The sequence below is a fragment of the Girardinichthys multiradiatus genome, chromosome 20 (assembly GCF_021462225.1).
Source record: "Girardinichthys multiradiatus isolate DD_20200921_A chromosome 20, DD_fGirMul_XY1, whole genome shotgun sequence".
Lineage (NCBI taxonomy): Eukaryota > Metazoa > Chordata > Actinopteri > Cyprinodontiformes > Goodeidae > Girardinichthys > Girardinichthys multiradiatus.
In genome coordinates, this window is record NC_061812.1 from 44,155,746 (window position 1) to 44,227,834 (window position 72,089).

Here is a 72,089-nt window from a genome sequence, read left to right on the forward strand (position 1 = left end):
GACATGCATCCTTTTATATTTTAAAGGTATAATCAACTTAATGTTGACCTATCACATGAAATCCTAATAAATGAACTGTGTAACCTGACAGAATTGTAAGTTCATTTTGCTTTACAGCAGGACCTATTTGTTGAATATATGAGCCAGTCTAAATCAGTTCAAAATAGAAAAGACCTAAAAAGTAAATTAAAAGATTGTGCTTCACTACATCGATGGAACGAGAAAAACCTTCAGCTTCTGCGTCAACATACTGGAAAAGCAGCTGAAAGAGGTAAGACGAATATGAGATTAACAGAAAAAGAAAATAACTTCAGTATACTGTTTCCAAGTTACAAATTGACTAGGAATGATGTGTTTGTTTTTGAATCATGAGAGACTCCATTTTAGAAAAAAGGAATGATAATTTTAGTTGCCTGTAGCTTTTCTAAAACATTTACTTTTTCATCTTAGAGTAAAAAGTTATTCAGGGAGTTACAGTTATACTATATCCATCTGTTAGGGGCGATGTCAGGAAGGGGCAGTTAGGTCTGAAATGCTGAATGTCTTTGAACCATAACACTTGTTACATTGAAAAATACCAGTACTGACAAGAAAAAATGTCGGTAAATATTTCAGGAAACCCGGAAATTGTGGCTTCTACTTCTGATAATTCACAAAAGCACAATGACATCTTTAAACGTAAGTAAGTAAGTAAGTATTCATTTTTAAGAAATCATTAAATGCATGTGAATGTTCTCTAATTTTGTTTATATATATTGTTTATATATATATATATATATATATTTGTTTCTTTGCCATAGAACCCCCCGCTGATGACCTTGATGATTTCATCTTGACACAATCAGATTATGGTAAGTAAATGTTAAATGCAATAAAATATATATATATATATATTATAGTTAACCCTTGACAATGTTTCAATTTATAGATTTGATGAGAGAGGTAAACCCGAATGATCAAGTTGGAGGGTTCAGTGGCTGGAATCGACAGTCAAAATTGAGAAGGCGAATTATTTCCAAACAAGAAAAACCCCCAACAACAACATCTGAACTTCCTTCTAACACAGAAATTAAAACTGATTCTTTGAATACTCCTCCGCCAATTATCATCATTTCCCCTGAAGACACACCGGATAAGTTACCGGCACCTGTCAAAAAGTTTGATGAAAGTATGTAAGTCCTAAGAACCAGCTATTTTTTCTTTGAGAGTGAATGTATTTTAAACCTCAGATAAAAACTGTTTACAGATTCGACTGAGAGCTCTGTGGAAGACACAGCTGTCGAGCAGCAGCAGCAGCAGGGTAGAAAAAGTAAATAAAAATTAAATAAAAACAATATATATGTATTTTAAGCATAGTTCAATAAAATGTCATATAAACCTGTTTACAGATACATCCAAAGATGCCACATTGAATCTGCCCACCAGAAGGTCGCTTTTCAAAGATCAAGACAGCTTTCAGCAGAGAGGCACCGTTTCAGTCCAACAGGAAGTGAAATCTGGAGATTTTACCGCAAAGAATCGGAGTAAGATTAAAAAACAACTTGTGTATTTTAAAAACTATTTTTTGTTTTATTTATGAACGCTGTGCTGCGCAGCGTAAGATAACTTTTATTGTCTTCTGTTTTTACAGAATATTTAACCCCGGCCAAAAGACAGCGACTCTGCGCTACAAAGCAGAGCAACGCTAGTGAGTGGATTAATGAACGGTACATTTTAATTCATACATATTGAATTAATTTGAATTCCTTTGTTTTTTTTTTCAGCTTTAATGTAATTATTTCAATATATATATATATATATATATATATATTTTTTTTTATTTTATTATTTTTTTTATTTTATTTATTTATTTATTTATTTTTTGTTCATTCTCCTTACAGAGGTAACGTTGATGGTAGGACAGATTGGCTACAGAAACGGACAGCGCAGGAAGACAGTCTCTACAGCCTCACGGAATCTTCGTAATAAGGCCTCATCGTTAACGCTTCTGGCAGCATGTCAGATTCTGTTAAAGAAGCATTTTGGTGACATCAAGGTGATTTTAAACTGAACTGATCACTGTGTTTTGTTTTATTTTTATTTTTTTCTGTAGGTTAGTTTTATTTAATTTTTTTTTCTTATGTTCATAGAAATGGATAACCGAATCAGACTTGCCCTGGATGAAATAAGAAATTTAGTTAATGAACTTAACGAAATTCACGTTAATGCAGAAGTAGCAGATAACATCGTTTTAAATGCATCTCCTGCTAACAGTGAAAATGTAATAAATGAACATCAGCACGGTGACGTTTTAAACGTAATCAATCAGGCTCTTGATGATTTAAATAGAGCATTTTGTCCACTCAGTATTGAGCAAAATGATCCACCTGACACTCATCAGAATCCTTCTACGTCACACGCCGCAGATCGGCACGGGGGTCATTTCAATACGGACGTAGCAGTTAGTTCTGATCAAATAATCAGACTTGCCCTGGATGAAATAAGAAATTTAGTTAATGAACTTAACGAAATTCCTGTTAATGCAGAAGTAGCAGATAACATCGTTTTAAATGCATCTCCTGCTAACAGTGAAAATGTAATAAATGAACATCAGCACGGTGACGTTTTAAACGTAATCAATCAGGCTCTTGATGATTTAAATAGAGCATCGTCTCCACACAGCATTGAGCAAAATGATTCACCTGACAGTCATCAGAATCCTTCTACGTCACACGCCGCAGATCAGCACGGGGGTCATTTCAATACGGACGTAGCAGTTAGTTCTGATCAAATAGGACAAAACCCTCCAGCCGTGGTTGAACGTGAACATTTTAATAACCATGAAATAAGGAGACCTTTTACCATACCGCCGCCCTGTCCAAGTAACGTTCCAGATTTAGCAGCATTCTATACAGACATCATGCGTATTATCATTGAATTAGCCGACGCTGCGAGATCGTTAACCAGACGTAACGACGTTGTGCAGCTGGAATTAGTGGGTGAAAATCTCAATCGTCACATCACATTTACTGTTACAGATGATGGAAATATGATCCTGCCTGCTTTCGAAAACTTCCTCTACGATTTAGTACAATCGAATGCAAATATACCTGTAGATAATAACATGGAATTTGTTCTTCAGGTTGTTAATGACCCAGCAGGAGGTTCTAAGCGTAAAGCTGCAGGAACGTTAGACTGTGAACTGTTTAATAAGAAAATGCATCATTTGTATATTATAAACAATACCGGTAATCAGTTATGTTTTGCAATCAGCCTCGCACACGTCTCTGATCCTGAGCTCACGGATCACCGTGCTGTAGAACTGGGGAGGAGATGGCAGCATCAGGCAGGCCTCGACGAGCAAACAGCAGTTACTTTTAGTGATATTGGTAAATTTGAAACCATTCTGAAGAGAAAAATTGTAGTGTTTCACAGAACCACGGGCTCTACTGCTCTGTGTAAATTTGAGACCAGTTTCCCTGATCGTTCAAACCCTCTGTTTTTGCTGTTATTTCAATGTCATTACTATGGGATAAAAAATCTCAAAGGTTTTTTGGGGTGCAGATATATTTGTAATTACTGTTACGCCAGCTATGATAATGCAAATACACACCATTGTGAAGGTTATTGTCCAGTGTGTCGAACATATAAATGTATGCAAGAGATTAGCAATCCTGTAAGCTGTGCAGGCTGTCAAAGAATCTGTCGTAATTCCTCATGTTTCAGCAGACACAGGGAACCGCGCATCAGAAATAGTGCTGACAGACCTATGAGTGACTGTGAGTTGGTAAAACTGTGTAAAGTATGCAAACGGATATACATTATTCCAATCAGTAAACCGAATAAACTACACATGTGTAATGTAAAATGCAGTATTTGCGGTGAAAATGTACCCCCCAGCCTAGACATTACATGCGATGATCATAAGTGTTACATTCTGCCTTGCAGTGCAATTAATCAGCTTGATGATAAACTGATTTTTTATGATTTCGAATGCTTCGTCAATGACAGCGGCGTGCATACCCCCTTTCTGGTCTGTGCTAAAACGTTGAAAGGTGATGAATGGTACGCTTATGGACTGAATTGCACCCAAAAATTTCTCTTGCATTTCAGGAGGCCGAAGTACAGAGGCTTCACCTTAATAGCGCACAATGCGCGGGGGTATGATGGTTACCTGATTCTCACAGCAATGCTGCAGTTAGGCATTAAACCTCATCTCGTCATGGTAGGAAGTAAACTTCTCTGTTTAACCGACCCTGATTACAGGTTAAAATACATTGATAGCCTGTCCTTCATGTGCATGAAGCTTAGTGCCATGCCGAAAGCGTTAGGCTTTACCGATCAAAGCAAGGGTTTTTTTCCCCATCTATTTTCCTCTGAACAACATCTCCAGTATGTGGGGCCTTTTCCTCCTCCATCCTGCTACGCTGTAGAACGCATGAATCTTCAAGAACAACAGGTGTTTAGCAGCTGGTACAGAGAAGCGAGCAAAGAGGTCTTTGACTTTAAGAAAGAAGCTATTTGTTATTGTAAAAATGACGTTGAAATTCTTTTTCAAGGATGCTTAAAATTCAGAGACGAGTTCTTTAAGGAGACAAGTGTGGATCCGTTTAAAAGTATCACAATAGCATCAGCCTGCATGAAGGTTTTTGTAACCAATTTCCTTCCTCCTCAAACCTTAGCCATTCCATCACCTCTGGACTACAGACATAGCAGTAAAACGTTCTCCAGTGCGTCCATTCAATGGCTCGGCTGGATTGCAGACATCAGAGCCATATTTATCGAGCATGCATTAAATAGGGGTGAAAAGAAAATCGGGCCATATTCAGTGGATGGGTATGCAGAGATTAACGGTGTCAAAGTTGCGTTTGAATTTTACGGCTGTTTTTTCCACGGCTGTAAAAAGTGTTACATGCCTCATGACAAGTGTCCGTTGAGAGGGGTCGCATTTGAACAGTTTTACGCAGCCACTGTTGAGAGAAGCAAGGTGTTACAAACTGTGTACGGCCTTCGTCTCGAAGTCATATGGGAGCAAGAGTGGATTGAAATGAAAAAATCAGACCCAGGGGTGATCGGCTTTCTTAAGAAAGTTAATGCACTCGAACCGCTATCCCCCCGGGATGCTCTGTATGGTGGACGCACCTGTCCTATGAAGTTGAGGTACACAGCGGAACCGGATGAAACTGTACACTATGTGGATTACACATCTCTGTACCCTTATGTAAACGCCAACTGCGTTTTTCCCCTCGGACACCCCACCATCATTTACAAAGATTTTGATGACCCCAGCAGCTACTTCGGTATAATCAAAGCTGTGGTCTACCCACCACGTAACCTGTTGTTCCCTGTTTTACCTTACAGAACATCCCAAGGTAAACTTGTGTTCACTCTCTGCCACTCATGCGCTGAATTAAATAACCAGTCAGGTCCCTGCATGCATAATGATGAGGACAGAGCTCTGACGGGAGTTTGGGCGAGTGTAGAACTCTGTAAAGCGTTGGAGTGTAGTTATCGTCTTGCTAAAATCACAGAGGTGTGGCATTTTGAAAAGAGAAGTGATACACTTTTTAAAGGTTACATTCATTGATTTTTAAAGGGTAAGCAGGAGGCTTCAGGCTATCCGTCTGAAGCAGTGGATCAGGAGAGTAAGTCAAAGTATATAAGCGACTACAAACAGCATCAGGCATCCAATTAGACCCTGAGAAAATCGAGATAAATCCTGCCAAAAGGCAGGTTGCAAAATTGTGTTTAAACAGTTTTTGGGGGAAAATTGCGCAAAGAAGTGATCTGTCTCAGACCACAGTCATCACTAACCCTGAAGACTTTTTCAGCTTCATGTTCTCGAGTAAATACAGGGTTAACTATTTTCATTTTTTCAACCCTGAAATGTGTGTAGTGCAATGGAATTTCAGTAAACGTGTCATATATCCACCAAGTAAGACAAATAATGTGTTTATAGCAGCATTCACCACCGCTTATGCACGTTTAAAACTTCTCAGCAGCATGGAGAAGTTACAGGACAGATTGATTTATATTGACACGGACAGTTTGATTTATGTGACAAAAAGTGGTGAAACTCCTCTGGAATTGGGGAATTATCTGGGTGATCTTACTGACGAGTTAGATGGTGACAGCATTTCGGAGTTTGCATCGACAGGACCCAAGAGTTATGCATACCAAACTAAAAACCGTAAAAAAGTAGTGATACGTGCTAAAGGCATCACTCAGACGCATGAATGCAGCGAGAGGGTCAATTTTGACAGCATCAAAGGGCTGGTCGAGGGCTACTTACAGGGGTCAAGTGAGGGTGTCATTGAAATCCCTCAACACACGATCAGGAGGGATAAAAAGAGATGCTGTTTGACAAACGCGACATTTCTTAAAAAGTTTCGACTGGTGTATGATAAGAGACGTCTTTTTTCTGACGGGACAACTCTGCCTTTCGGTTATTAGAGTTGAAGAAGAAATAAAATAAAAAGTCACATGGATTTACAGGAGATTGATTTTGATCCTAGATTTAGAGCACCTTTCTCATGTATGATAGTTGGACCCAGCGGCTGCGGGAAAACTTTCTTTGTAAAAAGTATTTTACAAAACTGTAATCATGTCATGGATATTGTTCCAGAAAATATTGTATGGATTTACACATCTTTTCAACCCATGTATGCTGAATTGCAGAAGATGAATAAAAATATTACCTTTGTGGAAGGATTGCCTCATTCTTTTGAAGAAGAAAACCTGTTTCCTCCTGATCAGAATCATCTGATTATTCTAGACGATGTTATCGCTCAAGCCTCAGATGATGAAAACGTGATGAAGGTCTTTACCCAGTTTCGTCACCATCATAATATGAGTGTTATGATGTTGACTCAGAATGTTTTTCATCAGGGGAAGTTCAGTCGCACTATTAGTTTGAACTGTAATTATATGGTGTTGTTTAAGAACCCGAGAGATAAACTCCAGCTGAATATACTGGCCCGCCAAATGTTTCCATCTCAAAAGGGTCTCTTCTTGGAGAGTTTTAAAGACGCAACGAGAGAAGCTCATGGATATTTAATCATCGATTTTACGCCTACCTGCCCAGAACATTTCAGACTGAGAACGGGGATACTTCCTCAGCAGTGGCCTGCTGTGTACGTGCCCAGAACAAAGTAAGTCATCATGTCTGCGCGTATAAAAAGGAATTTACCATTATTCAGAGCTTTGTACCAGGCCTGTCCACAGAAACGTAAAGATATTCTCGCACACTGCTCTCCCGACTTTATTCAGGCTCTGTGCGAGATTGCACTGAATATCCTAAAAGGTAACATTAAACTATCACCCTCTCAACACCGACAATTGAAGAAACAAAGAAATATCATCAGATTGTTGGGTGATAAAAGAACCGGGATAAAAACTAAACAGTTGGCTCTCAAAAAGCAACGAGGTGGTTTTATTCTCCCCATCTTAACGGCTCTTGCACCCTTGATCGGTGATCTAGTGGGTGGAATCATCAGGAGATAATGTCTCTCAGAACATCGCAGAAGATGTTTCTCATTTCACCTCATCAATTCAAGCGTCTGACCCAGTCAGACACGTCCATCAGACAGACGGCGGAGGAGAATTTGGATGCTGAAATGAGAGCGATATTAAACGAGCCGGGTTTGACTTCTTATGAAAAAATCAAGAGATACGATGCTCTTCTCCAGAGGTATCTGACTTTACTTAAGCAAGGTGTCAAAGAAGAAAAACAGCGGGTCAGTTTAATGCTGCAGCGTGACACAGAGGTTCCTGAACATGAGCGGTCCCAAGAAAAACAAGGCCCAGGGCAGGACGAGGCCCCTAAGGATCAGGTTCTTACGGAAGTACTGAAAAGCCTTCCTAAACACAACCGTAAAAATGCAGAGTACATTTTGAAGAAATTATCAGAAAGAAGTGAGAGTTGGACTTCGCGAGGTGAATTTGTATTTAAAGGAAATGTTATAAAAGGGTCCCACATGATTGATTTGTTGAAAAATCTCATGCTTCCGTTTAAAAAATCTGGAGCATCACAAACCCGAGGATGGTCTGACTTTCTACACACCTTGTCAGAGGTAAACATCCCTATATCTTCAGTCATTAACCCTTATGCTCGTGAAGAATATAGACATTTCAAAACAGAGAGTACATCGATTGAAAATGGGGGTACACCCCCCAGCGTTAAGCAGAGAAGAAAAAGAAGAAGAAGGCAGATAACTCATTCTCCCTACTGGTCGAGATCTGAGCTGGAAGATCCAAAAAATGCTGATGGGAGATCAAAAAGGTCTCTTGGTAAGACGACACTACCACCCCGATGGATTACATTTTCACCATAAACCGTTATAAGAAAATGAAACATGTAGCCTATTTCTTTTATTCAATAAAATATTTATTGATTATATTTTTCAAGTCTAACTTCGTTCTCTACTTCACACACTAACATATGATATCATTACACAAATATTAAATCATAAGAAGAAAAAAAAAAACAAACAATGAAAAAAAAAATAAGACAATTTAAATTCCATAACAATCCATAAATATCTCCAAAGAGCATATTCTGTGAGTATAAAATGTACAACTTTGATTAACGACACATTTCTGATATTTTTTCACAAAGTTAGATACCATTAAATCATTCTTAATCACATCTCCGGTGTATTTTGACAACACTTGCTGCATTGATAATCCGCACGCTCTATGACATAGATAAAAAATGCAATGGTGACCGCACACAGTGGACAGAGTGTTTTGAAGCTGATTATTTTGATTCAATATTTTTGAGGATCTGTCTTCTAAAAATGTTACGATGCTTGACGGGTAGAACTCGAAATCCGGAGAGAATCCATAAGAGTCAAAAAAGCTGGATTGACCATTCTCATCCAATGTCAGAGCTAGCCAGTGTTCTCCCGGCATGTGTGAAGGATGTGTGTTCACAATAAAGTAGGCCGGCCCTGGGAATTTGTCAGCTAGCAGCGGCAGCTGGTCGCACGGCTATACACCACAAAACAAATCTCCCAGCAGATGACGCATCAGGCTCTCAATTTCATGATTATTCATGTCTGATTAGATTAATAATAATCCACCAGCACACGCCTCTTTGAATCAATCTCTAAAATAGAGTCATAACAAGCGAAGATGATCAGCGTGGTGGTATGAGGCAACGGGTTTCTGAAGCGCATTTCCAATCTTAAATTTCCACTGGAAACTGGAGATAGAGCATCTGTGTCCTCGCCCGGGTTAAGATTAAATGTGAATAGAGAGTATCCTTGATTAAATTCCTGACGTGTTATACTCAGTGGAAGATCTTTTAGATGTCGTCCTGTAGCCGTAAACAAGTTGTAATACTCTCTCACTGAATGACCTTGGTTAAAATTGGGCTGGAAGGCTTTAGCAGGAATTTGTCTGCCATCCTTACACAAAGCTAAATATTCCATATCAAAATGATTAAAGTCAAACGGATTGAGATTGCGTGTTCCTGTAAAAGCATCATGATCCAGTAACGCAATCACCACATACTTGGGAAAGACGCCTAAGAAAAGATTCTCTTGGTTGCATACCCTTGAATTTTCAGGGATGGAATATGTTTTTACATTCACACGTGAAAGTGGATACAGAGCATTTGCCTTCATTAAAGCTGAAGCGTGCCCCAGTCGTACAGCTGGAGAGACAGTAACTTTTTTGATAAAAAGAGATGCTCCTAATATCCTGAGTTTGTAAGTGGAGTCTCTTGCTGCCATGAGACAAAAGGCATCGTTGGCTCTTGTAAGTTTAATTTTGAGGTCAACAGAGTTGAAAAGAAGTCTCTCACAGAAAAATATGTCTGCATGCAGGGGGCCTAGGAGATGTACCTCCCTGGAATTTGCCGTAAAGCCTGCTCTGCTGTTAAGACCTTGGTTAGGGCCGTTAGTTGTAACAATAGAGTTCAGAGCTCCTACAGTGTCTTTATAAAAAAGACCAGAGCTAAACTGGGTTTTTAAAGAATCCTCAGAAAAGTTTAACAATGTCTCAATCATGGCTCTATATGGATGTGTAGCGCTGGATTGTGAAATCATTCGATCTCCGAGAGTGACGTCACACTGACTGAAGATGGTGTTTAACGGGTAGTTGATGAGCCCTACAGGTGCATCATCTGGCAGGTTTGTTCCATCCTCGTTAGTAATTTTCACTCTGAGATGCAACAGCGTATCGTTGAGATCCAGATACTTTTCTCCGTCTCCCGGAATGAAAAACTCGATCGGGCCTCCATCAGTGATTGCTGATAAAGGCTGGATCTCGGTGTAAATTTTATCTTCGATCGATAGCTGCGTCATCGGGGCAGAAAATAAGTCCAACTCTGCCAGCGTGCACTCTGATGATTTGTTATGTAAAAGAGCCATTATTTAAATATATCAAAACTTGCGGATGACTTCCTTCCTCTTCGTTTGTCAGCTGCGACTGATCTCCTTTTTCGCGTTTGTCGTTGTTTTTTAACCGTCCTTAAACGATCACCAGGGGGTCTTGTTCTGGGTCTTTTGGATAAAACCATAATTCCTGAACCTTCTTGACCGTCGGTGTGTGTAGAACCACTCATTTTACTCACGGCTCTACCGATGACATCCGAAGCGATATTTGATGCAGCCGTTTTAAGATGGGGTTTTGCAATTGCAAATCCTTTTTTAACCAGAGGGGATACGAAGCGGAATAATTTTGAAAATAATGATCCAATTCCGCGTCCGTACATGACCGGGGCCCCATAAAACCCTGGCAGATTACCGCCTGATTGACTTACATAGTAATTTACAAAGCGATTTGGATCACGTCTCAGACTTAGCTGTGCCATGTTCTCTCTTGCCTGCTTGATGCAGTGTTGAATGACCAGCGTAATATGAATGATAACCAATCAATCTTAGAGGTTATATACATATCTCTGTATTAGTTTATACAAATAAAATTTATCTCAGGCTACGTTGTGATATCACCGGTCTGAAGTGTAGTCTTATGACGGTCTTTCCATAGACGAAATTTACAGGAACGTTTTGGTCCGATTTAATTTCTATATTGATATTTTCAATATGTCTTCTGGAGACTGGAAGGTAGTGGGCGGGGTTAAACGTCTGAGTAATCATATCACTGAATGTGCCTTGTACTTTGACGGTCCGCAGTAAAGGTGCAAAAGTGTCGCCTACTATTTGAGGGCTGACCACGTCGCTGTAACAGTATAGGTGATAGAAACCAGCCTTTATATCCGCCAGAAAAGGAGCCAGTTTTGGTTCAGAAACATGAATCCATTCCCCTGGTTTCACGCCCATCATATAAGCTAGAGTGCTGAAGAAGCGTATTTCATACGGACTGTTTGCTTGAAATGCAAATCTCTTTTGAACTTTGCTGCGTAAACCCGATTTCAATTTTTTGAAAAACATTTCCATCTCTGTCTCGAGTTGAATAACGCTGTTATAGTAGCCACTTCTGATCCTTTGCGTATTGATCTCCACATCACCAACCTTCCTCCATTCAAAGTAGGCATCATAATCCGGTAAATTATGCCATGTATGAGGATATGAAATCTCGGCTAATGCAACCATCCATTGGCCTTCTAAATCAATATGTTGAGCTAAATTTACACGGAAACTTGAACTGGTATTATTTTTAAACACTTCCATGCTAGCATTAGATGGAAGAGTAACGTAAAAGCCATCATCCTCTACCTGACGGTTCATGATGCTATGTCAACTGTGAGGTTTAGTGCAAACCTTTTTTATACGTTTCGAAGTTCATCAAACTTGATCCAACTGTTGAATTTCTCAGGCCAGTTTTTCCAGCTTACAAAAACCTGTTTGACTCCCTTGACCGTACGTCGTTTTAATATTTTTTCCACTTGATACATCTTGTCGTTAAATATTTTTACTTTTTGAAGTTCCTCAGCGTAAAAGGAACCCTCGATAGGTTCTCCATCCAAATCTTTGAGTTTGTATACAGGAGGAGAACGGGGTATCCGGTCATACAATGTAAACACTTCATCCGTAAAACTCTGTTCGTATTTTTTGTCAAACACTCCACGGACCTTGGATATTCTGACAAGATCCCCTTGTTTAAACGTTGTCACTGAGTCCTTGCAATATCTGTTGGACTTGACATCATACAGATTCTGAAACACTTGAAAGGCATTTTCTGGGGTCACTTCCATAGGGCTCATTTTAATGCTGGAGTGGTAGGAATGGTTGTAGCTTCTAGCTAGGTTTTGCAGTACATCGACGTACCGCCGGGTATTGTTAGCTGTAAAATATCTCCACATCCTTGTTTTTAATGTGCGGTTAAATCTCTCAACCACTGAAGCTTTTGCTTCACTCGCTGTGGCAAAATGTTCAATACCGTGTTTCTCCATTAAAACCTTAAATTTCTTGTTAAAAAATTCTTTACCGGCATCAGTCTGAAGTTTTTTGGGGATCTGACTTTCTGTAAAAACTGATTCAAATGCCTTTACCACCTCAGCGGCTGTTTTCCTCTTCAAAACTCGTACATACGCCCTTTTTGAAAAGATGTCAATGACTGTTAATAAATAATTATAACCATCATTTTCCATGGCCAGAGCTTGCATGTCACAGAGATCAGCCTGGAACTGCCTCAATGGTCTGGTGACAAAAACTATGTTTCTCGGGAACTTTATTCTTGCAGGTTTATGTAGAGTATAGGTATCTTCTCCTGATAAAAAATCTTTAACTTTTTCAACCGCAACCTTCTTTCCCGTTTCATCTTGCATAACCCTCCTCAGCCTATCTACACCCCCAAAACTTCCTGGATTTGAAGGGCTATAATATACTTTCTTCATCAGCCGTCTTCCTGCCATCTCTGCCTTATGCTCACTCTGCCGATTACTTGTTAAATAATGAGAAAAAACACACAGGAGGGTAGATTTATCCTTATTTGTTTTTATTTTTGTATTTAAAATAAATAAAAAAACAACCAGAAAACAAAATCAGATAAATTGCAGATTAATGCAGATGAATTCAAACACTACTAGCTTTTAAACAACACTTTTGGGAAAGGTTACTATGTTCCTACTTTAATTGTATTTAATAGTAAAAAGAAAAAAAGAAGAAAAATCATATAATGCAGATTAATTAAAGTACTGGAATACTAAAAAAAAAAAAAAAAAAAAAGAAATTATACAACAAGTCATCAAACATGTGAGATCAGTTTGTCAGTCCATAGCACTCTGAAACAGAGTTAAGTTGTTTGAGATGTTTCTCATCGACCATGCGATCATAAACTATTGCACTGTGGATGCCTTGTACCGATTTCAGTTCATATAAAACCGTCTTGGCAATCGTCTTCACTCTGATGTCATCCGCTTGTATGCGTCGAAGTACCAGAAGATTCTGAATAGCAGGAACGAGTTTGGGGGTTACGAGTCGTCGTACGATGCGTTGAAAGTTGACTTGGTAATAATCCTCCCCCAATACCTCCAGGCAATGGTGTTGACGCTGGCTCGGGTGGTTCGTTATACATCCATAGCAGGTTTCTCTGAGATAGTTCAAAGAGGTTATGTTGAATAAATGAAGTATCGCTGTTTTCACCGTATTGATGAGGGTGGTTGAGAACCAACCGTCAATTTTGTCCTCCTGGTTACTCTCATCCCCTGCTGAAGGCTGAGGGTCCTCCATCGGTTCCGGGGTTTGTGTAGGGGCTTCGGTAGAGGGTGAGTAGCCGGTGGCTACCTCCTCCTCCACGACCACCTTCATGTCTTCTGGCAGGACATTCGCGTCTACAGACTCAGCCATGAATAGCGGTGATGGTGAGCAGAGGTCTGGAGAAAGCGGTAGATATTTCATGTTGTATCCTGTAGGTGATGCAGGACTGAAGTGGTTCTCTGAGAATGAGGATGTTGAGGTGGATGGTGAGAAGAGGTCAGGGGAAGGCGGATGTTCAATGTTGAAGCTTTCATCGTGCTCAGGAGAGAAGTGGATCACTGCTCGCTGGTTGTAGAGATCCCTGTATGGTGTCGGTCCACTCATTCTCATGATACGATTCTCAGTGTCTGTGAGCTTGCAGTTATCCCCCCGTATATATATCATAGGAAGGGGCATGTCCTCAGAAGAGGGTTTGTTCTAAACGTAAAACAGGAAACGTCAGCGTTTTTTTCACTGACATGACATCGATCCAACTTCGTGACTTTTGGAAAAGGTCGGAAAGACGATGTCCAATTTCACTCATCTTCTCTGCCCAAGCTTCAAACGGCAGAGCCAGCATTGTCTTGAATACGCCGCAGTCCTGATTGAAAGCCTCCAACACAAACAGATCTGAGGGACTCGTCCGGTTGTTCCTGCGTCTGCTTGCCCGAAAAGACCAGCGGCCATTTGCTGTGGTTTTTGACCCCCACACTGCGCTAAAGAGAGGTTCTCTCTCAGCTATTTCAACATCGGATGGTATATGAAACATTCTCGCCCGATTTACAGGTCGAGGAGACAGTTCATTTTCTTCTTCTTCTTCCTCCCTCTCCTGCCTTGAGACTGTTTCGGGGCTATCATTACGGTGCGGGATTGCAAGCCTTAACACAGCCCAGTCGCTGTGGGTGAGAGTACACAGAGCCAGTGATCCATTAAATACCTCATCTTGATCCAATTGATACAGGCAAAGCTCTCCTATTTCATACATGAAAATATAACCCCAGCTGCCAACCAGGCCATATGGCTCCAAAGACCATTCTTCCTGCAGAGTGTCGAACGGGGGTCTTTGTACCCTGCAGATGTAGTATGTTGATTTCTTAGGAGCATTCAATTTACGGGATGAATACTGGTAGACGGTCGCTGGGGTTTCGCACAGAACTGACATACCTCTTGGCCGAACCGAGGTCTGATTTTCAACCATGGTTGTTGAAGTTGATGTTGGATCCTCATCATCGGTAGAGTATGTCATGACGGGAATTCCGATAGGTATCTCCGTTGAGGAAGTATATGATGCAGTTGCTTGTTCATCATCGATAGGTATCTCTGTTGAGGAAGTATATGATGCAGTTGCTTGTTCATCATCATCATCTTGGCACGCGTTGCGTTTCTCCTCCGCTTGATGATAAACTCTCTTAACTCTAGCCATTGTTGAACGGGTGTTCTTTTTTCCAACGAATGCTGCATGTAAAGTGCAGAGTTTTATCTCTGTATTTAAAGTAAACACTAAAGCACGCCCTATTGTTTTCATCGGGTTATTCAAGGTTTAACGATGCTTACAAACACACCCCCTTTATTTTTAATTGGTGCTGATGCCAAACAGTTTCCGATAATACCATATTTGTCTTGTTCTATTTATAACAAACACACCCCTGTGTTTTAATTGACTCATTTAAGGTATCGCCCCTAATGACGACAACCAATCAGCATCCACGGTTACGCCCCCTTGGACACACCACCTGCTTGACCACGTGACCTCCTGCCCACATGGCAACCACATGGCGCCCACATGGCCCCCACCGGAAGTCCCGCCCTCACCGGAAGTCCCGCCCACCTGTCAAAACGTTTGATGAAAGGGTTTACTTAAATTCTCTGCTATACACCACAACACAGGTGAAAAAGGAAACAAAAATTTCTCATATATACTCTTTAATTTTCAGCCATCACAGACAACTTGCATTAACTAAATCATGCACTTTAAATGAATTTAAAAAGTCATTTATTTAATTTGTATAGCACAGAAAAGAATGACAATAATTAAACATGGGTTTTAATGTCCTTAAGGATTTACATTATATCAGGTGGACATGTTTTCATGAGCACTTATGAGATATTAACTGATAATGCTAAGTAGATAAGAACATTCAACGGAGGCTGTACAGGTTTTACCAAATGAAGGGAGGCCACAGCAGCTTTTATTGCCAGCTAGAAAATTATTCTCCACAGATTCTATTAGAAGTGCACTTTGCATGAAGACAATTTTATACAATAATGCCTGTGTGGCGAATGCAAATGTTTGCTTAGGAGGAGGTACATTGATCCTTGGTTGCACATTCTACAAATAATTCATATCTCAAAGGCATCTCTTGGTTGAAATACCACAGAGAAGTCTCCACTGATCATACTGTGTGACATCTACAAAATGAGATGCTTTATCTGAGAGCACTGTGAAAGCCATTATTCCCAACAAATCCACACTTTAAGATCAGATTTCTTCCCCCGCTCAGTGCCACAGAACAGATAGCCCTGTTCTTGGTTATCACATCATATTTTTTCCTCTATACATCACAAATGGTGAAATGCCACATCGCATAAATCTGACAGCCCACTCAAACATTTATAAAGCCATTCATACCATCTGCTATAGCGGCACGAAGCGTTTTCTGCAAGCCTTGTATTAACAGGAATGCTTTGCACCACTGGCGCCACAAACATGTTCATCCCCATGCTCCCATTCAGCCATTGTCATGTCCATGGCTTACAGAAGATCCATTTGGACAGTCTGTTGCTCTAGTATCAATAGCCAAAAATAACAATAATACCTCTGTTCAATGGAAAAAATTAGCTGCTGGTCTGTTAAGCATTGTTTGTATATGATTTGACATGACAGGTCAAACATTCTTACATAAAAGGTTAATTTCTAAGTTTATATCTCTGCCCAAGATGTCTAGTGTATCATAAGGGACACAATAATAAAAATCTAAGCCTTCATCATGCATGGAGGAATAGAGGTATTATTTAACATTTTTAGATCATATTGTTAGATTTTTAAGCGTTTGGTTTATATTTTGGGTTTATATACATATGCACTTGTTAATCATTTAAAATGATCAAAATGTACTTTTATTACATCAATCTTTGCATACTATTTAACCAGCTCAAGTTCCATATTTATTCTCGTGAATGTAATCATATTGGTTGTTAATCAGCTTATATTATTTTTCCTGCTTGCCTTTTGACTTGTATTACTTGATTTGTTTGTGACAAACTTTTGATGATAAATTTAGGCTTATGAAGAAGACTGGTTGATCCAGCTAAACAGTAACTTCAAAAAAGAAGAGGTCTAAGGGTCCACATAAACCATGGTGTTGTATTTCCCTCTTTTTGGTGGTCACAGTAACATACAGGTGTGGTATAAACCCACTCTATGTACAACAACGGCAGAATGAGTAAACAAAGGTTTAATACGAGCTTGCCTAATAAAGACTTGACTTAGCCTTACGTTTGGGACTGAAAACAGTATTGCACAGTCAAAACTATATATATATAGTCTCGCCCACAGACTGCCTATCTCCAGCAGTCTGTGGGCGAGAGGCAGGGTACACCCTGGACAGGTCGCCAGTCCATCACAGGGCAACACACAAACAACCATGCACACACTCATTCATACACCTAAGGGCAATTTAGATTGACCAATTAACCTAACAGCCATGTCTTTGGACTGTCGGAGGAAGCCGGAGTACCCGGTGAGAACCCACGCATGCATGGGGAGAACATGCAAACTCCGTTTGAACACACCTTCCAAAAAAAGGAAAATAAAGAGTTTTCTTTATTTTCATGACTATGAATATTGTAGCTTTACACTGAATGCATCAAAACTATGAATTAACACATGTATAATTATATACTGAACAAAAAATGTGAAACAACTGAAAATATGTTTTATATTCTAGATTCTTCAAAGTAGAAACCTTTTGCTTTGATTACTGCTCTTCACACTCTTGGCATTCTGTTGATGAGCTTCAAGAGGTAGTCACCTGAAATGGTTTTCCAACAGTCTTGAAACAGTTCCCATAGATGCTTAGCACTTGTTGTAGCCATCTTTTACTTTGATTACTGCTACGCACACTCTTGGCATTCTGTTGATGAGCTTCAAGAGGTAGTCACCTGAAATGGTTTTCACTTCACAGGTGTGCCCTGTCAGGTTTAATAAGTAGGATTTCAAGCCTTATAAAAGGGGTTGGGACCATCAGTTGTGTTGTGCAGAAGGTGGATACAGTACACAGCTGATAGTCCTACTGAATAAATAGACTGTTAGAATTTGTATTATGGCAAGAATAAAGCAGCTACGTAAAGACAAACAAGTGGCCATCATTACTTTAAGAAATGAAGGTCAGTCAGTCCGAACAATTGAGAAAACTTTGAAAGTGTCCCCAAGTGCAGTCGAAAAAAACCATCAAGCGCTACAAAGAAACTGGCTCACATGAGGACCGCCCCAGGAAAGGAAGACCAAGAGTCACCTCTGCTGCAGACGATAAGTTAATCCGAGTCACCAGCCTCAGAAATTGCAGGTTAACAGCAACTCAAATTAGAGAACAGGTCAGTGCCACACAGAGTTCTAGCAGCAGACACATCTCTAGAAAAACTGTTAAGAGAAGACTGTGTGAATCAGGCCTTCATGGTAAAATAGCTGCTAGGAAACCACTGCTGAGGACAGGCAACAAGCAGAAGAGACGTGTTTGGGCTAAAGAACACAAGGAATGGACATTAGACCAGTGGAAATCTGTGCTTTGGTCTGATGATTTAATTTAATTAATGAGTCCAAGTTTGAGATATTTGGTTCCAACCACCGTGTCTTTGTGCGGTGCAGAAGAGGTGAACGGATGGACTCTACATGCCTGGTTCCCACCGTGAAGCATGGAGGAGGAGGTGTGATGGTGTGGGGGTGCTTTGCTGATGACACTGTTGGGGATTTATTCAAAACTGAATACTGAACCAGCATGGCTACCACAGCATCTTGCAGTGGCATGCTATTCCATCCAGTTTGCGTTTAGTTGGAACATCATTTATTTTTCAACAGGACAATGACCCCAAACACACCTCCAGACTGTGTAAGGGCTATTTGACCAAGAAGGAGAGTGATGGGTGCTGCGCCAGATGACCTGGCCTCCACAGTCACTGGACCTGGACCGAATCGACATGGTTTGGGGTGAGCTGGACCGCAGAGTGAAGGCAAAAGGGCCAACAAGTGCTAAGCATCTCTGGAAACTCCTTCAAGACTGTTGGAAAACCAATTCAGATGACTACCTCTTGAAGCTCATCAACAGAATGCCAATAGTGTGCGGAGCAGTAATCAAGGCAAAAGATGGCTACTTTGAAAAACCTAGAATATAAGACATATTTTCAGTTGTTTCACACTTTTTTGTTCACTATATTATTCCACATGTTAATTCATAGTTTTGATGCCTTCAGCGTGAAGCTACAATATTCATAGTCATGAAAATAAAGAAAACTCTTTGAATGAGAAGGTGTGTCCAAACCTTTGGTCTGTACTGTATATTCTTATTTTTGATGATTGGTATACACCCTTTTGTAGAATAGTGCATGCTTAGTTATGTGAACACTGTTGGACCAGAATAGTTTGATTGTAAGAGGGACTATTTTATGTAAGAGTGATGAATCCCACCATTTGGTGAAACGGTTGATTACAAAGTGACATTTGCCATGGTTTTGGTTAATAATTATTAATTATTAGTGATAATTAACTAATAGTGATTATGTGGTATGAGCCCAATAATCACACCATCAGAGTGTATCTCTGATCTTTATTCATAGGAAATGACTTTTGGTTGGAATTTATTTCTTCAAATGATGATTTTTTATTATCATTTTTGATAAATGTTTATAGTCAATAATCATAAATCCTGACATCCAGGCTGTGCAAAGGAGCCCCTGAAACTGTCCAGCACATAACAGTGAGAGTAAGATGTGTAGGTTAAGCGGACACGGAACGCCCTAAACATTTTTGATATAGATATAATATTTTTGATACTTAGATTTAAGCAAAAATTATCAATACACAAGTTTTGTAGAATTTTTCATTTAATATGCTCAATGTGCACAACAGTGTTATTTTGCCATTGCCAACAGGACATCGGCAGGCTCCTAGTGGATGACTCACAGGACAACAAAGGAAGTGCAACAATCCAGGGATGACAACAGCAGTGGCAATACGGAATATAGCATAAGACCTGACAATGAAGGGACAGAAAACAGGGACATAAACACAACTGAGTTAAAAGGAACAAAATGGAAAACAGGTGAGTGGAGTTAAAAGGAACACAAACAGTTGTCGATCATGACATTACCAAGGCAGATACTGGATGCCATACCACGGTCCAAGAAAAAAACAAAACAACCTGAAGAGGGTGGGTGGAGGGGCCTTGGAAGGAGGGCATCACAACATCCATAAAATGTAGGACAGGGTGGGGCTCAGAAGAAAAGCAAGAAGCAAAAAACAGAGTTCGGGCGGGCAACTGGGATGTCATCAGGAGGCACAGAGTTCAGATGGCCGGCGGCAGAGACAAAGCCCTGGAGATCTGAGATGCGGGAACCTTGGAGGTGGTAGAGACCAAGCCGTAGAAATCTTAGGTGCAGGAACCTTGGAGGTCAACAATGGCAGAGACCTTGGAGGCCAGGGTAAAGCATAAACTTTGAGGCCAGCTAGGGAACAGGGAGAACCAACGGAGAACTTTGTCTGGAGGTCGACCATGGGGCTTGAAAAACACATGGAGAACCTTGTCTGGAGGTCAACCACGGCGCTTGGACCACGGGCCCAACAATGGCAGAGACCTTGGAGGCCAGGGTAAAGCATAAACTTTGAGGCCAGCTAGGGAACAGGGAGAACCAACGGAGAACTTTGTCTGGAGGTCGACCATGGGGCTTGAAAAACACATGGAGAACCTTGTCTGGAGGTCAACCACGGCGCTTGGACCACGGGCCAACAGAGACCCTTGACCAGGAAGTGTAGAGGACCCTTGGGTATCCTTGTTGGGCTGTCGACCATGTGGCATGAAGAACCCATGGAGATCGTCACTGGACGTTGAATTGGAGATCTAAGACCACAGAGGAGCCCCATAGACTGGAGGCCATGATGGAACTCTGGAGACTGGAAACCACAATGGAGCTCTGGAGACTGGAAGCCATGATGGAGCTCTGGAGATACGACTGAAAGCCATGATTCCGCTCTGGACACTGAAAGCCACAATGGAGCTCTGGAGATTGGAAGCCACAATGGAGCTCTGGACACTGGAAGCCACAATGGAGTTCTGGACACTGGAAGCCACAATGGAGCTCTGGACACTGGAAGCCACAACGGAGCTCTGGACACTGGAAGCCACAATAGAGCTGTGGAGACTGGAAGCCATGATAGAGCTCTGGAGATTAGAAGCCACAATGGAGCTCTAAAAACTGCATCACATAGCTCTGGTGCTCACAAAGAAGCTCAGGAAGCTGGTCCACTGACCGCAGGAACCCATGCATGAACTCTGGTGACTGCTCATCTGGACTCAGGAACCCTGGAGAACCATGGTGGAACAGCTGGAACCCTCGGAGGAACCTTGGAGAGTGGCGATGCAATTGCTGGAACCCTTGGCAGAGCTCTCGAGAACCCTTAGTGGAGCTCTGGAGAGTGGTGTGGAAACTGGGTGAACCCTTGACTGAACTCTAGAGAGCGGTGTGGAAGCTGGGAGATGACCTGGCAACAAAGAGACAGAATTCCTGTGTTCTGTGTTCAAAATGCCAAATGATCCTAAATGCAAGCTGTGGTAACGCTATAACATTGATGTTTGAGAGCAACTTTAATAGGTCAGTAAAGCTTCTGTATCTGCAACAATGAAGTAGTAAACCTACAGGATGACGTATAAACTAATGCTATCTGTGTATTAATCAGCTTCATGGACATGGACAGCCCAATGACGGTGTTCCAATGATTTGAGCTCCCGCTTCAAGATGTGCTTTTCAGGTACAGAGTTTAAATCATGCAACACTCAGTTCTTTCTTTTTCAAACCTCATAAATAACAACAAAATGGAACATGGCACACATTAAGTTGACACCAACACAGAAGTACAAAGGAAATAAACAAACTAAAGGAGACCATGAACACAAAATTCCATGGATTTCAAATCATTCTAATTCACAAACTTAAAGTACATTAAAATGTTTAAAAAGATGACTATTATAGAAAATATATAATGCTTTACACTTACCGGCCACTTTATTAGGTTCACCACCTGCTTGTAAACACAAATTTCTAATCAGCCAATCACATGGCAGCAACTCAATGTATCTAGGCATGTAGACATGGTCAAGACGATCTGCTGCAGTTCAAACTGAGCATCAGAATGGGGAAGAAAGGTGATTTCAGTGACTTTGAACGGGGCATGGTTGTTGGTGCCAGATGGGCTGGTCTGAGTATTTCAGAAACTGCTGATCTACTGGGATTTTCACGCACTACCATCTCTAGGGTTTACAGAGAATGGTCCGAAAAAGAGAAAATATCCAGTGAGCGGCAGTTCTGTCGGCGCAAATGCCTTGTTGATGCCAGAGGTCAGAGGAGAATGGCCAGACTGGTTTGAGCTGATAGAAAGGAAACAGTAACTCAAATAACCACTTGTTACAACCAAGGCATGCAGAAGAGCATCTCTGAACATACACACGTCGAACTTTGAGGTGGATGGGCTACAGCAGCAGAAGACCACACCGGGTGCCACTCCTGTCAGGTAAGAACAGGAAACTGAGGCTCACCAAAATTGGACACTAGAAGATTGGGAAAATGTTGCATGGTCTGATGAGTTTCAATTTCTGCTGCGAAATTCGGATGGTAGGGTCAGAATTTGGCATCAACAACATGAAAGCATGGATTCATCCTGCCTTGTATTAACAGTTCAGGCTGCTGCTGGTGGTGTAATGGTGTGGAGGATATTTTCATGGCACACTTTGTGCCCCTTAGTACTAATTGAGCATTGTGTCAACACCACAGCCTACCTGAGTATTGTTGCTGACTATGTCCATCCCTTTATGACCACAGTGTACCCATCTTCTGATGGTTACTTCCAGCAGGATAACGAGCCATGTCATAAAGCACGAATCATCTCAGACTGGTTTCTTGAACATGACAACGAGTTCACTGTACTCAAATGGCCTCCACAGTCACCAGATCTCTATCCAATAGAGCACCTTTGGGATGTGGTGAAACGAGAGATTCGCATCATGGATGTGCAGCCGACAAATCTGCACCATATGTGTGATGCTATCAGGTCAATATGGACCAAACTCTGAGGAATCTTTACAGCACCTTGTTGAATCTATGCCACGAAGGATTAAGACAATTCTGAAGGCAAAAGGGGGTCCAACCCTGTAGTAGTAAGGTGTACCTAATAAAGTGGCTGGTGAGTGTATATACAAAAGTAATTCAAATGATCCTTTATTTGTCCCTCAACAATAACATTTATTTGCATCAACATAAATTGACAGGCAATTGGAAGCATACAGTGGCTTACTTAAGACAGGCCATTACAATAAAACAAAATAATGCCATGACTGAATCAAAGATACACACTTCCAAAGATTATATAAACACTTATACTGTTATCTTGTCTACTGTTTTGGCAAACAGGGAAAGTGATACTTATTATTATATACTTTTCTACATGACGGCTCAATTGTTCCATACTTATTGGTGTGCCCAGGTTAAGGAAGCTAAAACATTGTGTAGTTATCATATTTTTTCTCTTGAATACGAAGAACCCTGTGCCTTCCAAAATGGTATAATGGTGTTGTAAATATGAATCTGAGAATACTATTTAATATTTAATATTAATATTTTAATATTAATATTTTAATATTTTATCAAATAGTATTTCAGTCTGTTAAGGATTGTCCTGTGAATACCAGCCCCATTAAGGCGATGGTATTAGGACAGAATAGAAAGGTGTGAGACGAGCTCTGGCATTATTGAACAGCATAAACTCTGCACATATATGGAATGAATTCACACCATTTCTTAAAATACAAGAATTTATTAACAAAAATAAGTCAACTCAAAGTCAAACATATTTCAATCAACAAACTCTTTACTATGCTAAAACAATTCAACTAAACTACCAAGCAGAATTAAAGAATAACGAAGACTAATGGACTATGTACAATATAAACAAGTTGATTAAAGATGATTAGAAATCATGACCAAAAAGAGTGATGCAACATTGCCATGCAATGTTTATGTTTGAGAACCAAGGATTATCTTGAAGAATCCGGAAATGAAGTTAAGTTAGTCTTGGAACTAACTTAGGCAATAATCAGCAACATCTAGACAACCCTTCACAATGCAAGATCAGATAACATATTATTTTAATAAAATAATGTTTTAAATAATGATCCGCTGAATAAACCACCCTCATGGATGACTAATTCTTAACGGTGTCTAATTAACTGCCTTTATTTATTGAAATAATATTTGAAGAAATATTATTGAGTATTTTGGAAAAGAGCCAAATCTTTCTGGAGAAATGGGGCTTAATGGTGTTTACTTAGGTATCAAATCTACAGGAAGTCCGCAGTTATCCCCTTACCTGGCTGTGCTGGAAGAAGGTTAATGCACTTTATTTTGAAAAGTTCCAGAAAAGTCTGTACCGGAGTTTTAATGTGGAAATCCATGGCTGTAGGTCCCAACAATGGTATCCATTATATTAGGTAGTCTTTGATCCAGGAGATTGTTGAGGCCTCCCCCTGAGTCTTCTGGAGTTTCTGACAAAGCAAATCAGGTTGAATTGTGTTAAATGCACTGGGGAAATAAAAAAAAACCAGGATCCTCACAGTGCTGCTGGCTTTGTCCAGATGACAGTGGGTTGTTGAAGCAGGTGTATGATGGCATCTTCAACACAGCGATAAGCAAACTGAAGGGGGTCCTGATAATTTATTGTTTGCTTACTCAGGTGGGCCAACAGGAGTCTCTCTTTGACCTTCATGATGTGGGATGTCATGGCAACAGCACTATAGTCATTTAGGACTGATAGGTGAGTTTTCTTTGGTTCCAGAACAAAATAGGAGGTCTTCCACAACACTGGAACCGTCTCCCGGGTCAGGAAAATGTTGAAGAGGTGCTGCAGAATCCCACAGGTTGTCTCTTCACCTGACTTCCTGAGACATACAGGTGGAAGGGGGAGGCAAAGGGAGCATCAGCATCTTCTGATTTGGTTGAAGGCAAACATGTAGAAGTGAAAGGGTCCATGGCTGAGGTGGAAGATAAAACATTTGAGGTGTAACAGGAAAGCTGTGGGTCAAAGGAGGGTGGGATGTATGTCTGTCTGGCTGTGAACAGGAGAAGAGGATGCTGAGCTTGTTTCTGGACTGCATCTAATGAAAAATATGTTTAGTTCATTAGCTCTGTCCAGACATCCGTCGGTCCGATTGTCCTTCTCCTTGAAGCCTGTGATTTGTTTTATCCCTGTCCACACTGATATTGTATGTTGTTTTGCTTGAGTTTGCTTTCCAACTTCTTCTTGCACACCTCCTTGCTGTCTTTTATGTTGACTGTAAGTTGCTTCTGTATACTCCTCAATAATTCCCCGTCTTCCTCTCTGAAGGCTCTTTTTTTCTTGGTGAGCAAGTCCTTGAGGTCACTGGTGATCCAGGGTTTGTTATTGGGGAAGCAATTCACCATTCTGATGGGGATGGTGTTATCCACACACAGGTTTATATAGTCGGTTACACATTTAGTCATGGCATTGATGTCCTCTCATCTAAGCAGAATCTTTGATTTGAGACAAAATTCGCTTTTAATTGTAAAAGCATAAAGCTCTACAATAACAAATGTGACCTTGCAACTAAATAAAGACTGCTACTGGCATTCATTTTAACCACTTAAATAAAATTGTTTCTTAAATTAAACATGTTTTTCTAATTTGAAGCTTACAACACAATTTCAATTGATTGTTATCAGGCAAAGATATATTGTGATATCATTTTTGTCAATATCAAACACCTCTAATCCAGAATCCATTTGTTCTTTAGGAAATTGATATCAAGCATTTTGTCTTCTTTCAGCATGAATATACAGATTACTTCAGCACATACAACACTTACACAGTTACAAAGAATAATGTAACCTGAAATTAGATTTTTTTGGTTTAGTTAGATTTATTGATATAATGCTAAATTTGTTTGTCCCTCGGACTAAACTCGTTGTATATTGTTTAATAAATATGACTGGGTGAATTTACAAGTTCTCCAAGTCAGTGCTGCAGGAACTAAGTTAACACCTGAAGCTGACACCTAACTTTTCACTTGACAATAGGTTGTTTTGGATGGGATCTTTGTGGCAGTCAGCCATTTCTTCTACAGATACACACTAAAACACACATACACAGCATCTGCTAATTTTGTTGCACTGTGATGCCTCAGGGGTGGAACAATATTTGCAAATCCTAGACTGGAATGTGACCTTGGACTGCTGCATGGTACCTCCACAAGAGAAGCTAAACAAGTTTTGCATACCAAGATAGCTGTCTCCTTGTTTTCACTCCAGCAGGGAACCACATAATAGCAGGCTGTAGCAGGTCGGATGACACCTCCCTCCAACTTCCACTCTGTGTACTTTGTCCTAAACACCTGCTGTCTCTCAGCCTGTTAATGAGGGGGTACAACACAGGAGAGGTTTTCCTTTATATGTGGGAGTGTGGCACACGAGGATTAATTACCAGTACAGTGATAAGAGTCCTGCTTCACCCCCACCCCCCCATCACCCACTTCTCATCAGAGGCTCCAGAACTCCTGCCTATAAAGCCCTTCAAGCACTGCAACAATGCTGCCAAGCCTCACTCCTGTGAGTATATAAGGATGCTTCTGTGGTGACCAGCCTTCACATCTCCCAGTAATTTATGGATTTATCTATCAGCTCAACATCTGCTATCGTTGAGGTGATATGTAAGTTGGACCAAAAGAAGGCAATGAACTAAAATGGCCTTAAGTGTCAACATACTATTTAACTCAGTGGTTCACAAGGGAAGATGTGGAAAAATGTATTAATATGTAGGTAAACCGGTAACCGAGGCACCCAGACCAGTACCGGCTTTTTGGGATACACCTGATTCTGAGAAATGAAAGGAGCATCATTTGAAAATTAAATCAAAAGGTTAAAAAAGGAAAGAAGAAACACAAAATGAAGAACGCACTTTGGTAGCTATTAACTCCATGTCAATAGAAATGCACCAATGACAATTTTGTGATAATATCTCACTCTCTTGCTTTTATAAGTCTATGACCTAGTGGTTTTAGCCAGCTAGTTAAGATTTAAGAAAGTAAACACATATCCCCAGAAACATTTTGATATCAGTGCAAACCAGTGGAACCCAGAAATGGCGCAACCTCTGATTGAAAAAAGTTTCCAACATGGTGATCACCAGTCAGGGCTGACCATAGAGAAAATGGGCAGATTCCTGTCACCAGCACATTTCTAGGTGGATCTCTGGTTGTTATTGCAACAGCAAACCCAGGAAAAATATATTACATAATCTAAGATGAAAAGAAGAAGAGATGCAAAATAAAACTGTCATACATGTCAAAAGCTTCTGATAAAGCCTGGAAAACATAAAGAAGAATAAAACACACAAACACAAGCTAAGAAATGTTTCATATGAAAGGTGTACAGACATTCAAAGATATGTAAAAGTACCAGTCTACAAACAAGTGCCTCATCAAAGGAGAGTCAGCTCTTCAGATCTCAGAAATACTCCTGCATTCACAAGTTTAAGCGAAACTATAAAAAGAGCAACATTACTGGGCAAAGAAGACAGCTGGTTTCAATGAGCAGGGACGGCAGACATGATTGGTAAACATAAAAAAAACAAGAAAGAAAACATTAAAACTGATAAACGTAACATTGGAACTACATTGTGTGCTTCTACAATCCCCCCCCTAAAAAATGTATTCCCTTATTTTAACCACAAAACACACGTCATGACTGGGTAGGGGCGTCATAGGGAACAACTACTTTAGGCACCTGCATAAATGTAGCTGACAGGACAGTAAACATATTCACAACATGTATATCTTAATTCCTTAATGTCAGTTAGATTTGGGAATATTTCTTTCTCATAGATAAACCAAGGAATGTCCTAACTAATATTGTTTGTCCCCAAAACAATTTTAGATGAGGCATCCAATACATTATTAAATTAATAAAATCCCTGTCATGTGTAAGCTTAAAAGGTTAGTTGCTTTAAAAGTGAATTAAAAGGACACCACGTCATTCGTTTTAAAGCTTACTCACCAATGATGGAGAACGCAGTCTCTCCTCTTGGTCTTGACAGCGACAGTATTATAGTGTCCCAGATGAGGTTTTTGCACAACAACCTCAATATTCTGTTGCAACATTGGTTAACCTGCTTAAGAAAGCTACTATGATCTTCAAAAACTAAATAACCTAAAAACACAAAGCTTTATCTCTTTGTTTCTAATATATCTGACTCAACGCAAACAGCTAGTCTTCAATAAACACCTTTCTTGCTTTTGCTGGCATTGTTTTTGCTGAAGGGCCAAGCTAATAATAAAAATAATAAGAATAATAATCATCATGATAAACTTGATTCATATTCTCAGTTAAAAATCACAAAGTAAAGTAGACAAAGAAACAAAGAAAGCTAGAACAGCATATTAAATGATAAAACAAAACATTACTAAAAGCTTGCCTTAAACTGCTTTTTAAAGGAATCAACAGTTGGCCACACAGAGAGACACGGGCAGGCTATTCCACAGCTTGGGGGCTACTGCGGCCAGAAAAATAAAAAAATCAAGATTTTGGTTGTGTATTGGGGGCCTGTCCATTTTAAGCTCTAAAAGTCAACATTAAAATACTAAAATAAATTCTCAATTTAATATGTAGCCAATGTAGGGAGGACAAAACTGGTGTGATATGTATATTCAAGTTTACTACGGGTATACTTATTTTATACTAAAGTGGGCGACTATGGCTCAGGGGGTAGGAGTTCGTCCTGTAATCGATGGGCCGTTTCAAACCTCTGCACGTTCTGTCTGTCTCTGTCGTTGTGTCCTTGGGCAAGACACGTTAACCCCCCTTGACTGCTGATGGTGGTCAGAGGGCTCAGTGGCGCCAATGTATGGCAGCCCCACTTCTTTCAGTCTGCCCCAGGGCAGCTGGGGCAGACTGCTAAATTGTAGGCTGTGGGCAGGGCAGACCACAGCCTACACTGTACCAATTAAATTAAATGTACTAATCAAAAATGAGCCGGTGTCTTGAAGTCTAATTTTTTGAAACTATATTTTATATACTTAAGAATAGTATAGTGAAGTATACTCGGCTTCTACTGAAAAGTATAAAGAATACATTTTTACTTTAATACTGAAGCTTATACTTGTATGTATTATACTTATAGTATACTTTATATAAAACTGGAATGAATGGAATAAATGCTAAATCAACAATAAACATTCATCAAACATTATTCCGATGTAGTGAGTTTGTTACACAGTATTTTGTTTTCACCTTCTGTTCCACAGCACAAGATTTGTAACCTGCCATTTAATTTAGCTGGTTTTAGCTGAGGACTCAGGTGCACAATAGTAGAAGGTGCCAATTAAACCCTGCAAGCCACGAGTGCTGAGGATGACAGTTGCATGCTACTTGTAATTCAGTTTTTTTCCCCACTTGTTCGAAATGATGACAATAATCTCTGAAATGTCTGGTTTCTCAAACCATAACTGCACAAATCTGCTTGATTGCATCAGATCTGCAGAAACTATGAGTGTTTCTATGTTAACAGTGAGGTTGGTGTTTTGATTTAATTAGGGCATAAAATGCAGATACACTATCTGGTTACACAGCAACTACACAGATGCCTGCAAACTCAAGTGTTTTCTAAACACCAGAAAACAGCCCTGTTTGACAAAAAGTTTGACATGGTAACAACTAAACAACTGCATGGCAAAAAACATGATGGCACAGGCGTGTCTGTGATAGGTGGTATCTAAGGACTGCTTGAAAAGTGTAAATAAACACAAAATGTAAATGAAAACAATTGTCTTGAATTAATAACTAGGAGCAAGCTCCAAAAATACAACTATAGTAACAACCAACCTGCGGACAATGATGTTTCAATATTGATTGCTTGCTGCATTCTTGCTGCCAGAAATACATAAGGCACTACTACTACTACTAGATCATTGATTGAGCTTCCATCTCATGGATTACATTGGGTTACAGGAGATATTTCAATTTATTTAGATTTTTATTTACAGCTAAACATGTAAAACATTAAACAGGACAAGCCCTACCAAGAAATTCATATATATTTGAGAAATAAAAGTATAAAAGCCTTCACCACAGGGTTCTTCTTGTAGCTTCAAGCCATTTTAGCTATTTCCTTGACACATGCCCACCTGGAACCTTGGCAGTTCTGATTAAAACTGTGTTGACTTTAGAGTTTAAAATCTCAGGAGCCAAAAACAGATACAGAATGCTCTGATCCAGTTCTTTGTATCCAGGGTACTGGACCCAAGCCCTCTTTATTAAATATCAGTTTTGAAGTCAGTGACAAAATTGATAAAATTTAATATTCCTGTTTATGTACTGTCTGCCAGAAATTGTGAACTGTTTTCTATGGCCAATTTTCAACTTCATTTATGGGCACCCTTTACAATGACATTCACACTGAGAGAGGAACACTGTTGCTGCTCCCTGTCCTTTCATGTAATGCACTCTTCCTCTGTACTCAGACTTCCATAAACATCTATTGGTGTAGGAGAAAGACCTCCCCATACAGCAGCTCAAACTCTAGTACTCAATTGTTAAGATGTTAAAAGCAAACTTTTCCAAAGCAGAACAAGCTTTCTGCAGGTTTTGTCCACATGTGAATCTCTGCAACTGCATAGAAATGTTTCGAGCCAAATTCTCATATCATATGAAAACAGATTATGCATGCTTGCATTAGCCTAGAACTAAAGCACAGGTGTCAAATTCCAGTCCTCAGGGGCCAGTGTATTCCAAGCGCCTGTTCTTCAAAGATCCCAAATAGCAGGTGCTAATTTGCGTGTACTATAAAATAAATTGCGCGTGCAATAAGTGGGCGTGCAATGGATAGCAGGTGCAAAACAGGTGCAGACCGCCCTATTTAAATGAGAAAATTGCGTGTGCTACTGGCTGGAACACAAGGTGAAGCAAAAAGATCCTCTGCTGTGTTGCTAGAAATATGCAGGGATTGTTACGCTGCATCATTATAAATGATCTACTTGCTTAATTCCTTCTGTCCCGTTGGGCCCTTACTTTTCTGGACTGTTGCTGTTAGTTGACTTTTGATGTGTGAGTTTGAGAGTATACGTTTGAACAGTTCGGAGTTTATCATAAACAGCCACAATATTTAAGCCTGAACGTAATATTAGCAACAAAAAATTTATTGTTGTAGGAGTTGGCAGTGTTATAGCTTTGCTAATTTTAAAACATAGCGTCACATAACTGTCCTGCAAAAAAGTTAATTCAAACATTTATGTACATAAAAATAAATTATGTTCCAATGATTTTACTGAATTCAATTTGTTTGTTTTGCCAATATTTTAACAATATACAACATGTTTGATTGTTTAAATAGTTTTTTGGTAACACAAAATAATTTTTTTACTGCATAAACAAAACCCTCCCCTGGCATATTTTCACATTCAAACAACATAATCAAACTGATCCAGCTCCGATTGCCCTGCAATGATAATGTTACTGTCCATAAAGCAATGTGTTTTGTTTAGTGACAAGATTAAAGCATACCCTGTCTTTGTCACCCATGGAAAAGCTGCCTTAAAATTTTTCACATGCTAAGAACTGATTTTAGCATCTAGTTTGCAAATGAAGGATTTAATCTGCCTTATGTCTTTAGTTCTTTCCTATTAATTATATTATCAACATCAAAGCACAGTGAGTCTTTTGCATGATGTGCGATTACCTAATCAGTTATGTCCGCATTTTGCCATGATCAGGTTTGTGCACGTTCAGCAGATGATCACTGACAGCGATATCATGCTGGAATGATGTTGAAGGAAGTGTTGCAAGGCGTTTTACCATCGGAGAAATATTGTAGCTTTTGTTTGTAATTGGCTCCAAATCAGAGTTTAGATAATCCTCCATAGGATCCTCTCTTCTCATCTATTTTTAATATTTTTATTGTTGACAACCCAAAACTGTTGGCAGATGTACGGAAGATTCTCTCTTCCTGTCTCTGTCATTCTATCTATGCCTCCTTCTGACTAAAGTGACAGTAGACACTTTTACGTCCCAGTTAGCTCTTGCCTTTCAAACATGCTAAATCCACCTGCAGAATTGTGCCCGCAAACCATGTCATGCTTTCAAAATCACATTGCCGGTGGTAAGGGTGGACCCACCTCTTGCACCAGCTAATGAGGTCAGGGGAAGGGATGACATTTGCATATCCTCCTCCCATGCATTTGCACATTTGGGTCATTATCATATGTTTTGCATATTCATGAAGACAGACACGCTAAAACGTTTGTGCACGCAGTTCCGCTGATATTGCAAAGACAATCTGATTACCACCTCGTTTGTAGATCAGCTATGCTGACGCAAAGAGGTTTGCGTGCGGTTTTGTACATGCAAATCTTTTGAAGATCAGGCCCCAAGAGTAAGATGTGGGTTAACTGAAGATTGTGGTTGTTTGTTTTAAATCTGATATATCTAGAAATGACAATGCTATGCATTATAATTTGAGTCATTGTCAAATTATTACAGTGGTTTACTTTACTGAAGAGTTAACCTATGGTAAAGCACCAAACAGAGGTGGACCTGCAGAAACCGAGACAGAAAGAAGAATAGGAGAGACTGCGACATCATTGGTAAGCTGTAATACCAACTAAATGTAGTACACAATTTTTCAAGCCACAACATTTTCATGCAAGGACAGAAACAGGGTCAACGATCGGAACAAGAGGCGTCAGGCAAGGGGCAAGCAGAAGCATAAACCAGATGCAGGAAACAAGGTCGACAACCAAAATCCAAATAGTCCGACAGGGAGCAGGCAGAGGCATAAATCCAAAAGGCAAGGCAAGGTCAAGAACAATGAACAGACATGAAGGAACGCTGGATATCTACTCACAAAGTGGCTTTCAAAAATCTGGCACCGTCTGCTTGTCAGAGTCAGTATATATCAGGGAAGACACAAGTGCTTGGCATTCCACAGATTCCACCCAGATTCCACTACACTGCAGCAGCCACCAGGTGCATCTAATCTGCTGATTGCAGCCAGGGAGACAGGGTAGAGCAGACCTGCCAGAATCATAACAAACATAGTCTCTATTTGAACATTTTTACTCATTATTAATTTAGTTTTTTATAGTTTGGACCCACATGGATGCAGAAAAGAACTAACATACAGATAAATATTAATAATAAAACTTAAAATAAATGACTCAAGACACTGACTTTAAAACAAACATCAGGACATAAACTGGCATGGCATGACAAGCAGAAAACAGAGTACTAACAGACAGATTTGAAAGTGAATTGTCTGACTACTGACTGATGGCAGATGGGTGTGGAGAGCTGGAAGCTATGGCAGCTGAGGATATTGCTTATAGAAAAGTAGTTGCTATACTCCGCAACCTAAAAAAAATAAATTAGGAACTCTTAAAATATCACATAAAAAAACTCAGCATTGTGCAACAGATCTTTTAAATTAACATGGCTGCATGAGATTCAGTGTGTCCTAGTCTGAAAAGACCTGCACACAAGCGCCATGGTAAACAGTAGGGAAACAAACTGTTTGGGAAAATCCAGATTTGTTAGAATTATTTCCATTAGCTACAATACAAATTTGTAAACCCTGCAAATATCTCTGCAGACTTGAAATCACAGACGGTACAATACCAAAAGCTTGTGGGTGTTAGGTTTGATCAGGGACTAAACTATACTTGTGATAAAATTGAGACATCCCTAACTTTGAGAGAAAGTGTAACATTTAAGGCTTTAACTGAATACCACAGCTGATACTGACTAAAACATTTCTTATCATACTGTCCGCCCAGTGCCTAGTGTGATCTCTCAGGATAGCCTTTAATATTACATGTGGCACTTGTCATGGTAGTGCAATGGATTACTGTTGTCAACTTTTGACCCCTTCCTGTCTCAAAAGTCCTCTGCAGTTTGGCTATTTATGTCTTTAGCTCTGGCAGAGTGGAGTTAAGAGGTCATTCACTGTTTTAGTTGCTCCAGAGTTAAGTTTATGGAATCTGTCTTATTTATTTGAGAAAGCTCGAAAGTATTTAGATAAACTTAGCACAAAACATAAGAACATTTGTTTAACAATGCATCTTATCAACAAAGCTTACACTATTAAAAAGCTTGTTAATTTCATCCTATATGGTGCCACATTGTAATGAAAATGCTTTTGTGAATTGAAAAGCAGAGTTGAGTGTTTGGGTTGCCCCCATTAAAAACATGCTGAATCCTCTCTGCCAGTGCCAAACAGCTTTTGGCTGAGGCGGTGTGATTGTGAGGGGCGGCAGATCTCCGTCACTGGAAAAACGCAAATGCAGAAAGGAATTGAGAAAAGATTTGGCCATACCACACCTCCCCTCTTAGAGACCGAACGATTCTGGTAAGAGAATAGGATGCCATCCCACAGAAGAGTGTGAGCAAGCTGGTGACCAGCAAACAGTTCGCCAATTCATTGAGGCCTGATACATACAAGAAATAAGGAAATGCTTTATTTGCATAATTTTGTTTGGTGATGTTAGTACACACATATGTCACTTTACAGTGCGGTTTCTAGAGATGCCTGTACAAAAGGTAAAACATTTCTGAGGGCTTAACAGGGCCGCAATCAGGAGCCAAGTTTATGCCAATGCTTTGGTAAAGCAATTTTGATTGTTGTTTGAGAGAAATCCAGTTCCAATTATTAAAGACAGCTTGTTTACCTCTAATAAAACAACCTATTAAAAATATGGATTCTTGTACTCAATGCCTAGAGCAGAATCTTTGGAGCAGCATCAGTCTTCATTTCATTTCATTAGGTTTGATGAGGGGATTGTTTAGAATAGGCAGCATGATAGCATCTTCTGCCTGCTAAGCCTGCTAAGCCTCTTCTTGTAGCTCGCACATCCCATCTGTTTGTCAGCCCTTAATATGAACGGAGCCGCTCAAGCTGAAAATGTGTTGCAGGACTAATGTTTACGAAAACCAGTTATCCTAATGTAGGCTGGAGCTAGCAGCATAATGCCTGAACATTGGGCTTCTGGCGTATTGTGCATGACAAATATATAAATGATTAGAAAAAGCAGTCTCTGGAGCATTTACTCACTGCTAATGGAGATGCAGTGTTTGGGGTGAAAGAAAAAAAGTGTGTTTGACTGTAATAATTTAAAGCGGGAGCAATGATGTAATGAAAAGAACTGTTTTTACATGGGCAGTCAATTTCAGCAACTAACTTCATTATCGGGTCATGGACACATATTAGCAACTCTCGATGATGTTACTAATTTAAAAACCCTCATTTCTGCTAAACCAGCAGCAGTCAGTGTGCTTTTTAGAACAGCTAGACTGATGTACAGAAGTTGTGTAATGATGTGAATTACATTTCCATGCAAATTCTTTAAAATGTTATTTATGTTCAGGAAAATGGTGGCTTGCAACCCTCAGTTTGGGAATGAGTTACTGTCCTAAGTGAAGGAATTTCAGTGCCCTGGAGTCTTGTTTATGAGTAAGGGTGAGCCTGATTAACATATTCAGGGTTCCTACATAAACCGAAAAATTCAGGCTTTTTCTAGGTCTTGATAAGTATGGAAAAATATTTCTATTTTCCGACTTCATTTTCTGTCTCTGTGTGTTTTTACAGTCAACGTAAAAGAGGCACATAATTATTATCATCATCCATCCATCTCTAATAGCCTACTGTATTTAATAAAGAGGAATCTGAATTAGCTCAAATTGGTATCGGCAGGCCAAAGCTTTACAGAAAGTCAGCCATAACATTCTGATCTGTGCATTTCTATGCTTAACATCTGACAGAGTTCATGAGACTGAGCCAAAATGCTTTTCTTACATTTCACCAAACCTACATTAGAGCACATTATTTCAATTTTAGTCTGACCTACCCAAAGGACATTCCTCTTGAAAGTTGTTTCCGATGCAAACCTAAGCCTTCCTTCCATTTTATTTTTAGAAAAATACAAGTACTTCTTTCTCCTTAGAGTCCTTGAAAACAAGCCGTAATTGTTCACAAACTGTACTGCAATGAATGTTATCACTGAGCTCACTCACTGGAGGCTTCACAGTCTGCGATGTAGCTCTGGAGTTTTAGCAGTTTTTTTGAGCATTGTATGACCTGACCTCAGAGTGAACCTGCTGGGGTGCCCGCTCCTGGGAACATATTACACCGCTCAAGTTGTTGGGGAAGCCATTAGATCAGTTCCAAGTGTTGATGACACTAAACATTTTACAGCGAGAAACGCTGAACACCCAACAGCTACATTTGTTTTTATATTTTATAGATATTTTAAGCACAATTTTCCAGAATGAACCCTGATGTTTCCTTAAACTCTACACACAATCGGCATATATACATTTTACCTGCATTTACAGATTTTCTCCTTACCAAATAACAAAGTTCACTTGGTAAAAATCATGCAACCATAGTCTAAAATAAGAAAAGTCTGTCTTGATTGCCTTGTGGTGGGGATTTGTAAAACTTTAATCAATCATTTGTCATCCTGGTCTCCACAGGACACTTTTTTTTTTTTCTTCTTGTCACGTTCCAATATCCTGCAGTCTACAACACCGCATCTTCTCCCAGTGAATGTTATCGCTGTGGGGACAAGCAGGAAGTTTTTCAATTTCGTCTTTGAAATATAAATGGAGGAATATGCAGAAGATTTTATCTACAGTACATGCGAGGACTCTGAGTGTTAATTAATTAAACAGCCCTGTCTCTTTACTTGGCTTCTTAATTACAAGTGAATTAAACAATGTCCAATGTGAATTGTGTCTAATCAGAGGAATAGATTTACCCAATTAAAGTGCCCTCTAGTCAGGAGGTGGGAGTAAAACATATGTCACAGCCTTGCTCATAAATCCAAGTATTGATTTGAGCTGAGAGGCGGGGTGAGAGGATTAATATACAGTGGGTCTTTCTCTGTTCTTGGAAATCTAAGAACCAATATACATAGAAATTAATGATTGGGAACCATGGAGTCATGACATATCTCTAAAGAGCTGTTTTTTTCAAATTTGTTTTGCATTTTTGTGTGTAAATAACAATGTGACTTATGAAAGTATTTAAGCTTTTCCCATTTTGTTACATTACAACCTCAATCTTGTATGCAATTGGAATTATTGAAGTTTTATTTGAAAGACTCAAAATGGTGCTTAAATAATAACAATTTGAAAAATGTAACAAGTATTTACTATGAAATCCCCAAAAATTCGAGCATTGTTTTGAGTTCAGCCCCACAGGTTTCACCTTGTTTTTGGTGTGGAATCCCCTTTATTCTGTCAAGAATGTTGGAATTCTAATTACACTTTTTAAGTTGATCCAAGCATTAAGAAATGAGAGGCATTTTATGAAACATCAACTCCTATCTAATCTTTTAAGTGTTCATATTGCTCAATATGATTGTTCTTTTTTCATGCTTTGCCATGGTGTCTCCATCATTTTGTTTACCATACACAATAATAACCTGACTTTTTTGGGATGAGAGTTTAATGATCTGTGCACAGTCCATGAGTTGCCCCAAAAGGTCAAGAATGGTGCAGTATCAGTGCTACAATTACGACTATTGTGCAACCCGACGGTGGCTACTTCCTTGTTGCAGTAAGTACCCACCGAAGCCAGTTACTTATCTGACTAATGATAGGCCTGAATCGGTAAATGAGTGCCCCGAGCTGGCAAATAAGAAGGAGAGTACTCACTTGAGCTAACATTGGATAGGCTAGCTGTAGCATTGATGAGGCTAGTGACCAGCATGAATTTTTTCTTCTCCTTTTTAAGGGTAGATGTCGCAGTTCCGTAACAACACATAAGCCCAATATTTATACCAATATATGAGAATGGAAATTGCTGTTGTAGCGGCAATGATATGTTTATTTTCTTATACTATTTTTATGGACTGTCCTTTATTTTACCCATACCCTTTACAAAATGTAAAATGAGCCATACTGTATTTATTTAGCAGCTGAGGGGAAATATTTATATCAATAACCTTCAGGAAAAGGAAACAGTACGTTTAAAGAGGCTCAATGCAATTGAAAAAAAAACTTTGTTTTAAATGTTTATCAAATTCATCTGTACTTGCTCTATGTCTGGTATAAGAAAGAAATATAGTTTATATATATATATAAAAAAACATCTGCAGCCCTATATATATATATATATATATATATATATATATAGGGCTGCATGCTGGTGAAGTTGGTAGCACTGTTGCCTTGCAGCAAGAAGGCCATGGGTTCAATTCCCAGCCTCGGGTATTTCTGCATGGAGTTTGCATGTTCTCCCCGTGCATGTGTGGGTTCTCACCGGGTACTCTGGCTTCCTCCCACAGTCCTAAGACATGCCTGTTAGGTTAATTGGTAACTCTAAATTGCTTGTAGTGATTGTTGCCTTAAAAACATGTTTTTTTTTTTTGGATGTAGCATGACTTTTAGATTTATGTGTTTTACTATTAAAAGGTTAATGAAATAGTTTAAACTAGTTTGAAGAATTAGGTTAGGTTAATTGGTCACTCTAAATTGCCCTTAGGTGTATGAATGAGTGTGTGCGTGGTTGTTTGTGTGTTGCCCTGCGACGGACTGGCGACCTGTCCAGGGTGTACCCTGCCTCTCGCCCATAGACTGCTGGAGATAGGCACCAGCTCCCCCGCGACCCACTATGGAATAAGCGGTAGAAAATGACTGACTGACTATATATATATATATATATATATATATTTATAACAAGCAAGACTTCACAACAACAAAACAAATATGCACTTTACTATGAAAAACTGAGCAGAAAGGGTAAAACTGAGGACAGTCCATGAAAACTGTATGAGAAAATAAACAAATCATTGCCATGACAAGTTTAATTCTTAAATTATTAATATATTGGTATAAATATACATAGTTCCCCCAAGACTGGACCAGAAGTAAGTGACTCTGGAAATGCGCCATGTTGAAAATATACCTGTCAACTGTGTTACATAGAAAATGCATTACGAGCGGGATTATCGCGGCTTTTATTCAGAATCAGAATCAGCTTTGTTGCCTAGTTTGTACAGACGAACAAGAAATTTGACTCCGGTACATTTTGCTCTCAATAATAAAGAATAGCCTCAAGGAAAAAACTGTCTCTGTGGCGGCTGACTTTAGCAGACAGCGCTCTGTCGCGACGACCTGAAGGTAAAAGCCCAAACAGAATGTGTGCAGGTTGTGTGTGGTCTGCAGAGATTTTAGCTGCCCTTTTCCAGACCCTAGACCTTCCCTCTGGATAGTGAAGGTCAGCCCAGAACACTGGTTTTATTTGTTGTTGTTTTTTTTCCGTGAGCTATTGCGTTTTGCTGGAGCTGTTACAGAGACACTTTAAACGTTGTGTCCTGTTGTGGAATTTTCTTATCAAAGTGGGTAGAAGTTGACTCATAACAAGAGAAAATCCGGACTTTGTCTTTATAAGTTTTATTCAAAGGCATTCAGCGTTTGAAGACCCTGACACTGAGGTTAGTCAGTGAAACAGAGCCCCGATCAACATTTACACAGTATTTATACCAGAACATGACAGTGTTATCTCAACTTCAAAGAGTCTATATTTTATGACCCAAACCCTTCTTGAGTTCAAAGGTGACAAGGTTATCTAGGAACAGACCTAACTGCCCTTCCTGACATCGTCCTAAGAGATGGGTCTGAACCATTAAACTTCTGATAATGGCTTTTACAGCTTCCTCCTCTAACACAGATGCTCAGAGGAGTGAGGTAACAAAAAGGTCATACACTTTGGAACATTTACTACAAGAATTTCCATCACACTCCCCCCTTGTGATTACAAGACAATCACAACTAAAGGAAAATTCTTCAAAACCAACACCCCTCTCAGCTAACAGATAATCCAAAGCCATTCTATTTGCAAACTCATCGTTCTAATAGCCTGCTGTTCCGTAGTCAGAACAGCGAAACCTTCCTCAGATAAAGCAGTAAGATTAAGAGTTAACACAAAGGGATCTGGGACCAAAGATCCTGAAATAGTATAAGGATCAATTCTGATAGGACATGACTCAAATTTATGTCTGTTGATTAAAGCACATAAAACAGATATAATAGGTTCGCAACCTACTGTCTTCCCAAGGGAAATAAGGTCTACTTTCCTCCTGTGTAATACAAATATCTGGACCTTTAATCAGATTTCTAATACCCCGAATTCTATAAAGAGTTCCCGTAGACGCACATGTTAAATTAGTCTCACTAGAAAATCTACTAACATTTCTGCTTTACTTAACAGTATAATTCCTCACCCAAGGAAAAATGACCTCCACCAGCTGGTTATGTTGCCTATCTGGAAAGAAAGTAGTATCAATAGGAACAGGTACTAAAAATGGTTGATCATTAATAGCACGTGGAATCAAACAACAAACATAGCATCTTCCTCACAGTTTGATGCATCAGTTGCCACCAGACATTATCAGCATGATCATAGCAGTCAGGAAAGTGATGAATCTCTCTTCGAATCCGCTGATGAGTATTATTAGCATAATTCCTCAGATTAGCCTTACATTATCTTTGCTGCACCTTTTCCCAAATGAACACAAGAGTTATAAAAATACTTGCAATACCAATCATTAGCATCAGAACAGACCATCTTCCATGTAGCTGCATCGGGACCTTGAAGTGGAATGTCCTTTCTTCTGGTACTGAAAGCAAACAGTTTTTTCCAAAGAAAACAAATTATAAACAAATTTAAAAATAAAAAAATAAAAACAAATCCTGCTGCCTCTCCTGAGTGGCTTCAAGCTGCCCTGTTACCAGTCTGGTACAGGTGGGCGGTCGTAGGAAGCTCCTCTAGAAATATATTTAGAAACAGGAACTCTAACCTGCTGGAAGTTAGGCTTCCATAGTCCAACTAAACAACGGTGGAAATGAACACATTCAAATTCGTAATAATACCATAATGATAGATATCAAGCAATAAACATGAAAGTTAGATAAAAGCATCGGAGATTTCCTCCTCAGAGTCAGTCTCGCTGTCAAAGTGGGAGAAAAGAATATGGCTGACCCTTGCTGTCCAGGCAAAGGAGCCCCTAGTAGCCACCAAATATTAAGAAATTAAGGAGAATAAGCATCATGGTGCATGTTTGACTGTCTCTCTGTTGCAGACGTCACCAGTCCATCATCCAGAGAAAGGTTATGTGCAATGTGTAGAGGTCTTCCCTGTATGTTTCCTATGTGTCTCTCACTGTGGTGTGTGTGCAGTGAGGCAAATGACCATATGATTTCTAACTTTCAGGCAAAGCGATGGCCTTAAGTAGATTCTGAAATAACGTGGCACTGCCCAAGGGATTATTGTGGCCTTGTGAGAACAGTGTTCTTCAACCACCTCTTCAATCCCTCGCCAGTGATCAGCTTACAGTTCTTTGTCTTGTGGTGGTCCGCTGTCCTCACACCTTTCAGGCCATGGATGATCCAGTTGGAAGATGACTTGTGTCCTGGAAGCCAGATGAAGCTGGAGGAGCTGGAGCTTTCCTGGGTGTCTAGTAGGATCTGATATGGGCCATTCCAGCCCTGGACTTCCTGTGTTTTCTCCTAAATTCTCTGACCAGAATCCAGTCGCCAGGAATAAAGGACTGGAGGGTGGAAGTGGCTGTTTCTGGTAATGCAGCCTTCACCGTCTGTGAAACTTGAGAAAACACAGTGGACAGGTTTTGACAGTAAAACAACATCCTACCTTCATACAAAGATGTGGAAGAAAATGATCTTGGCAATATCCCCATGTCCAAATTAGGAGACCAGCCACACAGCACTTCAAAAGGACTGAGATTTGCCTGTGTCCTTTGTCTCAATCTCATATAAGTGAGAAAAGGGCCTTCACAACGCTTGGCTAATTTTCAATTCACAGTCCCATTCTCAAACCTAAGTGCTTAACTACATGAACTTCATCAAAACATCCAACAAAATCAAAAGAATTGATCTTCTGACTTCACCTGATATACTAGCAGTGACCATCAGCTAAATATTCTGAATATTAAAAATGTGACATGATGTTTGAGGAAGGTCTGATTACAGGTCATTATTTCCATAGTTTCAAAATACCCAAAAATAATTTCAAAAATGGTCTAATCTGTGGAGATGTAAAATTTCACAAAAGAATCAACAGCATACTTTCAGAGAGGTTTTCAGAATGTGGTCTTAGGAAGCTATGCACCATTTATATAAACAAACTACAACGTCTCTCTCGCATTGTCACTAAGTCCTCACTGGAGGTATGAGCTACCCTTTTTCCCATGAGTGCAACAACTTTTGGAACCCCATGTTGCTTTATTCTGACATTCCCCTCTTCTGGCGCAAGGTCCAACCCATGCGACAATCCAGCAAAAAGTTTGTACAAAAATGTTCTAGTAACCAAGATCACATTACATAGAACCAAAGAAATGAATTCTGACATAACTATGTGTCACTATGAATTTAACGAAAGCAACATAAAGAAAATCCAGATGTTTTTAACTGTAATTCAGTTCCATTAACAACTAAACACAAACTTTAATTATTCAGTTCATCAATGTCTCACTTAGAAATCACATATCCTGATTTGTCTTGAATGAAGATGAGTATTAGATTAATGGACATCTAATGTAATTCAGATGCATAAACCCTACAAATTCGAATCTAATAAATAATTCCCACCAAGTATAAAGTCATGACTCTGATTCTTTATCAAAAATATATTCCTTACTTTTGCATATCTTGAACTGTCAGCTAGCTTAATGGCACCAGGGAAACTTCCAATCTAATAAATCACCAATGATTCTACATGCAAAACTAATTCTTCAAACTATAGTCAATCAGTCAGTCATTTTCTACCGCTTATTCCATAGTGGGTCGCGGGGGAGCTGGTGCCTATCTCCAGCAGTCTATGGGCGAGAGGCAGGACAAGTCGCCAGTCCATCGCAGGGCAACACACAAACAACCATGCACACACTCATTCATACACCTAAGGGCAATTTAGAGTGACCAATTAACCTAACCTAATTCTTCAAACTAGTTTAAACTATTTCATTAACCTTTTAACAGTAAAACACATAAATCTAAAAGTCATGCTACATCCAAAAAAAAAACAACATGTTTTTAAGGCAACAATCACTACAAGCATTTTGATTCTATTGTCTCTTAAACAGTGTTAAAACTCAGGAAGGGAGGTACTGAGCATTACCATGGAAGCAAAGGCATGAACCAACCTGGTAGGTGGGCAGAGTCAGGCAGAACTAACCTTTGATGAACAGCCTATAGGCGGACCCACAGTTTCTTCATTCCAATCCATCTTAGTGAACCTTAAACTGCAAAACTGTTAACATGCACCTACCTCAGAAACAAGCTGCTTCTTAACTCTCCTGAAAACTCAAAGTTTTAATCAATCTGGGATTTAGAAACATTATTCTAAACATGGATTATTGTTTCATGCAACATATAAACATACATTCATTCCAACAAACACAAAGACAAAACATGAAAGACAGACAAATGACCAAATTTGAAGCTTAAAGAATTAAAAGAAATTTTTAACAATCTCTTTTCAGAATATGTTTTCTCAGCCATATCTTTTAATGCTATAATTGATCAATTTTGTTATGACAATTTTCAGGATCCTTTTTTAAAAATGAGTGCACATAGTCCAAAAAGATCTCAAAGTATTTAGAAGCACAGTAACAGTTTTCTCTTAAATGAATCCAAATTCATTGATGCTGAAACTTTTTGCTAATTCTTTGTACTGTAACTCTATAATAATAACTACAATCCTGAGAGTTATTGTTATAATTCTCTTTTTGTTTGGCTCAATTTGATCGCAGCTATATTGCAGAATTTCAGGTTAAATGCAAATAAGTATTTTAATTCAATTCAATTCAAATTCAAAGATACTTTATTGATCCCCGAGGGGAAATTAGAAAAGTCGGCGTTGACATTTTTATGGTATACCCAAACTAAACAAAACTGCAGTTCTTAACTTAATCAGAAATTAAGATAAGAAGCTTGACTCCAAACTGGACCTTTTCCCACATAGTGTTTCAAAAAGAACAAACATCATTTTCTTTAATTTGGCCTATTTAAATTTTGAGAGTTGGGGAGAAACATTAGAAAAATTACTAGAAGCCCTCTTTAATAATCCAAATGCTGATAAATGTTCCAATATTTTATCTCTTAGTAATCTGAAATCACCTTGTGTACCTTTCTACTCCTATGTATTCTTTTAATCTTTAAACCCTAAGAAATCAAACAAGGAGACTGGAGTTTGAGCCGACCATCCTCTTACTGTTAAGAGGGAGGGCCTTTATCTCTTTTCTTTTCCTAAAATGAAGGATTTTACTTGTCTTGATTCTGTTATAACAATCCTAACCTTGGTTCCAAAACAAAATTCTTCAACCCCAATCTGTGTTCCCCAGAGTAGAAATGTTGAGTATTATTGCATTTCAAAGCCACCAAAATGACTGGAACTCATCATTGGCTTAGATCTATTTTAATAGGTAATCGGTCTACCTTTAATTAAATATTATAATTTTATGTACCCAAAATCTATGGCTCACGGGCTTCAGGAGTCCAGGAACCACAAGTTGAGTACTACTGCATTGAACAATGGTGTTAACTTTCTGCAGAGATTGAAGGATTGGCTAAATATATTATTTCTGCTTGGACAATAATCAGATTTAAAATGATTAGTTCACAGCTCCTAATTTACCTCAGATCATATTTGCTCCTATCCCAGTTCATGAGATGCTTCAGACAACATTATGCTAAAAAGCCAAAAACAAAACAAAACAAAAACCAGATCTGTTTTAAAATAAAGAAAAAGCATGCTTAAAAAACTTGGTACTGTGGTGGAAAATAACTCCACGGTTCTGAAGGCCTTTTCATGCAGAGTCTTTTAGGAAACATGATATTAGTTTAATTTTTGTGTGGTACCACTGTCCAATCAGATTATTTCTTACCTTCAAAAATAACCCAATTTTTCCCATTCTCATTTTAAACGTTTGTTTTACCAAGGAAAATGTGTTTAACAAAACCAATTACTCTCAAAAGTTTTAAAAGTTTTAGCTAGTGATATCTTAGAAAACAACAAGTGTTTGGATATTTCTGTGCAGCACAGAACTGATTAGGTTTCCTTTCCTTCTCCAAAGGGAGAAAAAAGGAAACTGCAGAACCAAGCCTTTCATAGTTTTTGTCAGGACCTGATATCAGGTACAGTGTAAATCAACACGCTGCATGAATCAGAAGAGGGAAGAAAAACCTAATATAACCTCTTCCCAGCAGCTGCTGTGAAAAACAATGAATTTGTACCTTCCATAAGCGTCAGTTAGCACTTGCGGACAAAAACTGCACCAAACTGCAAATACTGTGTCAGAAACTATATGAAGACCATCTGCAGTAGAACTAAGCCTGTTTTAATGAGGTCTCTACCCATTAGATTTATGGAATACAAACTCTGACAACAGAAAATAATGCCTGAAGGAGAAACCCATCAGGTTTTACGCATGCGCTGGGTTTTAAAAATGTTCCTTCATGAGATCTGTCCTGAGAATAACATAGAAACACTTGGTTACTGCTGAGTTTTTGAGATGTTGTAACTTCCTGTGCTTTTAATAACTTTTAATAACTAGAATAATTGACCCTGAATATTCCACGACAAAAGAGAACTTGCTTCTCTGAAAGAATTAACCGGGAAGTATCAAATGAGCTAAGTTATCACCCTTTTAAAGATACTTTTCTATCCCTAAAATAATATTTTAACCCGCTATATCTGTCAACATCAAGCCAGCGTCACATGAGCAGCGGTTAATAAGCGTTCTTCTTTGCAGAAAATAGGAAAAGATTTATGCAAATGTGTGTGTGTTTGTACGTTACCCCCATCAGTTTCTTAATCGCTCCAGAGTCAGACTGTCATGGCACAGAGTTCTCTATCAGTCCAAAAAAACCAGGCCCTTCCCAGGTCTGTTGGTGAGACATTCAATCATTCTTTGTCCACTTTAACTTCTTTCAGGAGGGAGAAAGAAGAAACTTTGCTCCGGCCTGTTTTTCTTCTGCCCGCATAAGATGCTTTCAACATAAATCCAGTGCATTCACTCTTCTGGCTCTTGCAAACAGCATGGATCGTTGTCCATCTCAGTGGGGCCAGACTTCTTCTGAGTTTCGTTTTTGGTGGAAATTCACACTGCGATTTGCCACAAGCAGGCAGACAGGAAGGCAGATCTCTCTCTTTCAGGCCGTGCTGGAGAAGCGTCTCTGGCGGAGTAGCCATGGAGAAGGGCAGGTTTCTAAAATCCACACTCAAAAACGCAGATGTTGAACTCAAATCCCATATATGTGTGTATTTGTGTGTGAGAGAGGCAGAAGAAAAAGTTTAGTATAGGTTCAGAGTTTGCACAAATAAATATTGTCAGTCAGTCAGTCAGTTGTCCACCTACCTGTCACTTCCTTCCACAACATGCATTATACTCCTTTCTAAAACAGCTTTCTTTTTGACTCTCTAATGTCCCTTTTCACTTTTTACCTTCTTTTCCGACTGATCACAATATTTAAGACAAACGAAACTTCCTTCAGGAAAGTTTTAACTTCTTTTTTTTTTTTTTTGGTTTTTACTTATTTACACTTAAACTTCCACACTGTGAAAAACCAATGTTATCTTCCAAATTAAAGCACATTTAACACAATCATCCCCACTTTTCTCTTTCATTATTTTATAAATCAGAGTATGAAGAAGGAGACACCCCTGATGCCTCAAGGTTCCGGAACCATTTTATTTTACCCGTTCAGCGGCACGTCTGCCCTCTGGCTTTTCTCCTTTATGAGGTGTAGAAAATTGCTAAAAACCACCCGCAAAACCCTGTGTTCTGCTTTATCCCATTGTTACCAATGAGAACCTCATTGGTAACAATGGTAACAATAACAGGGTGACCGGGCCCTCAGCTAATGTCCTCCCTCTCGCAACTCTGGAACCTAATTAATTAGTTAGGAAATGATGGTTAATGTGTAATAAAAATAATAATATACATTATATCATACAGAGCAACTTCTCACCCAGATATATTTGAAGACAAATAGTTCGGATCCAATCGGCCAGAAGCCGCAGGTGGGCACCCGGACTCCCCTCCTGTAATATGGAGGTGGACTGAGGACAACGTCTCCAGGCTGGCCAGGCGTCCGTGTCCCCTCCTGCGGTCTCCTCTGGCACGTTAGATCCTGTTCGTGACGCTAAAATTGTTGTGGAATTTTCTTATCAAAGTGGGTAGAAGTTGACTCATAACAAGAGAAAATCCGGACTTTGTCTTTATACGTTTTATTCAAAGGCATTCAGCGTTTGAAGACCCTGACACTGAGGTTAGTCAGTGAAACAGAGCCCCGATCAACATTTACACACAGTATTTATACCAGAACATGACAGTGTTATCTCAACTTCAAAGAGTCTGTGTTTTATGACCCAAACCCTTCTTGAGTTCAAAGGTGACAAGGTTATCTAGGAACAGACCTAACTCCCCTTCCTGACATTGTCCTAAAAGATGGGTCTGAACCATTAAACTTCTGATAATGGCTTTTACAGCTTCCTCCTCTAACACAGATGCTCAGAGGAGTGAGGTAACGAAAAGGTCATACACTTTGGAACATTTACTCCAAGAATTTCCATCAAAGTCCTTAAATACGTACAGAGCAAAGATCGCTGTAATCGGTAGATCCATACAAGGTGGACAAATGCAACATGTCAGCGGAGTTGGATTCACTTCCAGCAGTCACCTACAGGTCCTTCTCAAAATATTAGCATATTGTGATAAAGTTCATTATTTTCCATAATGTCATGATGAAAATTTAACATTCATATAATTTAGATTCATTGCACACTAACTGAAATATTTCAGGTCTTTTATTGTCTTAATACGGATGATTTTGGCATACAGCTCATGAAACCCAAAATTCCTATCTCACAAAATTAGCATAATTCATCCGACCAATAAAAGAAAAGTGTTTTTAATACAAAAAATGTCAACCTTCAAATAATCATGTACAGTTATGCACTCAATACTTGGTTGGGAATCATTTGGCAGAAATGACTGCTTCAGTGCGGCGTGGCATGGAGGCAATCAGTCTGTGGCACTGCTGAGGTCTTATGGAGGCCCAGGATGCTTTGATAGCGGCCTTTAGCTCATCCAGAGTGTTGGGTCTTGAGCCTCTCAACGTTCTCTTCACAATATCCCACAGATTCTCTATGGGGTTCAGGTCAGGAGAGTTGGCAGGCCAATTGAGCACAGTGATACCATGGTCAGTAAACCATTTACCAGTGGTTTTGGCACTGTGAGCAGGTGCCAGGTCGTGCTGAAAAATGAAATCTTCATCTCCATAAAGCTTTTCAGCAGATGGAAGCATGAAGTGCTCCAAAATCTCCTGATAGCTAGCTGCATTGACCCTGCCCTTGATAAAACACAGTGGACCAACACCAGCAGCTGACACGGCACCCCAGACTATCACTGACTGTGGGTACTTGACACTGGACTTCTGGCATTTTGGCATTTCCTTCTCCCCAGTCTTCCTCCAGACTCTGGCACCTTGATTTCCGAATGACCTGCAGAATTTGCTTTCATCCGAAAAAAGTACTTTGGACCACTGAGCAACAGTCCAGTGCTGCTTCTCTGTAGCCCAGGTCAGGCGCTTCTGCCGCTGTTTCTGGTTCAAAAGTGGCTTGACCTGGGGAATGCGGCACCTGTAGCCCATTTCCTGCACACGCCTGTGCACGGTGGCTCTGGATGTTTCTACTCCAGACTCAGTCCACTGCTTCCACAGGTCCCCCAAGGTCTGGAATGGGCCCTTCTCCACAATCTTCCTCAGGGTCCGGTCACCTCTTCTCGTTGTGCAGCGTTTTCTGCCACACTTTTTCCTTCCCACAGACTTCCCACTGAGGTGCCTTGATACAGCACTCTGGGAACAGCCTATTCGTTCAGAAATGTCTTTCTGTGTCTTACCCTCTTGCTTGAGGTTGTCAATAGTGGCCTTCTGGACAGCAGTCAGGTCTGCAGTCTTACCCATGATTGGGGTTTTGAGTGATGAACCAGGCTGGGAGTTTTAAAGGCCTCAGGAATCTTTTGCATGTGTTTAGAGTTAACTCGTTGATTCAGATGATTAGGTTCATAGCTCGTTTAGAGACCCTTTTAAGGATATGCTAATTTTGTGAGATAGGAATTTTGGGTTTTTATGAGCTGTATGCCAAAATCATCCGTATTAAGACAATAAAAGACCTGAAATATTTCAGTTAGTGTGCAATGAATCTAAAATATATGAATGTTAAATTTTCATCATGACATTATGGAAAATATGCTAATATTTTGAGAAGGACCTGTATATAGACATTGTGAATTATTAAATTCACAAAAACGTGCCTTCATAATGGAGAAACTATGGTCCTTGAAGTATTTGGGCACTTTTAACCTGTTTTTTCAAGCACATGTGGTTCAACAAGAAGCAATGTGTACATGTGAGATCAATAAAGTCAATATTATTACATTTGCACATCTACATTTTGTAATTACTTACATTTCATATTTTGTGAACATGCAAATTATTACGTCTTCTTTGTGTGGGATTGACAGAGTTTTATGTTTGTTATGACATACAAATAAATTATACTGAACACATTTAAAGGCTTTTTACTGAACTACATCAAGTTATTTACTCATAGTTTGATCTTGCTTTCACGACTGACACATTGTTAAATGGAACATAATTGTGAGTACTTACACAGTCCTATAAGATAGAAACAGTTTAACATTCAGCACTAAAATGCACTGATCCCTATAAGGCTCTGGTAGTTGTTGACGGTATTATTCAAATAAACAGAGCAGAATGTAACACATGTAAGGCTTTATTTTCTAATCACAAACAGTATGACAAGCTACATTAAATGTACATAAGAATATTTGTAGTCTGGTACATCACAAATTGGCATGTACAACAGCATATTTAGTGACTTTGTGGTATTGCTCCTAATAAACAGTTGCATGGTAGGTCAAGAACAATACAAAATCAGTTGAATGCAATACAATGATATCTGGTTTGTGCACATTGTGAAGGTCCAGCAAGCCTCTGGCTGTGTTGTACTTGACCTTTGTGTTACTGGTCCTTTACCCTTTCATATTTGTTGTAATAAGAAGGAAGAGTGCATAATGCTATTATCAATAGAGAAACAGAAATAATGCATATATTAAAGCACAATAACAATAACAGGATGAAACATATTGAATAATGTTTTACACCATCATGACTCTGATCAGCATTTCAGTTTGGTATTTTATTAATTGTAATCCAATACAGTTTATTAATTCAATATTAATAATTACTATCTTTTGTGATAGCATCGTTTTCCTATATATTGTTTCAATTTCTACATAATCTCATTGCAGATACATAATGTCATGGACAAAGCCTGCACCTTTTCAAGTTAGTTTGATAGAGTCTCCTTTTACGGTCAGTTTCTAAAATAGTTACAGTGTCGGTCAGCCTCAAGGTAGGGGCCCAATCTGGGTTGGATCTGTCTTACAGCAGATCTGAAGAAGCCTCTGACTGAAGAGACTCTGTTGTTGTCGGACAGTCTCATGAAGAGGATGCTCAGGGTTCTCCATAATGTTCTTCATTTAATGAAGAATCTGTCTTTCCACAATGATCTCCAGAGGTTCCAGAGGAGTCCCCAGAACAGAGCCAGCCTTCTTTATCAGCTTGTTGAGCTTTTTTAAGTCCCTGGCTCTGATGCTGCTTCCCCAGCAGATGATGGCAGAAGAGATCACACTCTCCACAACAGACTTATAGAAGATATGCAGCATCTTCCTGCAAACACCAAAGGACCTAAGCTTCCTCAAGAAGTACAGTTATATAATAACAATCCTAAATTCAGTATTTCAGAAAATTAAATTTTGAGAAAAAGTTAAATATCGAAAATTAGTGGTGTCACACCCTAATGAGCTAATTAACTAAAAAAAACTGCATGGGTTTCCTGAGCCTCTAAATGATCTCTCAGTCTGAATAAGTAGGCTATACAATCATGGGGAAGACTGCTGACTGGACAAAAATCCAGAATTGACACCCTCTGCAAGGAGGGTAAACCACAAAAAGTCATTGCTAAAGAAACGTGTTGTTTACAGATTACTGCATTTAAGCATAATCATAGAAAGTTAAGTGGAAGAAAAACATGTGGAAGGGAAAGGTCCTACTAAATTCAAGAATTTGGGGTAGCTTCACATGGAGAGGACTGAGGCGGGAGTCATCGCATCAAGAGCCACTACGCATTAACAAATCATAAACATGGTCGCATTCCTTATCTCAAGCCACTCTTGAACCAGACACAACGTTAGAACGTTTTACCTTGGCTAAGGAAAAAAAGAACTGGACTGTTGCTCAGTGGTCCAAAGTTCTCTTTTCAGATGAAAGCAAAGCTTGCATTTCATTTGGAAATTAAGGTTCCAGGGTGGAGAGGCAAAGTAGCCATGTTACTTAAAGTCCAGTTTGATGTTTCCACAGTCGGTGATGATTTGGGGTGCCATGTCATCTTCTGATGTTGGTCTACTGTGTTTTCTGAAGTCCACAATCAAGAGAGCCATCTACCAGGCAACCTTAGAGTACTTCATGCTACCTTCTGATGGCAGCTTTATGATGCTGATTTGAGATGCTAATTTCATTTTCCAGCTGTACTGGCCCACACAGCTTACGGTACCAAAAGCTGGTTCAATGACCATGGTGTTACTGTCCTTGATTGGCCTGACCTGAACCCCATGGAGATTCTATGGAGTATTGTCAAGAGAAAGATGAAAGTCACCAGACAATGCAGATGACCTGAAGGCCACTATCCATTCAACTTGGGCTTCTATTACACATCAGCAGAACCACAGGCTGATTGCTTCCATGCCACGCCACAATGATACAGTAATTCATGAAAAAATCTCTTACATTGCATTTCATCACACTACACTACAGTGTAAAATGTATAGAAAGAAATGGTTTAACATTATTCACATAGAGTCGCATATCTTCATACGTTAAAGAAATGCAAGGCAGAGCTACAACTGTGGGATGGGGGCATTAGCAATGTCAGAGGAATAATATTACAAAATCTCATCCTATCCCTCTGTCTGTCTTCATGAAGATTCCATTACCTTGTCTTAACAAATGATTGCAGCTGGTAGAATTGCCTGGATAAGTTTGCTAATAATTATTTGACAACTTGGAGGCATTCATACGCAGTGTAGCATTGAGCCTTCAGCCCAAGATGGTCAAAATGTTATTAAGTATGGAAAAAGAAAGTGGCTTTGTAAGATGACGAACCTGTTCAAGTAAAGGTACAGCATTGGTAGATGTTGACAGTCATTCAAAATTTCAAATCAAGGAAAAAAAAAAATTGAAGGTTGTCACCACGACTCATTACACAGCAGTTCTGTATAATTTTACACTTCTAAAGTAATATTGCAATGTATAAGTTGGGAACTGATTGTGAATGTTCCACCTACATTATATACTGTATGTGACAGGACTTCGGATTTCACTTCGTTTTTTCATGTTTGGATCCATGCAACTGTCCCCCCGTGCATAGACCAATCATTTATAAAACATGTTGGTCTCTCAGTATCATAATAAAGCTTTAAGGTCTATGAGGTGCCTAATTGTGTCCAACTAAGCTTGTGAGCCTCAATTAGTTATAGGTGCCTATCGGCCATCCTGGGGTCCCACCTATTGCATTCAGTCTTGTTAATCCATCAGCATCTCTTTGCCCACTGTGCCTTGCAAAAGTTGGACATCTCTTGTCAAGAGTCCTCTTTAGGTTATTGCACAGATTTATGGCAACTTTAGTTTTTCTCTTATAAATTTATTCCTTTGTTGATTTTGATGTTGGTTGACCACTGTGATAGTGACAAATAAAATCTATGTTCAGTTTTCTACCCTAAATGTTAAGGCTTTGAGCCAAAAGTGATGGGTATTTACAAATGTTCATAATTTCATCAATTTAAAAAAGCCATATTCGATTTAAAGAAAAGTAATGAGTGTACCACCATTGTGTTTTATGGAGCCAGTAAAGGGACATTGAAGAAAAAAAGACTGTGCGCGCCAGATCATTTCTCCAATTTATTGTGTAACTCACAGAGTATTTTGGGCTACTGTCTAAAGGTACTGTATTTGTAGTTTGGGCTACAGTACAATGACATTGGTGCATTGTTTGCTAGATGTTATCTTTATGTTGTTTAAAAACAACACTTAAAACTGATCTCAAAGTTCTGGGGTCTATTTCGGTGCAAGGCGCACGTGAAAGTATCTGGTGCACATTAGAAAGTTAACTTCTTAATTTTTTACTCTTCAGTGCTCCTTTATGTGCTCCATAGTGTTTCACAGTAGGTCTTGTGTTCCTTTGGTAATATGCTATGTTGTTTTTGTGTGAAACATAACCATTTAGAATTACCGCCCAAAAGTATTGATTTCATCAGACCACTGCAGTTCTCACACAGGATTTTGGGAGATTTTAGTCAGGCCTAAATGTTTCATTTGGAAAAAAAAAGATATATAAAGAATACGGGAGATTGTTGTCACTTGAAGAACACATCAATATTTGTATGAAATTCCTGCAGCTTCTTCAGCGTTCCTGTAGGTCCCTTGGCAGCATCCCTGAAGAGTTTCAGTCTTGTCTTTTCAGTCTTTTCATCAAGTTTGGAAAGATGTTAAATTTTAGTGATGTCCCTATATTTTCTTTATTTACTGTTTAAATAAAGTAAATAAAGTTACAGTTATGTACAGTTACATAAAAGGATGTAACTGTACAAACAGTACAGTTACATCCTGTACTGGATGTAACTGTACTGTTTGTACAGTTACATCCTTTTCAACCTTTTTAACCTCTCTGCAAACTTTGGCTTAAGCTAACAGACAGTATTGAACTTTATTTTAGGTTAATCAGATTTACTATAATTGATGACATGTGAACTCAAAAGGTTATTGACATTGATTCAAAATGCTTCAATAAAGTATTAGTTTTAGGGTGTGCATGTCATCTGAATAGATTTTGCAGCTTTTTATTTCAAAGATTTCTTCCCCCATTTCTATTATTTTGTGTTTTCCTCTTTACTTGTACAAGATATGTTTCACATTATATGTGGAAAACACTTTGAAATTATTTGTGGATGTCTAACATTATATGACAAAAATCGTACATTTTGGGTGTGAGGTGTGGCGCGTGTAGTACTAGAGCACACGGCCCAGAAGCTTCAGTCCTCAATGCAGCTGTTTCCTGGTTCAAGTCCCAATCCCAACCCCGACGACCTGTGCTCCCCCGTCTCTTCACAATATTTCCTGTCTTCCTACTTTCAAATAACAAAAAATAAAGCATACTAGTGTTGCAAAAAAAAAAACTGACTTTTTAACATGGGCTTGTACACTTCCGAGAGCCTCTAAAAGCTGTACTGTAAAATGCATGCAGTTTCATACAGCTATAGTCATAATATAATAAATGATAATGAAAAAAAGTATAGAAGGAAAAAAGTTTCACAGAAATATTTAAAATTCAAAAAATGGACATTGGTTCAACTTCTTTATTTAGCTGAGCACATTGTAAGTGTACAGTGTTGGTCTCTCAGTTCGCTATTTCCCATCTGTGGTCGGAGGCCGGAGTGGTCCCTCTAGTCGGGTCTGGGCTGGGGTTGGGGTTGGGGGTCGGGTCTTGGGGATTGTCTGGTGCTGGGCTGGCGTTTCGGCTCTCTCGGGATCGCTTGGGTTCCCTTGGATCTCGGCCCCTGGCTTTGGGCCCTGGTCTGCCAGCTGGAGAGGTGCCAGGCTCCGGCAGGGGGATCTTAGCCGGCGTTGATTGGGATGTGGCCCCGTTTTGATGGAGGGGCTGGCTGGCTGGCTGGACTGCTTGGTGGCCATGCGGGGGTGCCACCCGCACCCCCGCATGGACGTGGTGTGCCATGCGGGGTGCGGGTGGCTGGCGGGCTGGGGCGACCCCGGGGTTTGGGGGTGGGGTTGGCAGGGTGCCCGGTAACTGGGGCCACCGTGGCCTTTTTTCCACTGCTTCCTTTTGTGGTCTTGGCCTGGGGTCGGGCGCTGGGCTGTGGTTGGTGGTCGGGTGAGTGGGGCGGCAGAGCATGTCTTGTGACTGCACCGGGGCGGTTGGTGGGTTGTGCTTGGCCTGGCGCGGTAGGCCTGCATGGCCCAGGGCTCAGGCCGGTGCATGTATCCCTCTCGTGGACTGGTGGGCTGGGGCTGCTGGCGCTGTCCGGGGGGGGGTTGGGCAAGCTTGGAGGTGTGCTGCTCTGCTGGCTGTCTTGTCCGAGGGGGGATCGGGGCGGTGGGTTGGGGGGTGGCATGGAGGGGCTGCGGCCTGTGGGGTGGAGGGGTTGTGTCGACTTCTAGGGTGTGGGGTCACTGGCGTTTGGATTGGCTAGGTGGCGATGGTGGAGCTGAGCTGGATAGTGTTTCTCCCTGGGCGGTTGTTGCAGTGGCAGTGATTAATTGTTTTTTGTTGCTGAGGGCAGCGTGGTGGGGTCACTGGCCCTGGGTGCCTGCCGCTAGCCGGGGACCTCTTGGTGGATGAGTTTGTCCCGTCATGGTGCGGGGTCAGGGGTCCGGTTGTGGGTGCGGTGCTGGGTGGGGTCTGCCCTGTTGCGCCAGTGGGCGGGGGTGGTGTTGCGCGGGGCCCTTGCCTTGCCGTTGCGGCGCGCTGTGTGGTGGGGGAGCGGGGTGCGGTGGGGGTTCTTAGAGCGGGGCTGTGTGTTTAGCTTGCACTGTGTGGGTGTGGCTTCATCGGCTTCTCGGCCACGGAGTTCACCTGTGGGGGTGTGCCTCTCAGCTGGTGGGGATTCGTGGCGTTTGGGTTCGGGGGGATGTGTTCGATATCGGTGTCCTTGTTTGGGGTGGCCCTGTGGGGAGGTTCTTGTTGGGGTTCACTGGGGGTGGGAGGCTCATGGAATTGGGATCGGAGCTCGTTGGGGGGTCGGGACTGCTCCGACATGGGATGGCTCCAGTTGGCGGGTTGCTTTGGGCCATGTGGACAACTCTTTTGTACATAGCCCCCTCTCCGGAGGTGGATGGGGGTTGTTGGGGACTGGGTTCGTGGCGTGGGGGCGGGAGCCGGGCCGGGGTCGCCCGGGTCTGGGCGGTACCAGCGCTGTCTGCCTGCCTCTGCCCCAGGAGGGAAGGGGACCACCTCCTGGGTCCGGGGGCCGGTTGTCCCTAGGGGGTGATTGTGACTGTGTTTGCCTGTTTTTTTTTGTTTTTTCTTTGCGACAGGTTGGGTCTTGGACTGCTCCCTCTCCTGGATCAGCTTCCTCCCCGCCACACCGCCTGCCGGTGGTTGGAGTCTCTGCCCGCTGGTGTACTTGTGGTTCTTGGTGTCCAGGGCCGGGTGCTTTGGTGTGTGCTGGCTCACTCCCGGGTGCTTTGGTGTGTGCTGGCTCACTCCCGGGTGCTTTGGTGTGTGCTGGCTGCTTGCCGGGGCCTGGCCCCCTGGGCTCTGTCAGCCCTCTGCTTGGGGGGTGGTGTGTCCCGGGGTCTTGGGCCTCTGGGTCCATGGCTGGATCTGCTCGGCCTTTGGGCTCGTCGCTGCGGCTCCCTGGGGCTTCTGCAGTGGTTCCCCTGGGACTCTCCACTGCTCTTCTCTGGGAGGGTTGTGGTAGTCCCGGTGGTGGTTTTCCTGGGGTTCCTGTGCTTTGGGGATCGGATCTCCTCAGTGTCCGTTCAGGGACCATGGGGCAGGCCTGTGGGTCCTCACACTCGCTATTGCATATTTGTGTGGAGAAACCTTGTATACAAAAGCGCGTCCACACCCATACTCACAAGTGTTAAGCTTCAGGTGTTGACAGATACATAGATGTTCTACAGGTCCTTCTCAAAAAATTAGCATATTGTGATAAAGTTCATTATTTTCCATAATGTCATGATGAAAATTTAACATTCATATATCTTAGATTCATTGCACACTAACTGAAATATTTCAGGTCTTTTATTGTCTTAATACGAATTATTTTGGCATACAGCTCATGAAAACCCAAAATTCCTATCTCACAAAATTAGCATATCATTAAAAGGGTCTCTAAACGAGCTATGAACCTAATCATCTGAATCAACGAGTTAACTCTAAACACCTGCAAAAGATTCCTGAGGCCTTTAAAATTCCCAGCCTGGTTCATCACTCAAAACCCCAATCATGGGTAAGACTGCCGACCTGACTGCTGTCCAGAAGGCCACTATTGACACCCTCAAGCAAGAGGGTAAGACACAGAAAGAAATTTCTGAACGAATAGGCTGTTCCCAGAGTGCTGTATCAAGGCACCTCAGTGGGAAGTCTGTGGGAAGGAAAAAGTGTGGCAGAAAACGCTGCACAACGAGAAGAGGTGACCGGACCCTGAGGAAGATTGTGGAGAAGGGCCGATTCCAGACCTCAGGGGACCTGCAGAAGCAGTGGACTGAGTCTGGAGTAGAAACATCCAGAGCCACCGTGCACAGGCGTGTGCAGGAAATGGGCTACAGGTGCCGCATTCCCCAGGTCAAGCCACTTTTGAACCAGAAACAGCGGCAGAAGCGCCTGACCTGGGCTACAGACCACTGTTGGACCACTGTTGCTCAGTGGTCCAAAGTACTTTTTTCGGATGAAAGCAAATTCTGCATGTCATTCGGAAATCAAGGTGCCAGAGTCTGGAGGAAGACTGGGGAGAAGGAAATGCCAAAATGCCAGAAGTCCAGTGTCAAGTACCCACAGTCAGTGATGGTCTGGGGTGCTGTGTCAGCTGCTGGTGTTGGTCCACTGTGTTTTATCAAGGGCGGGGTCAATGCAGCTAGCTATCAGGAGATTTTGGAGCACTTCATGCTTCCATCTGCTGAAAAGCTTTATGGAGATGAAGATTTCATTTTTCAGCACGACCTGGCACCTGCTCACAGTGCCAAAACCACTGTTAAATGGTTTACTGGCCATGGTATCACTGTGCTCAATTGGCCTGCTAACTCTCCTGACCTGAACCCCATAGAGAATCTGTGGGATATTGTGAAGAGAACGTTGAGAGGCTCAAGACCCAACACTCTGGATGAGCTAAAGGCTGCTATCGAAGCATCCTGGGCCTCCATAAGACCTCAGCAGTGCCACAGGCTGATTGCCTCCATGCCACGCCGCACTGAAGCAGTCATTTCTGCCAAATGATTCCCAACCAAGTATTGAGTGCATAACTGTACATGATTATTTGAAGGTTGACATTTTTTGTATTAAAAACACTTTTCTTTTATTGGTCGGATGAATTATGCTAATTTTGTGAGATAGGAATTTTGGGTTTCATGAGCTGTATGCCAAAATCATCCGTATTAAGACAATAAAAGACCTGAAATATTTCAGTTAGTGTGCAATGAATCTAAAATATATGAATGTTAAATTTTCATCATGACATTATGGAAAATAATGAACTTTATCACAATATGCTAATTTTTTGAGAAGGACCTGTATATTGGGCTACACCTCTCACTAAGTACATTTTACATTCAGAATTACCGTGTACTATTTTGTTAAAAAAAAAAAAAAACTAAAAAACAGCTGCAGGTGTATAAGCAAGCAGGGTGTATTCTCTTCATCCTTCTTTATCTCCTCCACTCTTTCCTCCTTTTCTCCCCTTTTTCCCCCATCTCTCTCTTTTTTGAGCTTCTTTTTTCATTTTTATTTCAGTTTCCGTGTCCGTAACAATTGAAATATTCCCAAAGAAGTTTATAATAAAGTTTCTTTTATAAATATCAAGCAGAGCTTTAAAGCATTAGCTGTGATGTTCTGCTTGTGAAAGTAAATCTGTTGGGCAATTTCTTGGTACTCAGACAACAATTCTGAGCGATACTCTGCCGGACAGGACACGGTAAAAAAAATAAAAAAATAACAAAGAACAAGAATGGTTTATATCGGGAAACTACCTGAACCTGGAGCGGACCCACACAGCAGACGACAAAGATGAGCTTCTTCAGATAAAGTTCTGTTGAGCTGTGAAACTCAGCCTGGAGCGGTGGCACTGATGCCAGCCCAGAGTGTAGGAGTGAATGATCATCTGTGTCAAGACATGCACTAAGATCCTGGATAACTAAAACAGAATTTTCTACCTTGGTTACTCAATCCAAGCCATTCCTCAGCATGAGCTGAAATCTGTGTGGTAAAATAAAGCAGACTCTTTTTAAAGATTATCAGAGCTGAAAAAAAATAATTAATCCTTTACCGTTTTCTCCAAGAGCCTTGTACAAAAATAAGCTCAAGGAGATTAAACAGCGAGTACTTACAGAATAATAGTCATAGTCCCTTTGGAAGCTTAAAAAAATTTGCTTAAAGAATGAAAATGTAAAAATAAAAATGGTAAAGCCTAAAACACCCATATTGTGGAGAGAAGTTTCGTTGACTCTATACTGTTATAGAATTTTTGGTGTATGGGCCAAAGTTGATTCCTCTACAGCAGAACATTAAATTAATTCTCTCTCACACACACACACACACACAAACACACACACACACACACACACACACACACACACACACACACACCTGTGAACAGACATCAGGTTGCAACCACAAAATGTATTGAATCAAACAGCTAAAGCACACCAATTTACTGCCTGAATCTTCTAAAGGTTAAAAAAAGACGTTTCCTTTTCTCCTCTCTGTGCTCTCTTGCCAGGTTGTCAGGCTCCATTACAGCTGAAGACAACCTTCCAGTCTCACCTCCCGGAGCAGCTGTGCTGCTCTACATCACACCAGTCACCATCCATGCCTTTGCTATCTAATGCATAATTTGCTGCCTAATTTGACACTCTTCACTTCAGCCTGTTTTGTGCCTATAGCTTCTCAGTCGGCAGAACACATTCAGCAAATACTGAAAGCTATTTTTATCTGAGTGCACATCTCTTCGCGATAAGTAATTGTGAAAACCTCGTTTCTGAACAGCATCAGCGTCTTGGAAACTTGAACAGGCATTGTGCATTACAATCTAAAAACGTCGAGCCTCTTACTCTATTTACTGTGTTACTTCATCAACTGGAACAGGTTGCAATATGTTTTTTAATTGATTTTTAAAAACTGGAACACATAATGAGACACTGTATCCAACATCTTCTCAGCTTCATTTTATTTTTCACAACACTATTGATGATTTCATTTGAATATCCTTTATTATAATGCCTAGCAAAAAATGTCATACTTCTTCAACCTTTTTGAATTTTGTCGCAGCAAAACCACACACACTATATTTCCTTCAGAAGTCAAGCTATTAGTAAAGAGTCCACCTGCCTCACATTGTATGGACGTTCTAAAAAAGATCACAAAAGTCCTGTAAAAAGAGAATGACACAACTGCAAACCTACCAAAACATAGCTATTTACCTAAACAGACAAGCTAGGCAAGGAGATCATTAATCAAAAAAGTAGTCAGGAAGATGATGGTAATTTTGGAGGAGCTGCGGAGATCTACAGCTCATAAGAAATTCTCTTTGCAGTTTGTCATTAGCCATGTGGAAGAAGGTGCTTTGCTCCTATTTATTTTATTTTTTAGTTCACTTTCATTTAAACAGGTAAATCTCAATGAGACATGATGTCTTGTTTTCAAAAGTGACATGTACAACTTGTTAGAACATGCTATAGTCATTATATTTCATATAACAAATTAACTGAAAAAATATGACAGACGGACGGACGGACGGACCGACCGACCGACCGACCGACCGACCGACCGACCGACCGACCGACCGACCGACCGACCGACCGACCGACCGACCGACCGACCGACCGACCGACCGACCGACCGACCGACCGACCGACCGACCGACCGACCGCCCGACCGACCGACCGACCGACCGACCGACCGACCGACCGACCGACCGACCGACCGACCGACCGACCGACCGACCGACAGACAGATAGATAGATAGATAGATAGATAGATAGATAGATAGAGGGGTTGGACAATGAAACCAATCTTTCACCAGTCTTGCTGTGTGTATTGCATTGTCATCCTGATACATGGCACTGCCTTCAGGATACAATGTTTGAACCATTGGATGCACATGGTCCTCAAGAATGGTTCGGTAGTCCTTGGCAGTGACGAGCGCATCTAGCACAAGTATTGGGCCAAGGGAATGCCATGATATGGCAGCCCAAACCATCACTGATCCACCCCCATGCTTCACTCTGGGCATGCAACATTCTGGGTGGTACGCTTTTTTGGGGCTTCTCCACATCGTAACTCTCCCGGATGTGGGGAAAACAGTAAAGGTGGACTCATCAGAGAACAATACATGTTTCACATTGTCCACAGCCCAAAATCTGCGCTCCTTGCACCATTGAAACCGACGTTTGGCATTGGCATGATATTCTGCCATGATTTGGGCAGCCATGTTTTTATGTTTTTTGGATACAATCTGGGTTAGCACCCGAACATCCTTTTCAAACAGCTTCCTCGTGCGTCCACAGTTAATCCTGTTGTACGTGCACCAACAATTTGTCCTCTTTTGAACTCTGGTATGTCACCCATAATGTTGTGTGCATTTCAATATTTTGAGCAAAACGGTGCTCTTACCCTGCTAATTGAACCTTCACACTCTGCTCTTACTGGTGCAATGTGCAATCTATGAAGACTGGCTACCAGGCTGGTCCAATTTAGCCATGAAACCTCCAACACTAAAATGACAGGTGTTTCAGTTTAATTGTCCAACCCCTGTAGGTAGACAGACAGACAGAAAGACAAGCCTGTGAGAGAAGGCTGCAGTCACTCTGCTTAGCTGACATATAGGAAGTAAGATACACTGGTAGTAAGCCAATTACTGATTTATAAAAGAAAATATACCAGCACAATAGTCAGCGTGGGGACAGTGAAGGCCAGTGTATAATGTGCAATAGTGGGTAAGAGATTTACATCCTGTGATTAAGATCAGTGCTCCATGATAAACAACATCCAACGTCTTTGAAGAGCAAATGGGAACATTCATAAAAGGTTGAACACAGGTGTCAAACTCCAGTACTGGTGGGCTGGTTTCCTGCAACTTTTAGATGTGTTTCTGCTTCATCACGCCTGTACTAAATTAGTTCATTAGCATTACTCTGAAGAACTTGACTGCTTACTGAGGAGGCAATTCAGCCACTTTATTTGGGTCTGTTGAATCAGCGACACATCTAAACTTTGCTGGACAGCAGCCTTCCAGTACTGGGGCTTGACACCCCTGCCATAGAAGAACGCGAGTTCCAATCTGAGCTCTGAGATGTTCAGTTTGTGACTCAGAAGAAATATTGTTATCTATTAAAATTACTAAATATTTATATTTATATATTTACATCCAATTGGGTACGTTGTGCAGGCATAAGAGCAGGGAAAATGTTTGAGATTTTGTTTTTTGTCTAAAAATAGCATGTCCCTAGTTTTTGTCAGCATAAAGTACCAATTTGAGGTGGAAAAAATTTGAATGAATGAGGTTAAATGCAAACTGTAGACAATCAGAAACCAGTACAATTGAGTGTGCATGACAGTAAATGACTGTATAATCAGCGTAGAGTTGGAGAGATGTATCAGATAAATTCTACCCCAGCTTAGTAATGTAAATTGCAGAAAGTGTTGTCCCTAACAGAGCCTGGATACACACCGTTTGTAACATTAAGATGATAACAGTATTAGGGCATAGAATATTTTTTGAGTCCAAGTATTTCCTTAATTGGTCATTCACCAGTTTGTCAAGCACTTCAGCTAGAATGCAGAGTTTATAAATGTATCAATATTTTTTATTAAAGTGGGATCCCCACTTTTTAGTAAAGGTAGTACAAAATCTATTTTCTAAACTTCAGGAACAGTATTAGTATGAATGGAAAGATTAAAAATATATGACACTGGTTAGGCTACAAGACCTGCAGCGAGGCGTAAGAAATAGGAAAGGAGGTTATCGGGACCTACTGTTAGTCTAGGATAGATCTTTTGATCACTGGGAATATTGGGGATTGATGATTTACAATCAGAAACTTTTTCAAAGTTTGAATTGGAAGAAATATAATTTCTGTTTAAACAGTTAAGAATTCCTGATTTGTCTAACACTGTGACATACTCAATGAGCACTTGAGACATTAACGCAGAAGACTAAGAGTTGCCCAAAAAGTTTTGTATGAGATCAAATTAGAATTTTTTGGCCTACACGCAAAGAGGTATGTGTGGCAGAAAACGTACATCATACACAACCATAAAGAGCATCAGCTGTGGTGATGATTTTCCTTATCAGGGGCACAGAAGCTGGTCAGAGTAATGGCAGGATGGATGGAGCTAAATATAGGGCAATCATTGAAAAAACAAAATCATTGTTAGAGGCTGCAAAAGATTTGAGACTAGGGCAGAGGGTCAACTTCCATCAGAACAGCAGCTCTAAACATACAACCACAGCTACAATTAGAACAAAGAATATTCATGTGTTAGAATGGCCTAGTGAAAATCTTGACCCAAATTCAACTGAGATTTTGGCACACATACAAATTGCTATTCACAGACTATCTCCATCCAGTTTGACTGAAGTAGAGGCTTAAGAAATCTTAAATCCGAAGAATATTCTACTGTAAAATTGTCATTCTGCCCAGTTAACAAAAAGCTATTATATTTTCATGTAATGAAATCGAACAGCATTGAGCAGCCTGTCTCATCTGCAGTCATTGCTTACACTCTGGAGATGGACTCCCCATGCGCATTCACTGTGCTGAGTGTTTTATCAGCAAACAATGGTTCAATGCTCTGTGGTCTACCACAAACTGCGATCCTCACACATCAAGTGGAGAGCCATTAGACAGTACCAGGGGGCTGGGGGGTGGGAGGTGCAGTGAAGTCTCTCAGCTCTGCAGGAATTGCGCTGACTGGGGCTTTCTGACAGAGCATCCATGTCTGTATAAAGAGCTCAGAGAGGTTCAGAACTCCTGTGTGAAAGGGTAAAGAAAACCATGGCAAAATAAACATGCAGCTTTGGTCCAGCAGACACATCTTGAGAGTTGGTCATGCTTCCTTAAATTCTCAGTTTAAATTACCCAATTTAGAAAGTTTAGTTATTAATTTGAAAAGTTTGACTTTTCTCAGCAAGAAGTTTGAGTGCAAAAAACTACTCTGAAAAATTGCACCATATGCAGTGCCATTTTAGTTGACCCTCAAAACTCTTCAACAGTGGACAACTGATTCCCAAACCGCCTAGATATTAATTCTTTATATTCACCTGAAAGAGACCCTTGTCTTTTTTTTACGTAAATTATTTCACAAATGATGTTAAACTGTGGCAGATTGTTTTAGAACGTATACAGGTCAGGAAGTGAGTTTCACCAAAGTTACGTTAGCACTCAGTGGGGGTTTATCATCTCTCAGCTCAAAGACAAAGGTATGGTTCTTATTGAGCATGAATGTTTCTTGCGTACTTTGAAGTCGAAGATCCAAACATTTCATTTTGTGTTATAGGTAGAAGCATATTATTATCACTGCAGACATTGGCAGCACTTAATATGCAGCGTAAATTTGTTTAATTGCCACAATTCATTTAAAGAAATAGATTAAATCTTTTTTTGAAATTTAAATCTTGGATAGTTGTCAGATCAGGTTGGACAGTTAATGCCTGCAAGCTTTGCGTCATCTTAAAGAATGCTTGTAATGCTGTTTGATCTTCTTCGCTCTGTTACAGCTTTTTTTTTACTTTGCTTTGTTATGTATGAAGTAAGTTTAAGAAGCTTTATTATGTACTTCTCTTCCTTAACTCATGGAGAAATAATTGTCCCTTCTAACCAACCATACAGACTAAACAACATCAAATAGGACAATCTGTAAAAATTCTTAGAAAAATCTTAATATTATTTAGGGACAGGGACTGAGATACAAATCTTCACATGAAAGTAGTGGATAACTTGAAAGTTGTTTTGAGCTGTACCATAGTCATGCTGTGTACAGTAGCCTGATCGATAGGAACACAGGCACCCCAAGCTTGTTCAAGCAATTGCCAAACTAGTTAAGCAACTCCCTTAACTAGGGCTTTTTTTTTCTACCAGATAGGCTTTGGTAAATACCCATAACATACTCATGGACTTTACTAATTTGAAAGGTGCGTGTATATATAAAACGTTGTTGGTCTTGATATTTTCTCTGCGACTGTAAGCTGCCTCTTACCATTTGGCAATTAGCTACACCCCCTGCATTCTAAACAGGGTAAACCCCCTGTAGATTGTTGTCGCAAATTTGCCTCAAACCGTTTCCTCTGCTAATGCAGTGAATTTGGCATATGTATCCCTAAAATGCATATCGTATACATTCCAAGGATCACATTGGAAGCACATTGGTTCCATCTGTCGGAATTATGCCCAATTATGCCTATTTTTGCTAATTTGTGCATAAATAATACCTATATTTTTATGCTCTAATTAAATTTACATTATGCATTTAATTTGGCATCTGCTTCGCAGTAAAATAACAAATTATGTATTATTATATAACTGAAAATACATTCAGATAGTAAGGTGTTAAGCAATAGAAAATGGAGGATTGCACTTAACTGGAGTAAATTTGATTGCCATAAACTGGACTGTATTTATTTTGACATCAGATTAATTGGTCTTCACTTGTGGGGTAGTGAGATCTAAGGGTATGAAGTCTCATAAAATTAAAACATTATGATTTCTCATAGGCTGGATTTTAAGAAGTTATGGTTTTAAAACCACTAAAAGGTTCCATCATACTCTTCTTACAGTTTGAAGTCCTTAATGAGAAGATGGAGAAACAGTTTCTTGTTCACAGATAAGACATACAGTTGTTTAAAAAGTCTTGGCATGGAAGCTTATAAAGCTCCACCCACTTGTATTGTTAAGGTAAAACCTATTTAAAAGTAGTTAGCAAGCTAAGATGCTTGGGCTTTATTTCTGTTAAGCAGCAAACTGCTGTTTCTCTGCATGAGCAATTAGCCTCACTTGTTAACCAGCTAATATTACAGCTAATATAATACCAAGCTCATTTGCCTTGAAGTGTTATTGTATAAAGATGATAAAAATAAAAAATGAGAAAATGAAAAAAGTGTCATATTCTGCAATAAAACACATTAAAACATCTTCTAAATTCACAGAATGTTTATTCTACATTTTCCTTGAGTCTTTCAAAACTGTATACCAGTAAAAGCAATGTATAGCAATAACATTAAAAAGGTTAAATCTTTTAAAACAACCTGTTATTTCTTTTGAAATAGATATTATACAAATGTAACATTAAATATTCATTTAAAAACATCTTTAACTGAAATAATAATGATAAAGAAAGATGAATGGTAAGTCATTGTCATGTAAGTAGGTGGCTGATATTAAACACTGTCAAACCTCACCTCCCACTCTTCATGGCTAAGTCTATGTATCAACATCAAAATGGCAATAAATAAATGTCATAACAACATCAAAACTATAATAATCGATTATTTCATTCACAGCAAGGAATGATTGTTGCATTTCTGTTTTAATAAAGGCAATGGAATCATGTTTGTTTAAAATATTTTTGTTAGTATGGTAATATTGAAACATTTTGGTATTTTTAGTTCTTGGACCATGAGAAGCTCCTATGACCCAGGTCATAATATTTCTCATCAATCTGAGGCTGTGTTGCAAATTTTTCTAGTTGCTATATCAGTGTAAGGTATGATTTTGAGGCCCAGATAAGAAGGTGAGTGCTTAAAACTTGACATTTCTTTGTTTATTAAATGTTATATTTAAAGATAAACAAAGAATCAGCCAGTGATGGAAACTGACTGATTTTCAGATTGATTGGTCCTGACTAGTCAGCTGGTTAAAAATTCAAAACTCTGATCTTTTCTGATCATACCTAACCACTATCAGTTAATGTTACAGAAACACTCTTCAGAGTGGAAGTTGTAAATGAGTTAAGAAGACTCAAAGTTAGCTGCTTTCAGTATCAGTGATGTATTTAAAAATGTAGTCAGGAAGCACAAAAATGCCAGAAGCTATTTAAAAGAAAACTGTTTTCTACAGTGTCATATCTGCTAAACAGAGGGCTAGACCTAGTCCTGGTTTAGTTCTCGTGTTTTCCCCATTTTGGAGTTTTGGTAATTTTGTCCCTGACTTTTTCATGTACAAACAAACCACAGAACATTAAATTATTCCTGTTTAGACATTTTTTCTTTAGATAGTCAAAAGGGCAATCTGACTTTCGCTTTCAGCAGATACCAGGAAGGCTAAACATACTACTGCAAATTTGCTCTGTTTTTATCTGTTTGAGTTTTCAACCTCTGTCTGTTATGGAGCATGCTGAATTTAATACACAAAGTGACTAAATGTTAACATTCTGCAATGCTGTGACCATGCTTATCACTAATATAAAATGCTAAAACAGTTTAAATGTTTATTCCAAATCACCTAGGGCTTTACCAATTTATAACTGTTTTACATCAACTGCTCTCTCACACACAGGTGTGACATCACCCCTGTTCTGAACAAAAATAACTAATAAAGTTAAGTCCAAAATTATTCAATGTTATGGAGGTAATGTTAAGATTTTGGAAAGACTCTGCCAGATTCTGAGCTAAAGATTAGGGTGATGGTAAGGCAGCATTCCAACCTTAAAGACTTGGAACTCATCACTAAATATAATTCATGAAAGTACTAGTAAAACATGCAAAAAGCTGGTCAACATTTATATGAAGTGTTTGATTGCTATAATTTTAATAATGATTGTTGAATTGATTATTGAGAAGGATAAAAATAATTTTTTTAAACTTATACTCGTTTTACATTATTTTATCTTCTGAGATATTTCATTTCCTATCAGAAACAAACTACTTGGTTGAGTGGAAATAATTTTAAATCTGTATCTCTCAGGGGTGTGACTAATATACAGTCAGTTCTTTAAAGAAAAATCTAAATTGGCAGGTCAAAGCTTAAAACATTTTTAAAACATCTAAAAAGCTCTAATTGGTGCATCTTTAATAGTTTTTGAAGTCGGAAAATGATGAGTTATTGAGTGTCCCTGCTGGATTGATTGAGTTGACTTATATTCTTATATTTTTCTTAAAAAACAAAACCTCAGTAATATCCCTATTATTACAAAGTATACAAACACTATGAAATTAGATGTAAAATCGGATACACTCAGATGCACTTCACTGAAAATGAATGTAGTTTTATGCAGTGCTGTTTCAGCCCATCTTTCTGCGCTTAAAGAACATAAACAAAGAGGGCTGCTACAAGATTTGGTCTCAGCTCTCTTTGTCACTGTAATCTGTTGTGTCTGGTTTATTTCTTTCTGTTTGTTAAAAACCTTCTTTGAGGTGCCATTAAGCAAGTTGTTAAATAAACAAAAGTGACTTGAATAGATTTTATCTAGCATAAGTGTTAGGATAAAGTGTTTTTACAATCAAAATGTTTTGAGAGCATCTTAGTCAGCCATTCCAAATGAATTACTATACATATTGCAAACAAAGTGAGAAAAAACATTCACCACATGCTCCTACCTGCACCACGCACACACCTCCTCACAAAGAAATCAAGTGCAAAATTACATTTGGTGTATTGCTGTGTTGGGAAAATTTTGTTTCGGTATTTATATGCTGTTTAAAAATGCAAAAATCCAAAGTGCCGCATTCACTTGTTTCCTTTCTCAAGTCAGTGCAGAATGTTGTAGCTTCACATCCTTTGTTTCCCCTCCTTTCTCAGCCACAGTGTTAATAATTCATTGGAGTTACATGTCTAAAGTTGCTGCCATCTATGTGAAGACTGCACAGATCAGGTACACCCCTGGGCGAGAAAGAGAGAGACTTCTGTTTTCAGAGCATTATTGGCTGCAGGAAGAAGACGCTTCACATCCAATATGCTATTCTGCTCCTGCTTCACACCGAAATACCCCCAGAAATACAGCATTTCTCCCTCTGAATCCTCTGACCCAGCATTGTGGTGGCAGTATATTTATGAAGCAGTCATCAGACTGACAGCAGCTGAATAATCTGCTTGTTTTTGCAAGAGCAGTGGAAGGGCTCAGTAGAGCAAGTGGTAAAATGAAGAATGATGAGTGAAAACACCAGGGAAGAAATGAGTCAAATATTAAAGTGATCACATTTTGTTGCTTATAGCTGTGTAAGAAAAGAAGAGGGTCAGCTCAATGTGTCCGTGTGTTGCAGAATCTAATTCAGCTAAAACAGAGGTTAAAAACATTTAATAAAAAAATCCCTTTTCACATTTCCTGACAGCTAATAATTGTCTCAACATACAACAAACAAATGAGAGGAAAACATGTTAACAGTGTCATGTAAGTAAAAAAAAACATACATTCATGACCAGTGGCCGATGCTGGTCTTTTAAGGAGGGGAAGCTCAATTTTAAGATCGCTGATTCGCTGATTCGCTCACTTCGCTGTCAATCAAAAAGGGATTCAGCCTCTGACAGATAATCCAATCATCATGCAGAAGTTTAGCGTCAACCATGTGAATCACGACAAACATATCTATTTCGCGGTTTTTTGTGTCCTCTAATAATACAAAATTTCTGTATTTTTTAGTATTGGTTATTCTGTATCTGTCACTTTATCATTTCAGATGCAGTGTGACCTGTGCAGTCGGTGGGCCCATTTTGACTGTGCCAGATATATAATACTCACACAACTTATTTATGAACAAAGTGTTTGCAGGGATAACCAGTATTTGTAGGTGTCTATTTAATTTATTTGGAGTTAAAGTTAAAACTCGTCTGAAACGGTTTCATTCTTTTATCCTCCTTCAAGTTGGATATTCTGATGATTCGTACGAATCAGAAAACCAAACTGACAACTTTTGCAGAATTTGGTTTCACTTCCAAAACTAGAATAATGAATGAACGCAAAAGTACACGGACCTAAAGACTTCACCTTATGAAATGGTCTCTCTTCCTACAGAAAGGTAAACTTGCAGTTTATATGCATACTTTCGATTTCTAAATACTTGTCTGGTGTCTAAGGGGAATGTTTGGAAGAATTCATAAAAGGGGTTCCAGGAGAAGAAGGCCTGAAGGTCAGCTACCAGGAAACAATACATAGAGTACCTCCATTTTGGGTCAGACGCTGCTTACCTTCTCAGAACCAGCTCGGGTTACTGCTCCAGGTTGCATCAGGTCCCTCAGCCTTCTTCGTCTATCGGCTGGAAAGGATCACCAGCAGTGGTTCACACAGCTGCCGTCTGCTCTGAATTCAGAATTGTAAACAATCTAAAAAACTATTTTTCTGAAAGATTAAAGAAATTCTGGTAAATTAAATGACACAACCAGATTTTAAATTAGTGGATTACTGTGTTGCCAAGACAAGACATGCCTTGGGCAGCACTGACATTTTCAACATGTCCCTTTGACTCTCCCAGGTTCCTTCCTGCTTCAAAACAGAAACCGTTGTCTCTGACCCCAGCAGTGAGCCTTAAAAAGAGTACCGGTCAATTGCCCTGACAACTCTGATTTTTCAATTTTCAGAGCTTCTCGAACACATCAAAGCCTGTGTCCCCCAGATGTAGATCAGCAGCAGTTTGCCTACCTCTCAAACAGATCCACTAAGGATGTGGTTGCACTGGCTCTTCATACAGCCCTTCATACAGCCCTCACTCCAGCTCGGCCTGATGTTATAGAAAGTTTTTCTCCTATTTCTTTAATTGAGCTGGAAAAATTAGTGGACTCAACGAAAGCATCTTCTTGCTCTCCTGATATTCTACCTGCCCCCTTTCTTGTGGTGTCCCCCAAGTTTCTGTCCTAGGGCCCTTGTTATTTTTATTGTATTTGCTTCCTTTACAGCATATCCTGAGCACTTTTGAGGGCATTTCTTATCACTGTTATGCTGACGATATTCAGCTGTATATTTCCTTTAAGCCTGAACATGTTTTTAAGTTACAGTTGCTGATTGTATGTTTTGAATCTATCAAAAGTTGGATGGCTGATAACTTTCTCCAACTTAATGATGAAAAAACTGAAGTCCTTGTTTGTGCCCTTGATAGATTTATACCCAGGATAATGGAAGCTCTTGGTCCTCTTGGCAAATTTGCTAAATCTTCCATCAGGAACCTTGGTGTAACCTTTGACTCTGCTTTCTCCTTAGATACCCACATCAAATCTCTGGTTAACTCTTGTTTTTATCATTTATGTAACCTTACTAAGTTAAGTCCCATTGTGTCACATTCTGAACTTGAGATTACTATCCATGCATTAATTTCCTCACGTTTGGATTACTGTAATGCTTTATTTACCTGTCTTAGCAAAAACTCCCTGGAACGTCTCCAGGTTGTTCAGAATGCTGCTGCTAGACGTCTGACAAAATCTTCTAAGTATTCCCACTCAACACCGTTACTCATCCAGCTGCACTGGCTCCCCATTAAATTCAGAGCTCAGTTTAAGATTCTGGTCCTGACTTATAGAGGTCTTCATGGTCAAGCCCCAACTTATATCAGTGAACTCTTATATCCGTACAATCCCCCCAGGTCTCTGAGGTCGTGCGATAAAATCCTACTGGCTGTACATCACACAAGGCTGAAAACTAAGGGTGATAGAGCTTTTGCAACAGTAGCTCCCCGACTCTGGAACTCTATCCCCTTGTGTATAAGGACTGCAGATTCGGTGGTGTCTTTTAAAAAACAGCTAAAAACTCATTTTTTTAGGCTTGCGTTTGGTTAGTTTATTTTTGATTTTATCTTATTCTATTTTACATTTATAAATATATTATTCCAATTGTACTTTGTATTAGTGTTGTGAAGCACTTTGTGATCTGTGTCTTGAGAGGTGCTATATAAATAAAATTTTACTTACTTACTTACTTACTCATTTGGAGAAGCATAATTCCTACGTAAAGGTGATGTGGATTTCAGCTCAGCTTTGAACTCCATCAACCCTGACAAGTTGGTGGAGAAGCTGGGGACCCAGGGACTAGGAGCACGATTGTGCTGGTGGATAAAGGATTTTTTAACCAGCAGGTCCCAGCATGTCCACATTGGGCTCTTACCTCCTCCACAGTCACACTCAGCATAGGTATGCCCCAAGGCTATGTGCTCAGCCCTGTTCTTTATTCCCTGTTTACCCATAACTGCAAGGCTACCCACTACAGTAACACCTTGTTTAAAAATGCAGGTGATACAACTGTTGTGGGCCTCATCAGCAACAATGAAGAGGGAGCCTATAGGGAAGAAATTCAAAAGCTGGCAGCATGGTGCAGGGAGAACGACCTCATCCTGAATACCA

At 39.9% G+C, this 72,089-nt stretch overlaps 1 long non-coding RNA gene across 1 annotated transcript; it reads right to left on the reverse strand.

The window, feature by feature from the left end:
- Positions 1–19,703: 19,703 nt before the first annotated feature.
- LOC124857418 lies at positions 19,704–26,284 on the reverse strand. Its single transcript, XR_007035590.1, has 3 exons — positions 26,177–26,284; positions 20,472–21,375; positions 19,704–20,305 (listed from the first exon to the last, which is right to left on the reverse strand). It is a non-coding gene; the product is annotated as an uncharacterized LOC124857418 (long non-coding RNA).
- Between the last annotated feature and the right edge of the window lie 45,805 nt (positions 26,285–72,089).